The sequence below is a fragment of the Stegostoma tigrinum genome, chromosome 1 (genome assembly GCF_030684315.1).
Source record: "Stegostoma tigrinum isolate sSteTig4 chromosome 1, sSteTig4.hap1, whole genome shotgun sequence".
Lineage (NCBI taxonomy): Eukaryota > Metazoa > Chordata > Chondrichthyes > Orectolobiformes > Stegostomatidae > Stegostoma > Stegostoma tigrinum.
The window spans coordinates 21,803,847-21,875,935 of NC_081354.1; positions in this window are offsets into that span (position 1 = coordinate 21,803,847).

Consider the following 72,089-nt stretch of genomic DNA (forward strand, 5'->3'; position numbering starts at 1 on the left):
AAAATAACAGCACAATTTTTTTAAAATTCATATAGTTATCAGAAGCTTAAGCTACAGCCCTCACTAATGATATGAAAGTAGAACATTGGCAGATAGGTGACACAAATTCGGCAGTGTTTTTTTTCAAGCATCACCTCATGAATGGCTTGGATTTGACAGTGGTATGGTGAAATATCCAGGGGATCACAACATGATATAGTTTGGTTTCCAAAAGAATGAAGACAAGAGATGAACCTAATTATTGAGAAGCTAACTATTAAAGTGAAGATTGAACAAAGACACAGCAAAACACACAGAGCTTAAACACTCGGAAACGTGCAGCATAGGGAAGAGGATTCAGCCGACAATCTGCAGTAAAATATTGACTCGGCTGGGCTTTTGGACAGAGGTGCTGAGCTTCATGGAGGGGTGAGTTGAGGCAGCAAAGATGGTTTTCAAGAGCATGCAATGGGCTAGAATTGTATGTACTCCAATGATGGACTTCCATGTGATGAAGTCCAACCCTCCCTCTGCACTCCTGCCTACCTTGAACCAGTCACAATTGAATGAGGGATGAGTGAAACCTAGGGTTCCCACCCCATTTTATTTAATTATTGGAAACAGAAAGAACTCCTCCAACACTGTCTTTTATTTGTGCCAGGCCGGAGGCATTTGGGGAAGTGGGGAAGGCTGGCAGTTCGCCCTGCTCACACTTTGGCTCGGAAGAGGGGTCAATCTCTATCAATCTCCCCATTTCCACATTGGTGCCCGCTACAAGCTGCACCTTGCCTCCACCCTGATATCTTCCCAAACACATCTGTATCTCACTGTCGGTAACCTCCACCACCTCCCCCAGTTCTGAGATCACTTCTGCTACTCTTACATGATCTTGGAGGCTGGGTTTGAGAATCTAGGGACCATTTGTAATCCTGGTATTGGCCACTGCTGCCGCTGGTACTGCTGGGACTGCAGAGCTGCTGGCCATTCAAATTGACTGGTAGCTTACTGAGGCAGAACATTGGATAAAGTAGTGAGCAGAAATTCTGTCTCCAGCCAATTATCATTCCTTGAAGCATTAAATAGTTCTCAGACTAATGTGAGTGCAGATGTTATGCTGTGGAGCTGGAGGTGCACAGCAGGCCAGGCAGAATTCAGAGGAGCAGGAAAGTTTCATATCATCACCCTTCTTCAGAATTCCTCTGATGCTGCCCAGCCTGCCATGTTCCTCCAGCTCCACACTGTGTTATTGCAGACTCCAGCATCGGCAGTTCTTACTGTCTCTGAGTGAGTGCAGATGTTTCCCTTTCAAAACTTTAAGCAGTCAGAAGAGGAACTCCATTACCTGTAAAATCCTACCCATGCCATCTCTTTCCCAATTAACAACTGGAGCCATGAATATGTAACTTGGAAAAACTTAGAATATGAAGTTAAATAAAGTTCAAATTTCAATAAATGATTTGTCATAAATATTTCAACAGCAGGGTGGCAAGAGGAAGAGGACAGACATTATGTGAGAGTTTTTGTATCGCTAGAAAGAGCCCTTGTCTTTGTGTTTCAATGGTTCTACCATTCAAAAGAAAATTGTCTTCTGATTAGCCACAAGATCAAGCTAAGAGTCAACTGAATCACTGTATTCTATTATTTCTCCTTTGTATGTAATTGCGCAAATCAGCCTTAATATTAATTCCTGGTCCAGCAGTGAGGAACTCTATTGTGGTTCAATTTGATTTGAACTGATTGCTAGGGAGCCTAGAGATAGAGTTAGACCTTGAAAATCTCTTGCGCGAGGAAATTGTAACAAGCAGATTACAATCATGCAGCTCCTTGAAGTCGTCTTGGCTGTGATAGAAATTTACTCTGATCGAGTGCAACATGCTGAATTCAGGACACAAAGAAAATCTGTCTTTAGGGCCATGCTAGTATCTCTGAATAACAAATAAAAACAGCAGGTCCAGCTAAACTACTTGAAACAAAACAATGTCAGTTCCAATTTACATCTATTTTTTCAATATTCAGTAAATATATTTTCAAATGGCAAATATATGCACATGTAATGCATTTTCATATGACAACTCTTATTAGGAACATTTTATTGAACATTGTCCCTCACAAAGCAATTGTAGATCAACCATAACTATCACAATTTTTCCATTTCTTTCATCTTGGCTGCAAATTTGGAGCATTGTATATTTATTTCTTGGATGTAACTGAGTCATAACACCCACACCTAACAAGTACAGGGTGATTTAAAATTTAAGCACAACTGCAGATGAATACACACATGTGGTACTGAGGGAATGTTATATTGTCAAAGATGTCTCCTTCCAGGTGAATTGCTCATGCAGAATCTCTTCTGAAGGAAGAGATTCTATTGACTGATTTCAAAGAATTGCGAGGATGTTTTTGGCCATATTTATGCCTCAACATCAGTGAATAGATTGTCCAATCATTATCATGTGGGAATTTCAGATCACAGTACTGGATGTCCTACTGCCCATGATGAATGTTTCCACCACATTCCTCTTAAAATGCAGCAAGTTATAGAACTGACTTGGTATAGTATGATGGAGGAAAACTACACCCTCAATTTTAAGAAGTCTCTTGTAGTTAACAAGATATTCTCGACTATATATTCATAACTTGTTACAAGCCACACAGATTAGATAAACACTGCTACAGGCTTTGAGGAGGACCAGATGTTAGGTATTATTCCTTTGTGATTCTAAACCGTTATGCTCATAGTCTACATGACACAGTCACTGTGGGTGTTGCTTATGGCACTGTTCAGAATTATCCCCTTGCAAACCCATATGTGACAAACACAGTGTTGAAAATGACATATTTTGTTAAAGTTTCCCTTCTTTCACTCATCAGGACACTTTGCATGAAATGCCAATGTAAAGGGAAAGAATATTTTATATAGGCCTGAAATGAGTGTGTGAGATTGATGCAAAAATAAGATGCATCAAAGCTATTCTGAGAGATAATTATTTCCCTGATCAGATTATTTCTCACTGTATATTGCACAAACTCTGAACAATCTTGAAATCATGACTGTTGGAATTGAAACATGTCCAGCCTACAAAAGATTATCCTCGAATGGTAAGAAACCTCAAAAAAGTGTGCAAGAGGAGAAACCAATGAGTTCACTCTGCTTTAGTGCAATAATAATGCAATCTATGTTCACTACCAACAGGATCCTGCTTTCAAGCCAAGAGGACATTCTGCCTGTAACAAAAATAAGTAAATATGTGTACGATATGCATTTCAGTGCTGATATGATGCTGGTCATACATGCCAAAGTTTGGCAAATATTATCAAACAACATGATTTTTTTGGCTGTTCACAATGTGTGAATTACTTACCAGATTTAACCAACATGTGCTTGACAAATTCAAAATTATGTTTGACATTGTGTTTGATTCTACAAATGAATATAATTTGCTAAATAATGCAGAGTGCATTAAGAATTGTACTGACCATTAATTTGGGCTCACAATGTTACATGCTTGAAGCTGCGAAAATTAATACACAGGGCTCAGGTCTTTGCAGATGGAAAGAGCCTGTATACACACTGCATCTATTTCAATTAACAAACTAAATGACAGTTATTCTTTCGTTCACTCATCAGGCTAATACTTTTGCAAAATAGAGTCAACCTGCTTGGTTTAACTTAACCAAAGTCACTTAACTGCCAATCATTTTTTTTGGGTGTTTTCTCCAGGGTAATCAATCAGAAGCCTCTTGCTGACTAATCAACATTGCCTATGCATATAGTATGAAACTGTTGTTCACTTTTACATTGATAGTCTTGTAAATTGTTCTGATGACTACAAGATTAAAAAGCTTTGACAAAATGTGTCTTTTTTCAGCCATACTTAAGTTCTGTACTATCAAGCATCTAATTACAGAATTGTCTGCAGCAGGTTGTTGCGATCAAATTGGTTTTCAACATAAGTTAACGACAATCTTTTGGAGATGTCAAGTATGTTGTGAAAGGGGACACATAGCTAAAAATCCTTTCTTTCCATCTTAGCGATAGTTTACTCAAATCTGTTACTTCCTTGCTTTGTCTTTTCTTAAAATTTCCAGAAAGCCATTTCCCCAGTCAAAATATAATTGATGATCTTATCCAATATTCATTTTAATCCCCCCCCCCCCCCCCCCCGCCACCCCGAGGGTCCTTTTGTAAAGAGCATTGATTCACAGTGTTACAAAAGTTTTGGACGAATGATGTAGGTGAAATGCAAATTAGAAAAATTCATGCAGTAAGTTGCTGTTATGGATGAGGCCAGACCCCCTCCCCAAAACAGAGTAAGAACATAGACAAGGCTCCAACTTTTTTATTTATTTAAATGCAAGTGTAAGGTACTATGTTCCGGATATGGTTCAATTGATCCACCACTAGGTTTTAATCAAAACACAATTTATTCTGACAACACAATGCAAAAAAAGGAATTAGAACATAGAACTTAGAACATAGAACAATACAGCGCAGAACAGACCCTTCGGCCCTCGATGTTGCGCCAACCTGTGAACTAATCTAAGCCCCTCCCCCTACACTATCCCATCATTATCCATATGCTTATCCAAGGACTGTTTAAATGCCCCTAATGTGGCTGAGTTAACTACATTGGCAGGCAGGGCATTCCACATCCTTACCACTCTCTGAGTAAAGAACCTGCCTCTGACATCTGTCTTAAATCTATCACCCCTCAATTTATAGCTATGCCCCTTGTACAAACTGAAGTCATCATCCTTGGAAAATTGGAATATGTTAACTATTGGAATATTTAACGAGATAATGTATTATTTACCCATTAGTCATCAACTCTTCCACAATAGGCAGTATTGTTTGGCAAAATATGCAATTCAGCACAACAGTTCTGGTTCTCTTGCGTTGTCTCTCTCCAGCCCAGAAGAAAGAAACTGTCTACCCCTTTTGATTTTTTAAAAGGTAGCCTCACTTTTTAAGACTTCACTCTAGCAGCCTAGAACTCAAGTGTTTAAGCTCAGCAGCCAGCAGAAATCTTCAACTGACTGAAAGCCAAAGCAAAAACCTTCCTGGCTCCTTGTGAGTCCTGGACCTGCCCACTCATGATTCTTTGTCTCATTTTTAAAATAAACAGCTAACGATAACTCCAAGCTGTTTACCAACTGCCTGTCTGAAGGAGACATTCCAGTGCCATGTGATAACCCACTGTACAAGAGAAACAACACAGAACACACCTCTATTAAAGGTACTGTAGTGTCACAATGAAAATATTTGGAACTTGCTGCATTTGAGGACAATGGAAGCAGAGGTAAGCAATGATTTCAAATGGGAACTGTTTGGAATCGGAAACGAAATTAGCATGCAAGATTATAGGGATAAAGGTGGGATGGAACTGACTGGATTGTTCAATGGTGAGCAGGCACAGACCTATTGAACCAAAATGGCCTACTGGGATCAAAATGACTCTCCATTAGCTACATTTTCACCTTGTTTTCTTGCCACATTGGACGTAAACAAACAGGGACAAGATTTATACAATTAATGGTCGGGCCTTTAATAGTGTTGTAGAACAGAGGGACCCAGGAGTTCAGTACATTATTTTTTGAAGTTTGCTTCACATAAAGACAGGGTGGTTAAAAAGGATTTTCGCATGCTTGCTTTTATTGCTCAGTCCTTTGAGTATAGGAGTTGGAAAGTCATTTTGAGGTTGTGTAGGACGTTGATGGGGACTTTTCTGGAGTATTGTGTCTAGTCCTGGTAACCCTGTTATGGAAAGGATATTATTAGGCAAAAAAGGGTTCAGAAGAGATTGACGAGGATGTTGCCGAGTATGGAAGGTTTGCATTATAAAGAAAGGCTGGATAGGCTGGATCATATCTTACTGGAATGTAGGACTTCGAGAGGTAACTTTATAAAGATTTATAAAATCATGAGGGGTATAAATAGGGTTGATGGCAGGTGTCTTTTTCCCTAAGGTGGAGGATTTCAAGACTAGGGGGCATATTTTTAAGGTGAGCGGAGATATTTAAAAAAAGACATGGGGGCATTTTTTTTTACATGGAGTGTGGAATAAACTTCCTGAGGAAGTGTTGGATGTGGGCACAGTTACAATGTTTAAAAGTCACTTAGATGAGTACATGTATAGGAAAGTTTTAGACGGATTTGGATCAGAAACAGGCAGGTAGGATTCATTTAGTTTGGGATTATGTTCAGCATGGACTGGTTGGACTGAAGTGTCTGTTTCTATGCTGTGTGACTCTATGAATCATGATAAGGAACACAGGCTCTTGACAGTTTTAAAGTTTTAAGAAACATTCCAGCCTCTTTGACCACACATGCTGAGGATATTATTTAAGATCTGTCCTCAGCTAGTGTAGTATAGGTCTAATCCCATTTTGGATGTAACAGAAAAGGATAATTCTGTTCATTCAGGAACTCACATTTAATTTTCAATCCTTCAGTTTTTGTGCCACAAAACTGCAAAATAGAATCATATCCTTTGCAACCATGTTTCCATTTTGTTTTCAATATTTTGTGGTACTCTCTGTGGCCTTCCCACATTCAGCCATTACTACTTCAGACTGCAATGCACTTTTGAAATTCGATCTCTGTTCTTAGAAAGTGTTTGATATGTACTCTATTGTTCTTTTGTTTTGATTGGATAATTTTTTGAATGATTTAAAAGATTGCAATCCAAAACTTGGAAATTAGCTATTTATATTTGCTTCTTTCTTATTTTCCTGAAAAAACACAATTCTGAAGTCTCCAGACTGAATCAGTTATGTGTTTATGAGGATTGGACCAATAGATCAATATTCATTGAAAAAATGTTTATATTAACAGAAAAAAGCAAAGAAAATGGAATAGTGCTTTATCCTGTGAATTAATGCTATAGTAAAATTAAGCCTTAAATAAAACTTTGATCATTTGCATGCTCACAGTGTGTATTGCAAGTGCCAACGTAATCAGCTCCTGTTTCAAGCAATTTTTTTTAAACTACCCAATCACTTCTAATTCAGAAAAGTGTGGGACTTACAAGCCTGGAATTTATTGTGCGAATGGACAATCAACAGGGAACGTGAAAATGCTGAAGAAACACATAGAGACTGGAACGTGTCCTTCAACACAGATACTACATAAAATGTTCTTAGTTAGAGTGAGGCAAATCTTAATGGTATGAGGCAGGACCTTGCAAGAGTTGTTTAGCGTAGAACGTTTGCAGTTAAAGCGATGACTGGCAAGTGAGACTTTTTTAAAGTTTCGGTAAAGAGGCATTATGCTCCTGTTAAAATGAAGCGTGAGTCTGGTAAGAGTAGATAACAATTAATGAATAAATAAGGAATCATATATTAGGTATAAACAATTGGGATCAAGTGTATTCCTTGAAGAGTATGGAGGGGCATTCTTAAGAGGCAAATCAGGAGGATAAAAACAGATATGAGATAGCCTTGGCAGATAATCCAAAGAGATTCTACAAATACATTAATAGCAACTGGTGAGACAATAGGTCCCCATAAAGATCAATGAGGTTGTCTGTGTGTGGAACCACAGGAGATGGGAGAGATACTAAATGAATAATTCAGATCAGTTTTTGCTGTGGAGAAAGAAATGGAGGCTAGGGAACTCAGGAAAATAAATGTTTATGTCATAAAAACAGTCCATATTGCAGAAGAAGTGCTAAAAGTCTTAAAAAACAAAGGTGGATAAATCTCCAGGACTTCATTAAGTGCTTCGCAGGATGTTGTGGGATGTTAGGGAAGAAATTGTGGGCCCCTCCCAGAGATATTTATATTATTTACCATCATGGGTGAGGTTCCGGAGGACTGGAGGGTGGCTAATATTGTGCCTTTATTTAAGAAAGACCGTAAAAAGAAGCCTGGGAATTGTAGACAGGTGAGTCTGACATCAGTGGTGGGTAAGTGTTGGAGGGGATTCTGAGAAGATAGAATTTACGTCCATTGATAAGTACAGATTACCATCATATCCACATTCAGATGTTTGATTTTGAAACATGCAGATGGGATGCTAGTATCAAAGACTAAATTTAACAGTCACAGTGAAGCCCATTACTAGAATTATTGAGTATGTGTCAGACATTTTGTCCGTTTGTTGTGGGGTGAATCAGTCCCACTTAAACTCCACCCAAGCCTGGAGTGCTGCAAATCTTTTGTAGATATATTATTTCTCTCTGGCCTCCCTATCCCTTTGTTTTGCTGAGCATGATAACGATAGTTCATTTTATACCCAACTTTATTTCAGATCCATTTCCTATGAAAGCGCTGATATTAACTTCCTGTCCTTTTTCTGTCCCATGTCCTTCATGATTTGACAATGTTTTGAACACTGTCTCAGTGATGTTATTAAAATTTGACAGGTTGCATGTAACCACTGAACTATTATTCCTGCCCTTTTCCCTTGATCTATTTTTTTTTCATGTGCACATTTAACATTTTCACATTTGTAGGGAGTGAAGAGGCAGTTGGTCACTGCTCCTGAGCCATGTAATCCTCAACTTCCTCAACAACAATATGAACAATTTTGTTAAGCAATCAGCAGGAGACTTGATCAGGGAGCTGAGGAAATTGAACTTAATATCACATTTTACCACTGCTCAGGAAAAAAACATCATATTCTTCACAATAAAAGCGTAAGCCGTTATGTTCTGTGGCAAGAATAGAAGCAACTGGACTCTAGATCTGACAATGATGCTGAAGGAGGTTGATGCTCTTTACTTTCCAATCCCTTGCTTCACTTTCTGAAATGTTCATTCTCACACATTAAATCAGGATTAATTTGCTAGATTATTCCACTTGATCAAACAGGCATATGTTCAGGCTCTCTTGGCTTTTGGGAGTAATTTCAATCAGTCCCCCTCAAAAACTTTCCTGACGAAAAATTAAAATGTTAACAATCTTAAATTTGATCCCAAATTGCCTGGAACATGTTGACTTCTGGTTCTAACAGAGACAGGATGAGGAACAAGTGAGCAATCACCTGTCAGGAGGTGGGGGTCAGTCTGTGAAGCCTCTTAAAGGCTACATGCATTCATTATTGTGTTTCCTTTCTTTTTTGAACACAAATGAACCATTGAATTTAATGGAGATTGTAAACTCCATTGTGGGCTCATTAAACAAGAAGATTAAGTCATGTGCAATCTTAGAGAGTTCTTGATTACAAGTAATGATTACAAGCTTGGGAGGGAGGCATGGTGGCTCAGTGATTAGCACTGCTCCTCACAGTGCTAGGGGTCTGGGTTCAATTCCCCCTCAGGTGACTGTCTGTGGGGAGTTCTCTGTGCATCTGCATGGGTTTCCTCTGGGTGCTTTGGTTTCCTTCTACGGTCTAAAAATGTGCAGGTGTGGGTTGGCAGTGCTAAATTACCCTGTAGTGTTCACATAAATGTTTGGGGAATGGGTCAGGGTGGAATGCTCGAAGGTCAAGTGTGGTCTTGTTGGGCCAAAGGGCCTATTTCCACATTGTAGGGATTCCATGGAAGTAATACACAGATAACCATACACTGCAAGCCATCCATCATTTGGTCAGTTGTCATTTTTTTCTTACTTAATGCCATACATAGATCATAGCCACTCCTACTTAAAAGTATATGACAACTTACATCTTAATAAGTTACTGGTTAAGATATACTTAACTATTTTACAAATTAACAAGTTTTCCATGTTAAACATTCTGTTTGTCTTTTGAACTTGTGCGTCCAAATTTTATCATTCTCATCATCTAAATGCAATGACTTCTGACTTAAACACTATGGAATCAGTTTACTTGAAAATTTCAGGTTTCTTTAATAATTCAGACTTAAATTTCCTGGGATGATAATTACATAGGCAACTTCTTTCTAGCTTCTACCTGGCAGGCTACACATTGCAATTGGCGGGGATAGTAGGGATCTGTCTCCCACTGTAACTCTCTCATAATTTCTTTGGCCTTTCTGAAGAAGGGTCTAGGCCCAAAACGTCAGCCTTCCTGCTCCTCGGATGCTGCTTGGCCTGCTATGTTCATCCAGCTCTACACCGTGTTATCTCACATTACAGTTGGCCATGTGAAGTCAGCCTGGCTCCTGGAACACAAGCATATCTAGCTCTTTTCCCTCAAAATAAAATTAAATATACTAAGAGTGAAAATACACATACAATAGAGTAGTTTTAAAATTACAAAAAAAATGAACATATAAGAGTTAAGTGTCTCAGAAACTGGAATACATGTAGATGGTTTGGCATTCATTATAGATTGTAGCATGGTATAACTTTGTGAGGATATGTACTTCATACATAGGCGCTGCTGACTTGTACTTTTACTGGGATCTTGCATGTTGTTAATGTGTTGATTGTTGTCCTAATGGACTTCAATATCTTCATTATCCAAACATATATTTGTGTGTGTTTTGTACATAATTGAAGTTCGGTACAATTCCCTGAGCTGGATTCTGATTCTTCTCAATGTTGTTCCATTTGATGTTGCAACTCCATAGGATCAATGTTTATTGCACACTTTGAATACCACTGTGAATAACCACGTTCCCTGTGTAGGAAGTATGATTCTGACTTTTTTTTGCAGATTTGGTATTTCCACACTTGTGGGTTACTACATTTTCACTCTCCCTTATTTTTTGAGAGGTTTCTCCTATATCTCTGAGCAATTGGACAGTTGACAGCTTGACACTGTTATCCTAAATTGCTCTCCAAACATGCTCTGCTAGAGACAGTAAATTTGTGTCCTGAGGCGTAGCCATTTTGGTGCCAGGTATGGAGCAGACATTAAAGTCATATCCCTCAGAAATAGCAAGAACTGCCGATGCTGGCGTCAGCGGTAACACAGTGTGGAGTTGGAGGAACACAGCAGGCCAGGCAGCATCAGAGGAGTAGGAAAGTTGATGTTTCTGAAGAAGGGCCCCAGCCGAAAACATCAACTTTCCTGCTCCTCCGGTGCTACCTGGCCTCCTCTGTTCCTCGAACTCCACACTGTGTTATCAAAGTCATATCCCTGTTACTTTATGTGAAGTCATTATTGTCTAGCTGGTGCACTTGACAGCAGTAAATCATTCCCAATTGTAATCAATTCCCACAATAAACTGTTTTCTGAACAGATGCGAAGGATATGATTTGATCCCAAATACTAGAGAAAGATTTCCATGCTGTGTTTTGAAATAATTAAATTGCATTGCAATAGATGTTTGTATTCAAATGCAAAATTGCTTGATGCACACTCTTAATCCTCTCCGAGATGCATCAGCTTCCAGAATTGTCTTCTTCCATACAGTTGTAGTACGGCAGAACTTTAATTTCTGCTTGCTCAAATGAATAGGACATTTAGAGAAGGTCTGCCAGCTATACATATAGGATATATTTACTTAACAGCTCTCTTAATGATGATACTTTGTCGGTTATGTGTAGCATCAATGAGCAATAGATTTAAAAATTCGGGATATCACTTCACATCTTATTTTTCTTGGAGAGTAGATTGGTGTCTTACATTTTCAAATAGAGCTAAAAAAAAACTTGTTCCAACCTATATTATTATGGTACTTCTTATTTCTGAGGACAAGTCTTTCACAATGAGCTGATGCCATTAGTTAGTGTGGCTTTCAGTCATGTTATTCTTTAGTTTTATCCATCACAGCAATAACGTGAGCAATGCATACACGTACAGAATACATATGCTGGATAACATCTTGACTGATAGCTCAAACAAAAGGTAGTCTCTGGAAGTAGCATCTTCCAATTGGTGCCCTAAGTGTGGTGATTGCTTGAGATTAATTTGCTAAGTGAGATACTTAATAATAATGTTTGCTATCCAGCTTGGAGAAGAATTTGGGTCTCAATTCCTCTTTATTTGGAATTTTGCATTGTCAACTTTTTGGAGAATGATGTAGTCATCTGGGTCAAAATAGAATAATTGTGATGTTTTTCTCCAGTCTATGCATAATAGATCTACACAGCAGGCCGAGAGGAGCAGGAAAGCTTGACACTTTGGGTTGGGACCCTTCTTCGGAAGATGCTGCTTGGCCCGCTGTGTTCCTCGAGCTTCACACCATGTTATCTCAGATTCTCCAGCATCGGCAGTTCCTACTGTCTCTGCATAATAGGTCTATATGTCTGTGTGCTGATTTATGATACAGATAAATACCATAATGTTCCATTTCATCGAACTCACTGTTAACTTTCTCTTTATGAGAGCTGAACCTTCCGGGAGAGTCAATTGATAGAATATAATCCGTAGAGTAGAATCAAAGAATCCCTACAGTGCAGAAACAGGCCATGACCCATCAATTCCACACTGACCCTCCAAAGATCATCCCATGAATAATCAATCCACTGCACTACTCTCTATGAATAGTATTGCATTTTCCCTGAGATGCAATACGGCATTGGTTTTGAGGTGTCCAGGCATCAAATCTGCCTAGATACAATTTTTGCAAGTTCTGGATTGATTCAGTGTGGATATTCTTGCTCCATTAAACAGTAATAAATATCTTGGTGACTTCATGTATAATCTTGTGATCCATGCACATTGGCAATGGTGTTACTAGTAAGCCATCTGTGCCTAAGATATAGAACACTTGTGGCTTCCATGTAGAATTGCCATTGATAATTGCACCTCATCATCAAGGTATCAACACAGATTTTGGGTGTGCTATTGTATGCAGTGAATTTTACTGTTGTAACTTGTATCATTGACATCCCCTGATCCAGGTACATCCTGATTCAGGATTCTGCCTCGCAGAATGCTTGCACCTGCATTGGCTTTGGACTTAAGCGTGTGTTGTAAATTTTCTTTGTGCATATGATGCAATTAGTGTGAAAAGGTTCCACATGTTTGACTATCTCGACACAATGAGGAAAATCTGTTCTCCTTCTTCCAACTGAAACTTCTCCCATGCTATTAACCTCACGTAAATCCTTGTACATATGCAGTTCTTTGGCACAATCCCTGTTGTTGCATCTAGTAAATTGTATGTACTATTTGTCTGGTTGTGTCCTATTTTAGCCTTTGGTTGTATCATCAAAGCTAGATTTCCTGTACAGGCAAAGCCAGTGCCGTTTTGCATGACTTGTAAAGATATTGAGAAACAAGATAACTTAGTAGTGGGTGTAACGGACCTCACTTCCCGCACAGCTTCCTCACTTTCTGCGTAATGGTTACTGTGTCAATACTGGTAGTAATACCTAATTCATGCAGATGTCAATGTCTGAATATAATGTCTACAAATATTCTGCCTCTTTAAGCAGTGTGATCACCATTTTTTTACGTCAAGACGTCTTTTTGTAAAGTTTCCACGAATGTTGAAGTTAAAACCAGCTCCATTATCTGCTCAGACAGCTCAATCTCTGATAAACTGGAGTGATTATTCTAGCAAAGACACCTACTGCCAAATTGATCAATTGTTTAGTCATTTGTTAGTATAGAATTTGAGTATTGTTTTAAAAAATGAAACATTTTATTGAAGCCATCCATATTCATTCATCAAGGCAATATGTAAGAATTATTGATAGAAAGGTAGAAACAACATTTATATTGTGAGAAGGTGCTAACTTGTTAGCAAGTGAAATCTAATTGATATTGACATTGCTGTGGAGAATTTACCTCTTAGATGATAATTAAACTTTAACTGCCAAACTTGGATTAAATTTTAAATCAGGCAGACAGACACTGATCAAAGTATTATCCTGAGATGTGAACCAGAATACAACTGTTCCCTCTTTTGTTGAGTTGAAACAGGTGTACTCAGAGCTCATGAGGCAAACATGCAGTTTTCTCTTCTCATAGAGTACAAATATTGGTTTCCCTTTATGTTAGTAACTCTTATGAACAGACCTCATGAATCAAGACAAAAAGTTTTGACAAGATGTGTATCTGTTCAACAATGTTCAAAATCAATGGAATCTTCCGACTAATGCCTATAAGACATTAGATCTAGCTAGTAGATTCTGAAGTTTACTTTTACACAAACTTTTCCAGTATTTTCCATAGTTTTGTGTGGCCTCACTGCTCCTCTCGAGACAGGATTAAAGTGCTGACTCTGCGTAATGGCTATGTTTATTTCATTGCTTTCTTATCTATCAATGCCACTGGTAAACCAAGAGAAAAAAACTTGCTTTGTTTAAAGGCCCTAAAATTAGATAGGATGGCTTTCCAATTCATGCTCAGAGATTAGGTAATTATCTTTCTGATATTCCCTGTTGATTTGTAAGGGTGTTCTAATAGGCAAATCTTACTGCTATAAAATTATTCTGCACGAAGGTTCAGTCATGCAGTAATTTTTTTTAGCTTCTTAAAATTTTGTCCTGTGCTATTTTCAGCTTTGGCTCAAGCTTTTCTTTTTAACCTCCCATGTTTTTGACACAGGGTTCACACCTTATGTTGTCTCAACGATCCTACAGTTTTCACAGTCCATTTTGGGGCTAGATTATTGCCTGAATACGTTCACAAGTCAAGTGCTTACTTTTTCTGGAGTGTGTTTCTTTTCTGGGATCCGACTGTAAACTAGTTCAACACCGCTTCTGTGGTTGTTGAGCTAACGGCACTGATATCGTTTCTCAAGAAAAGCATGTCAAATTTTGTATGTTGTTAGTAAACAACACACATTAATGGCAGATTTCCTGAACAAACTACAAATTGCAGCCAAAGTTAAGTATGTATGCCCCTCCTTTCTAGCATATTTCTACAGCACTTCCCATGGCAGTTGGCTTTGTGGTTTTATCCTTATCAATGACTGATTAGCAAATCCAGCTTACAAAGGAGAATAACTCTTAAAGCAATAAAGTAGAACTTTCTTCATTTCAATTGTTCTGTTGAACACTTCATGGTGTCCAATGACAAATATCATTATTTTCATTCCTGCTTTCACTGAACATTTACACATTTCTTTCTAGTGCACAGATATCTCGGATTCTCCAGCATCTGCAGTTCCCATTATCTCTCACAGCCAGCATCTTGATAATGATGAGATAATTTTTTCAATGGTGTTAGTTAAGGGATACATATTGGTATAACTGCAGGGATAAATACCTTGATAATGAAATGTGAGGCTGGATGAACACAGCAGGCCCAGCCGCATCTCAGGAGCACAAAAGCTGACGTCAGCTTTTGTGCTCCTGAGATGCTGCTGGGCCTGCTGTGTTGATCCAGCCTCACATTTCATTATCTTGGATTCTCCAGCATCTGCAGTTCCCATTATCAGGGACAAATACCCAGTCTTTTTGCAAAACACTGATGTAGGATCTTGTACATCCACCCAATCAGGCAAATGGACATCTGTTTAAATTGCTAATCTAAATGAAAACACCTTCATTGTAATCTCCCGTTACTGCACTGAAATGTTAGCATCAACATTTTCATTTAAACCATGGAATGGGACTTGAATCCAGAACAATCTAATTCAGAGGACAGTGTATTACCAAATAAGGTACAGTGAACACTGATTTATTTCTTGCTCACTGTACTTCCCCACTGCATCCTGAGAAACATTTTAGAATCTGCTTCCTTCTATTTGTCATTGCATTTTCAAGAATCAACAAGTATTTCCTGTATCTCCAACTTCCTCGGATCAGGGACTCTGAATGAATTGGAATGAGTTCAAAGATTGATCAAAGGTGAGAGTGGGTGAGTTCTCCTGTCACTCTAGCACATTCCTCCATCTTTTAACAATAATATGGAATTCCTAATTTGTTCAGGTCATGCTTGGAAATTCCATAGGTGAACCATTGTGGGTAGTTCCTAAAATAATTTTCAAGTTGATCCTGGAGCGAGTGCTGCGCTTAAATGTTGTTCCATGTATTTGGATATATCTTTCTATTTTTATTTGAACCAACCTAATGCTTCAACAAAGTGAAATTATTAATCACACGTTTGAAATTAAGTACGCTCAAAGCATTTGAAATGCCTTCGCATACAAGACTATGGACCAAATTCTGGAAAATAGGATTAGCCATTAGTTAGAATCATTACAGTGTGGAATCAGGCCAGTCAGCCCATCTAGTCCCCACCACCCCTCTGAACAGTATCCCACCCTATCCCTGTAACCTGCATTCCCCATGGCTGATCCACCTAACCTACACATCTCTGGACACTATGGCATGGCCAACTGATCTAACCTGCACATCTTTGGAACATTGGAGGAAGCCCATACAGATACAGGGAGAATGTGAAAACTCCACATAGACCATCACCCAAGGCTGGAATTGAACTTGGATCCCTGGTGCTTTGAGGCATTAGTGCCAACCACTGAGCCACTGTGCTGCTCAAATGGCTACTTTCAAACAATCCAGACTCAACGGACTGAAGGGTCCTATTCTGTGCTATAAAAAACGCAATAATTCTATCATACAAATAAGGCCGAGTTATAGAGTTGGAAAATTTGAATTTTGTAACCTGACAGCTAGTTGTTGAGTACCACATGGCATAGGCATTATTGCACAAATACTGCTGCTAACCCATGTTGCTCTTGGGTCGTACTCAGCTGTAAGGTGTTCAACCAAATTCCTCATCCGGGGATCCCCACTCATTTCCAAATAAAAGAGCTTGCACATCTTGCAAGCATTCCCATCACTCGGATTTGCTTTTACTATGTGTAATATTGTGTTCATTTTGAAGTGTTCTCCTGTGCCTCTGAGTGTACTTTCTGTTTCTGTTTAATGATGATCTAAGTGCATGCAGGCAATATAGGAGGTTGTTTGGTTTGGGTATAGCTGCATTTTTGCATTGTCATATTAGTAATTTATTCTTTAAATGTATTATGCCATAAAGTGAAATTTGTAAATGCATTTATCAGTTATCTCCAATGGGTTTGAAACTAACGCTGTTGAATTTTAATACATGAACTGTGATCTATAATGTACCTTTGCAAATAATTGTTACATTAAAGAATCCAACAACAACACCCATTGTGATGCCTCCAGTGATTTAAGTGCCCAGCTGTTGGGCTAACTCAAATCCATAGTGAAAGTGATAAGCTGAGACGAAAGAGAAACCCAGAAAATTTGGATAAATGAAATTATGAGGTGGAAAAATGTTTATTGCAGGGAAGCATAGATGCAGTTTATTCTAGGTTGAATAATGATTCGTTATTGCAGAGGAGAAGTAACACTTTAGATTAGATTGAGGCAATATTAGTTGTATATTGGTGTGTGATTAAACATTGCTGTTAAAAAGGCAAATAAGGACATTTTTCTGTCTTTCACTGATTATATTAACACCTTGTTGAATTATAAGTCTACACATGCTAATTTCCTTTCAATACCTTATTTATGTATGCAATATGGGCTGAATTTTGCCAGAGAGCAACTAAATGTCAATTTTGGGGAGTTTCATGGAGGGTCGCTCTCATGAGCTCTCGCAATTTATTTCATGCAGTTGTCCATGTACCACGCCTTCAGGTCATTCAGCAATGGCCAAATGGTCACCAGTGCCAGAAATTGCCATAACCATCATGTGTAAACACCAGCTGAGCAATATGCCAAATGCTGCCAAACTGATCTGAGGTTAGCTACCCAGATCATCCATGCAATCAGATGGAGAGCTTACAGGAATGCCAAAAGAAGGTTAGTGACCTTCTGCACTCCTTAATAATAAGTGACAACAGCTTTTCTATCTACCACACAATGTAACTCTGCCATTGTATCCACCTCTCATTAAAGCTCATGGTCTACCACTCACAGTATTGTATGAAACATATTCCTATCTCATCAACTCAAACTACAAATCATTTCTTCCCTCTGAGTTTCTTACTCACTCACTAACTCAGGGCACCTCACCACATTTCCTGATTGATGAAGAATTAGCTCGCTCGCTGATTGATCATAATCCCTCTTAACAATTCACTGCTGTCAAACGTGACAAGCTGCCTGGCTTGCCAGGCAAGGAAAGGCAAAGACTAATGAAACAAAAACACTCAGCTGCTGGAATCCAAGGTAGACAAACAGGAGGCTGGAAGAACACAGTAAGCCAGGTGGCATCTGGAGGTAAGGGGAAGACAACATTTTGGGTGTGATCCTTCTACAGGACTGGAGACAGAGATGCTGACTAGGAATGAAGACAGCAAACAAACAGCCTGTTCTGATGCATGAGGTGAATGCTTGTCACTGTACACAAGGTGACTTGGTAACAGCATTGCAAGGTGAGGTGCTCTCAAATGTGCAGCTTTGTAACATTGGCTCCATTAGAAGTAAACCCTCAAAAGTGCCTTGGTAATGTGATAATGCTAGTGCTTTGCTAATGCCATCTCCTTTGGTGCAAGGTACAGGCAGTCACTGCTCAAGATGTGTGCCCTGGAGCGTCAGACAATGCTAGCCAAAATGGATACGTGGAGAATACACTACTGAATTGCAGCTGTCAGTTACTTATTCATTTCAGGAGTTGCCCCCTATTTCTTTCCTCTGCCTGGTAAAAGGAAAACTCCATAAAATTAGATTTGATTCAGTAAAATTGAGAATTTAATGCATGCAAATAGGCTTCTCACTGCTCACGAATATGATTCTCATCTCCCCCTTAACACTTTGAGTGGAAAATCAGACTTGTTTTTACTCAATTGTCGAAAATCTCATTTCGCACCATATTTTAGTAACTAGCTTGCCATAGTCCCTGTCATTCAGTTGCTGGGAAGATTCTTCTCCTATGCTGGCATCCAAAAGGCAAGTGTTGGCAGCAATTTTACCAAAAGAATGTCACAGTGGAAAGCAATCCTGCCCTTTCCCAGGATTCATGCATCAGCTTATCATTGAATCGTGAAGAGGGCAAAGGGATTTTTACAATCACTAGGAATAAGTACAATTCTAATGCCCTATCTGCTGCTTTCAATTAATATAAGCTATCTCAGCACAACCTAATGCTCCTGTTTGCTCCCACAGTCCAAAAATGTCCAAGTTTGATGAATTGGCCATGGAAAATTACCCATAGTGTTCAGGGATGTACAAGCTAGGTGCGTTAGTCATGGAAAATGCAGAGTTAGGCTTGGGAGGTGGGTCTGGATGGGATGTTCTTCAGAGAGCCGGTATGGACTCAATGGGCTGAATGAATTGACTCCACACCATAGAGATTTTATGATACCATTTCTCTGATTCGTTAAAACAAAAGTTAATGCACATTTGATGGCTCATGCTTGCTTCAGTTACTGTTGCATCTGCTTAACTGGCTCATAAAAACTGATAATATGGGTGACACATTTCTCAGCCTGAACAGTATTTTTGTGACATATTGCACAAAAATTGTATTTTTATAAATGTTACAAGACAAGATAAAAATGGATGTATCTATTGAAGCCCTTTTAAATTTGTTATTTTGATCAATCTGTCTTTATTTACAAAATGTCATGCAAATAATACACATCAGTTGTATGTCATATATTAAGGGATAGTCTTCACAAGATATTATGAGTTGGTTCTGATACCATATTGATAAATGATTCAACAGTCTAAAACAATAATCTACGAAGTGCACAAAGCTAATGGAATGAAAACCATTTTTAGTCAGAAATCCTCTCAGTGATCAGCTAGAAGCAACAAATGAAAAATGAACGAGACACTTACTTCCAAAAATGAAAAAAAAACTCAATTTGCTGAGTAGTTAGGAAAAAAATATCAGCAATTAGAAAACAGCAGAGGCCAGCTCCAAAGAAATGTCTCCAAAGATTTTTAGGCAGACTGGTGTGTGGCTTCACTCCACTTTGAATAATACTCAAATATTTCTTCGGGTAACTTTTGGTATTTTCTGGATTGAGAAATTTTCTCTCAGCCTATGACTGACAAAATTATGTCTCCAGTAGATTTCTTCAAAATTTCTTTACTTACCTAGAAATCTAAAATGTAATGTAGTGTAAATAATCTCTCTCTAGCAGTTTATTGCATGTCTCTTCTCAGACTCAAGCCTATGAATGCTGATGCCACTATTGTACTACTTGACAGCTCCCCAACTATAATCTCAACCATTTTAATCACATGCTTAAACTAATTTCTTAAGCTATTTCATTAAACCATTTACAGTCGCACCAGCATCCCCAAAGTCTGAATTTCACAACTTAAACCTTTTGCATTCACTTAACATCTCTTGTTGAACCTTATACTTTTCATGTTAATTGAGGGTGAAAGCTTTCAATTCATGCATTGACTTGATCACTATTCTGCGAGATGACTGATGTTGTTTTCCTGTAAATTTTAACAGCTTTCATAACTTTCTGGATCTTTTCATTGGCTAATGGTGAAGAGACTAGACATTGAAGTATATATTTTGTACTAATCAGAATTAAGATGCAAGAAACAGACTTGAACTAAAGGAGATAATTTTATACAACATGAGAAAGGGGTCTTGATTGGTTAGGCCATCATTGGCATCAAGATGTAGCAATTTTTGTTCTCAGACTAGGCAGATAGATTCTGATTACTCAGGAAATTGCCATGGAGGGGTAGGCGAGGGGAAATATGCAGCAGCAATTAGTTCCATGATCGCTCTTTTTACGAAGATACAATGAATGTACGAGGACCTTTTGCCTAAATAAGACAAAAGCCATAGATAAATATATATGTAGGTTCTAGCACACACAATGGTATCACACTGGTAGCCCAGCAGATGAGCTGAAATTGGTTTCTGCACAGTTTGGTATTTAATTACTGATTTGCAATAGCTGATACACTCCAAATGGTGGATATAACATTTTTGAGGCTCACACGCACAGGTTGAATTGTAGTTGTCTTTCTCTCAGATGGGGGATTTCAAGACTAAACAGCACATTTTTAAGGTGCGGAATGAAACGTAAAACAAAATTCGGGACAACTTTTTTTACACAAAGGGTGGTTTGTGCGTGGTGTGAAGTTTAGACTGAAGGGTCTGCATCCATGTTGTATGACTCTATCACTCAAAGAGCATACTGCTCAATGCGAATGGTCAATGGGTTGTGAAGTTTGATACAATCTGTCAGTTGTTAGTATGTAATGTCTACATACTTGATATCACACTGGTGCTGAAACTCAGATATCACATCACTAGTGTGATGGGCAAAACATCTTCTCGGCTTGACAGCAGGATGCCTTTAATGAAGAAAACCATTTGTGGTATTAGGCACTCATTTTTTTGCAGAGTGTCACCTATAGGCACAACAGTCAATTTTAAGACTTAGCGTTGCCACTTCTTCATATGATCATTAAATAGTTTGATAAAATTTGAGAATCCATTTACAATGTGTCATTATTTTCACCATGGCATTTTCTAATTTGTAAAGCAAGATAACATATTAACCTTATTGATTCAAATGCAAAATGGTAAATCTACAAAGTATGTTCTGATCTTGCCACTCCAGCACATTTAGGCCATCATTTAAAAAGGGACCGATAAACTTCTCTATTGCTATAGTATTAGTTTGCTTTAAAAATGTACACCTCTTTTAATGAAATATCACTACTTATATTTTCAAAAGTGAAATTTCTAAATGAAAAATGCCAATATAGCTCCAATGGTTGTTATTTGATTATATAAAAAAATGTTGTAGAAGGCTTTTATTAGAAATTTAGTTTCCTCAGTCCTTGAAGACAGTTATATTGCAAAATAAGATATATTTAAAACATTATGCCAGATCAAATTAATTGTGCAATTAGCTTATAATTAGCCAGCAATTTTTCTTGCATTCTTTCTCAAAGTATTTTAGTACTTCCTGAAAGCAGATGAGCCTACACTCTGTACGGCTCCGTGAATATAAATTTTCTTGTATTATGTCCTGTGAATTTCTTGATTATAAGTCTGAAAACAAATTACTAGTCTCAATATTCAACTGACATCCTCATGTGTTGTTTCCAGCAATGGTTCCTGCTTGGCCTTAAATCACAATGTTGGGGGAATGGTGGTCAAGCCCCACTTTGGACACTCAAGCGCAAAGGCTCAGTCAATTATTCATTGTAATACATTGGAGTGATGCATTGTGAAGGACATAATCTTTTCAATGAGGCAATACATCAAGGTCCTGTTTATCATTTCAGGTGGATGTGAAATAGCTAAAGGCACTATTTTGGAATGAATAAGAAAGTCCTTTGCTGTGCCCATGCTGATATGCATCCTTCAAACAAGGCTTCAGAAATACAACTTGTCTTATTGTTATAACATTGGTGACTTTGGGAACTTATTGTGCGCAAATTGCCTGCTGTCCTTCCTACAGCATAGCAGTAACTACATTTCAAACATATTTAATTGGCCATAATGTGCTGTGGGATGACTTGAGGTTGTGAAAAATGTTTCATAAAAGTGAGTTTGTTTTCTTTTCTTTACATATTAATGCAGTAATTTTGGCAAAACCTTCAAAATATTTGAAGACTTGCACTGCTGTTAATATCTTTCTTGCTCAATAGCTCACTCACTGCTGACATTATTCCATACAAAATAAGTTACAAAGTAGGGAAACATTATTCAATTCATTCTTACATCATGGAAAATGCGCATTATTACCAACAGTTAGAGTGATACAACTATATTGATTCCAGATGATAGCATCTGGCGTACCAGTAAAGTCAATTGCTTGTAACTTAAGATAATGTTGAGTAAAAGTTACTGAGCATAAAAGCAACTTTGAATGTATGTCGAGCCAATAATTGAACATCTTGTTCAAACAAAATGATTTAGAAAGCAATGTTTTTCTCTCCTGGGCCACTTTCCAGAAAATAGAAAATTAAAAGAACATTATCTCAATTACAAATTACATTTCTCTAATTTATTTTGCATTTCAAAGTTCTTTCAATTTTACTTGTGCAATCTAATCTAACCGAAGACAAGGCTACACACACACACATTTAAATCTGTTAAACAAAACCTTTCCAAAAAGGAAACTAATATCTACTCACTTCCCATATTTAAGTAATATTCTGGATGGCAATCTTGTCAACGAGAATCACTAATGACTGAAAATTGGATTGTACTCATTGGACTGAGTTGTTGGATATTTTGCACATCAACATACTGAGCATAAAATTCTGATCTTCAAATTTATTGAATTTGCAGCTGCATTATGGGCATCCTATAGACCAAGGAGGTAAAAAAAAAATCCATTCATTATGGGTTTGTAAGGGATTGATGCTATTCACAAACACAGGTGCATGTTTAGTGAGTATAGTCTTGCAATCCATCTGCAGTCTCTTATGCAGCAAGAGCTTCTTTTTCAACTTATCTAGACACTAAAGTGTGATTGTTAGAGCAGAGTGATAATTGGAGAACATCATATATCTTTATAAGTGGCAATTAAATAGAATTAACAGATAACCATCTGAACATTCTTAAATATTGCCAGGTGGAAAATTACTTCTCCTCCCAAGGAACTATCTATTTGAAAATAAAAATTCAAAATCAGGCAGATTTTTTTTACATCAATCTGTTCATATGTGGATTAAAATTTTTCAATCATGGGTCAGACTTGAACCCAAAACTTCTGGCTCAAAATTAGGTTAGCACCACTGTGCCCCAAGATTGCTCATTTGTTAGCTCAGTTGGCTGGATGGCTGGTCTGTGATGCAGCATGACGCTAATAGTGCAGGTTCAATTTCTACAAGGGCTGATGTCACTGTGATGATTCCACCTTCGCAACCTTGTCCCTTTGCTGAGAAATGGTGACTCATCAGTTGAAGTTATCACCAGTCACTTTTAATGAGAGCACAGCCCTCTGGGACTTTGGAAACTTTACCTTATCGCAGGGTCCCTATTTATTTTTCCATAACCTGTTCCAAGATGTTACATCACACCTCCGAGACAGGTTGGACATGAACTTGTGATCTTCTGGCCTAGAGGTGGTGCAGTACGATTGCATCGCAAGATGCCCTATCAAGACAAGGTCACATTGCTTAAAAGTGGGAAGAAGGAATTTCTCATGCTTATGGGCTGATCATACTCTGTAGTGACTAAAATAGAGACCATGTGGGATTAACGATGCTATTGTTTTGTGCTTATCTAGTTTGTCAGAATGCTTTTGTTCTGTTAGCAAATTCCAGATTATTTGAAATCTACAATAGCCAATCGATTACCACATTGTTGAGGTTGGTTGGCTCACCGAGCTGGTTTGTTGTTCACAGATGTTTCATTATCATGCTTGGTAACATCCTCAGTGCAGCCTCTGATGAAGCGTCAGTATATTTTCCCACCTGGTTTTTAAACTCTGGGGTCCTTTGAGATGGATTGCCTCACTTCCGAGTTTCCTCTGTAGTGGAATGTATATGGGGTCGAGTTCAATGTGTTTATTAATAGCATACTTTGTGGAGTCCCATGCTTCCAGAAATTCCCGTGCTTGTCTCTGCTTAGCCTGCCCCAGGTTCTTGGTTCTGTCCCAGCTGAAGTCATGGTTCTCCTTGTCCATGTGGATTGAGATGAGTGATATTGGTCATGTCTTTTTGTAGCCAATTGGTGTTCATGTACACTTGTTGTTAGTTTCCTTCCTGTCTGTCTGATGTAGAGTTTCTCTCAGTCTCTGCAGGGGATCTTGTAGATGACATTGATCCTGTCCATGGCGGTGAGTGGATGTTTAGTTCGGGTGAGCACTTGTTGTAGGGTTGATGTGGGTTTATATGCCACTCTGACGCCCAGCGGTCATTGGAGTCTTGTAGTGAGTTCTGACGTGTTTCTGATGCAGGGTAGTGTGATGTGTGCGTCATTCTACATGCCCCGACACACAATTTAATATCTAAAACTCTATCGATCTTTGTCTGAAACTTTTTCATTGACTGAGTCTCCCACAGCTTTCCTGGATGGAGAATATGAATGACTTACCTCCTTCTGAATGAATAAATTCCTCTTTGCCTACCTATTATATGTTAATTATGGTAATGGTAACTGGCAGTCGGACAAAATGTATCAGAGAAATTGCATTTCTTGTGATTCTCAGAATTAACTAGTTTGTCATTTAAATAAATTCTCATTTCAGAAGAGAAGGTTAATCAAACTAAAGAGAGAATGCAGTAATAGGCAAACTACTGTCACAACAATACAATTTCAAAGAGAAATCTGTAATAATTTTAACGTGGTCAACCAGGTAGACTTCATAGAATGTGTTCCCTGATTTGGGCTTATATCTGGTTCAATCAAGGAGTCCTGGCTGACAGATATAAGCAGGAGTGTCAGGGGATCTCCATATTCAGAGAGCTGGCTCTGAGGAAACTGGACCAATATCAAGTACTAAGCATGTCGACATAAAGGGTGACTTGGAGACTGGATACTGGCCTCTGTGAGTTGTTTCATAATCTTTTATTATGAAGTAATTATGAGAAAATTAAGTTTAAAATAGTAGAACTATCGTTTGACATGAAGTTCAAATTATTTAAGAAATTTAAATGGTTTGTAGAAATATTACAATAGTTGGACAAAGTTCTCTTAATTGCTTTCTAATTTCCTCCAATTAGGTGAGTTAATGTAAAAAAACTTAAACATTTTGCATCTGGGCTTGGAAAGGGTTATGAATCTATCTGGTATATTAATTCATTTTCATTAGCATCACGCCAATATTGTACTAGAAATTACATTCCTTTATTCCAAGGCTATCAATTTATTATGGTCCTTTTCAAAGGATTGAGTCTTGGCTCAGTGATAATATTCTTAGTCTGAGGCCCTGATTACAGTAAAAGTGATTTGACCAAGCAGTGGGAAAGAGTTTTGGTTGAAAATATATTGTGAATTTCCTCACGTACTGCAAAGTTTACATTGTTTCTTTTAAAATAAACAGCTTTCTTATCTGGAAGACGGTCAGTTTGACTAGCTTCTTAGGGGTAAATTTGCCCCAATTATTACAGTTTCTTTGTAGCCTCATTCCAGTTTTATTGAGTCTATAGTATTTTAACTGGGTACTGGCCAATCTGTCTGTGAATTCTGCCTTTACAAAGCTTGTCTTGCAATCTGAATCTATTTTGACTTGCATTATTTTAAGATCCAGCTGAAGCACAAATATAAGCAGAACCCAGAATGTTGATTTCAATGTGTTTGCAGAATTATCCACAATATAATCTCAGGTTGATATAAGAATGATACCATTGTTGCAAGAGGCCAATTATGAGGATATTAAATTTAAAAGTGTGGGAATAATAAGACAGGAAGGCAATAGGGGGACAAATATTTAGAAAGTTTCAGTACAGCCCATGGTCTATATGGGCTTCAGCAGACACTCAACAAGCTTCCATATAGTAGAGTGATAAGCATGATTGGATCACATGGATTATGGTGGAGTCTTCTAGCCAATTGGGTACAAAATTGGCTTGAAGACGGAAAACAAATAGTGACACTAATGGGTTACTTTTTGTACTGGAGGCCTGTGATCAACTGTGTTCTGCAAGGACTGGTGCTGGGTCCGCTGGTCTTCGTGATTTCTACAAATAATTTGGATGTGAATATAGGAACAAGGAATGATACAGTGCAGGAATTGGTGCTTTGGCCCTCCAAGCTTGCATTAGCACATTTCGTCCTTCCGTACTAAAGCTGCCTTCACTAACAGGATCTGTATCGCTCTATTCCTTTACTATTCATGTATTTGTCCACGTTCTTATATTGAATGCTCTTGTTGTGCCTCCTTCCACTATCTCCTTTAGCAGCATGTTCCAGGCACTCACCACCCTTTGTGTGAAAGACTTTTCACTGCCAAAGTTGGTGATTCAGTGGACAGTGAAGAAGGTTATCTCTGAGTGCAAACCGACCTTGATCAAATGAGCAGATGGGTCAAGGAATGACAGATATTAATTTAGATAAATGTGAGCTGTTACATTTTGGTAAGGGAAACTAGAGCAAAACCTGTTCAGTTAATGGAGGGGCCTTGGGTGCGGGTAGTGGTGGAGAGGATTTAGGGTGTTGCCAAACAAAGAGAAACAGGGGTTCAGGTGCAGGGTTCCTTGAAAGTTGAGTTGTAGGTAGTCAGGGTGGTGAAGAATTTATCTAGCACACTTCCCTCTATTGCTCAGTGCACTGACTATAGGAGTTGGGACATCCTGTTGCATATGTACGGTACATTGGTGAAGCTACATATGCATTCAATTCTGGTCTCCCTGCATATTGCAACTATGTTAAACTTGAAAGGGTTCAGAAAAAATTTACAAGGATGTTGCTGGGATTGGAGGGTTTGAAATTTAGGGAGAAGCTGAATTGGCAGGGTTTTTTTCCTCTTGAACATTGAAGGCTGAGGGGTGACATATAGATGTTTATAAAATCATGAGGGACATTGATATGGTGAATAGCCAAGGTCTTGTTCCCAGGCTAGGTGAGTCCAAAATTGGAGGGCATCAGTTTAAGGTGTAAGGGAAAAGATTTAAAAGGGACCTGAGGGGCAACTTTTTCACAGAGTGTGGTGCGCATATTGAATGAGCTGCCAGAGGAGGTGGTAGAGGCAAATATAATTACATTTAAAAGGAATCTGCAAAGGCACCAGAGTAGGAAGGATTTAGAGGGACAGGGGCCAAAGGACGGCAAACGGGATTAGGTCAGTTTAAGAATCCTGCTTGGCGTGGACAAGTTGGACGGAAGGTCCGTTTCCATGCTGCATGACTCTATGACATAGTAAATGATCTCCAACCTTTGCCAAGATTAAAAGACATTAAGATGTAGCAGGCCAATATGAATGCCAAAATTGTCAAGGTACAGGCATTGTCTTGTAGTCAAACAGTGAAACAGTTCAATATCCAACCTCTTCTTTTATGCTGATGATGTTAACTTAAGGATATGTGAAGTGCAATTGCTTAACACCTTGATGTAAGCACTTGCTTTGTTGCTGGAGCAACAAAGTTTCAGGCCAAACAAAATTGTTAGTGAGTGTAAGATAACAGGATGTAGAGCTGGATCAACACAGCAGGCCAAGCAGCATCAGAGGAGCAGGAAGGCTGATGATTCTGAAGAAGGGTCTAGGCCCGAAACATCAGCCTTCCTTCTCCTCTGATGCTGTTTGGCCTGCTGTGTTCATCCAGCTCTACACCTTGTTATCTCAGATTCTCCAGCATCTGCAGTTCCTACTATCTCTGTTAGTGAGTGTACATGTGTATAAGATCATGCCTCCATGATAGCTGCTCCTCTTTTGAATTAGATCACATTTTTTTTTATCATTTACATTTGCTAAAGCCTACAAAAGTAATTTGCGTACTCTTAACGGGCATTGCTAAGTGGTCAACATTGGTTCCTGGTCATGCTGGCATGCTGACTTTTATGTAGTACTATGCAGTGCATGACATATTGTGGTTTGGATACTTTTGAAGAGGTATTCAGGCATGGTGAGCCAAACATCCAAACGTCTGTTGTTACAGCTGTCACGATGACAAATCAGAACCCTAAGCACTTACATAATAAGATAATAAACTGTGAGGCTGGATGAACACAGCAGGCCCAGCAGCATCTCCGGAGCATAAAAGCTGATGTTTCGGGCCTAGGCCCTTCATCAGAGAGGGGGTTGGGGTGAGAGTTCTGGAATAAATAGGGAGAGAGGGGGAGGTGGACCGAAGATGGAGAGAAAAGAAGATAGGTGGAGTGGAGAGTATAGGTGGGGAGGTAGGGAGGGGATAGGTCAGTCCAGGGAAGATGGACAGGTAAAGGAGGTGGGATGAGGTTAGTAGGTAGGAGATGGAGGTGCGGCTTGGGGTGGGAGGAAGGGATGGGTGAGAGGAAGAACAGGTTAGGGAGGCAGAGGCAGGTTGGACTGGGTTTGTGTTATTACTTCTTCTGGTATTTAGTAACTAATAAATTCACTCTTTTGTAACTCGAAAGTCTGGTAAAATGGCTTTCTTTTAAAAGAGATTAGTTGGTGTAATCACTACAAGACACATATTCGCCTTCCCATACTTGTCAGCCATCTGTAAGGATTGTTCTCTCTGGGACACACTCCTTCACTCCCAACACCTCCCCACAACCCTACGACACTTTCTGAGAAAGGGTCACCACACTCAAAATGTTAACTCTTGTTTTTTTGTCCTTTACAGATGCTGCCAGACCTGCTGAGCTTTTCCAGTAACTTTGTTTTCGTTGCGCATGACACTTTGCTGTTCAACCACTGATGGTTTAAAACCTGTCTGTTTACTTGTTCCATTGTCAGTATCCAAGGGCTCAAACATAGTTCCAGGTGAAGTAGTACTTTGCCAACACTTCACTCAATCTAGTCGACTGCATTCACTACTCACAATGTGGTCTCCTCTAAGTTGGGGACATGACACGTAGACTGGACAACTTCACTGTTTCCATCAGTTTGGAGGGTCCTTGTTTTTTGAAAAACCTGACAGCATCAGTGAAAACAGCTCAGGACTATAAAACAAAGAAATAATGACAATTGCTAAAAGAGTCACAAAAGACATTTGAAGATCAGCAACACTTGATGTTGAAATGTTTGGACTTGCCTTTTACACTCCTCTTTTCTGCAGCTCTGCAAGAAGCCTCCATCTTGATTGGTTTCCATGGGAACTCAGTTGTCAGCTGTGTGGACCCTGAGGAAAAATCTGACAAATTGTGTTTTCCCATTACCGTAGGGTAAGCTGCCATTTGTTTTAGTGAGAAAGCTGTTGTTTACGAATGGCCAGCAGGAAAGGAAGAAGGTAATGTGCGGGTAAAGGTGAAGGAGGAGAATTTTGCAAATCCTGAGCTTTTCACCAGATTTATTTGTCTTTCATCTTCTCAGTTAAAGGGTAAGGCCCTCTGTCATCCATTGCTTTAACTTGTGCCTGAGTTCTAGATTCACTTAGTGGACTCTAATTGATTGCTTTGCGCTACACCTCTGACCTTTGCAATGAAAGGTACAGCATTTGGGTAATAGATTTGATGTCTAAATAAAGGAAGGGTGGTATAGTTAATGTGATCCTATAAAGCATTAAGCAGGTCTGTCAAGTACAAGGCTGCAATAAAAAAAATCTAAACCAGGGCCAATATGACTTCAGTGGAGTCTGATCGAATTTAAAATGCAAGCACGCTGATGGATTTATTTGCACTAAGTGAGTACATTGGAAAGTGGATTCAATCACCCAGTGAAAAGTAGCTAATCTTTCTGCTCAATTGAGATCAGTTCATGGGTGCATGTAAGGTCAGACAAAATTTTCAAAATATTATTAGGCAGCAATCTTTTACATTTCATTTGAAATAGTTCATCACTTCAGCCTTCTATTAGGAAATACTGTAAAACAGTAGATTTACCACAATGTGTTAATTTGGAGCCAAATTTAAATGTGATTTGACATCTAAGTCTACTTCTGCACATGTCTCATAAAATTATATTCTCTTATCTTTGACAGTTAAATTCAAGCTTTGTTTTCTTTTATTCAAGAGAGCAGCTGCCTGCTAAAACATACATTTTTTTTGTCTGTTTCTGGCACTTGTGTTATCCTTTTTAAATGGCTAACTGGAGTCATCAAGCCAATAGCACAGTGCTGTATGTAAGGACAGGTATAATACATGAAGGAGAAGGTCAAAAGAGGATAAGGGAGCAAGATACACAGACGGATAATTAGAGTGGAAGGAGGCTTGTGTGGTGTATAAACTTCAGTATGAACCATTTGAGCAGAATGACCTGCTTCCGTGCTTCAGAGTCCATGTAATTCTATGTAATTATTTGTTACATTTATGGTTGGCTAGCGTTGGTAAAATGATCAGAATGCTTTTAACCACTTCAGATTAGAAGTATGTTTCACACTCCTCCTACCAGGAAAAAAAAGAGGGATGAATACTGGTGTTTTATCTGATGCTGATATGTCATGTAAACCGCTTACAGTTTGGACGTTATTCTTCCTACTTCCAAAATGCAGCAACATTTCCTAAACTCAGTATCCTTTTGAGACCTTTTTTTATGTCCTTTGTTGCTGGTGAAGCAGCTGATGGATCAATCTTAGTGCTGCTAGTGCAAACTACAAACGAATATCAGAAGGTCTCTATGAAGCCTTCAGTAAAAAATTCCGGGCCTTAAAAATGTAGGAAAGTACAGGAGTTGAATAAAAACATTTCATAATTATCTAAAATTGAAAAAAAAATGTGCTAGAGAAACTCAACAGATATTGCAACATCCAGAGAGAGAGAAACAGAGTTAATATTTCAATTCTATTAGAATTCTTCTTTGGAACTCTATCTATGAATTATTTGATTTGTAATAATCTTTTAGGGCCCTTCCTTAATTTGAAACTAAGTCCCCTATCAGTCTTAAAGCCAGCCCACTCCATATATTTGTTTAGATTTAGTAGACTCAAATTTTACTTTACCTCTCTGGACTTATATCAACAGCCTTTGTTTTATACAGCAATTAGTACCAAAACTGTAAACAAACTTCATGAGCTAAGCTTTTAAAAATGGATAAAAGATTGTCCTTGGGAGGGATTGACCAGTTGTTCTTGTCTGTGTGCTTGAGCACCACAGCCTGGTGCTAAACCTGTCTAGGTACCAGAAATGTGTACTTACTTTGAAGTAAAAATTAAGGTCTTACAGAATGCTCACACAAAACTGTGATGTAATGTAATAAGCTATTAAGCATCATCAGACAGCTATTCTGCTCACCTAGTTTGAACCTTATTTCTGCCAAAAATTTTGGAGTGTTTATCCTTCCCCGTTTAGAAAAAGTAGCTTGGACTGATATTAATGAGAAGGATTGGTGGTAATTAGTCTCCCCAAGGCATCTCAGGTACTTCTAATGCACAGGACCACAACAGATACCACCTCAGAAGAGCTGGTAACAAACATTTTGTAAAATCATGCAGGGAAAATCCCTGCTGTTATTAGACTTCTAAGCGCACCTCTAAAATTTAAAATTTGAATATTGATTTTGTTCCTTGTGCACCTTGTCTACTGTTGTAACATTGTATCCTTCGGTCTATTAGCCGAATACATTTTGTCTGGTATGATCTGCCTGTTCTTTTTGCAAAATGGAAGTTTTCACTGTACCTAGGTGCATGTGGCAATAATAAATCAAATCAAATAAAAGAAAAGATTAAGTCTGATACCAGGAACAGGGATCAGAATGACCCTGCTGTTACAGTCTCAGTAAGACTTTGATGGATAGAAAAGGTCTGGCAATGGAACAGCAGAACCAAGAGATGGAGAGCTCTCAAGTACTTTGATGCTGTGTTCAAGGCAGCAGGAGCTGTAATAGAGGAGAAAGGTCATGTTTCTTCAAGCACCCAGAGGCCTTCACGGCAATCAGTAAGCAGAGCAATTACTTCTTGGATTCTCGCCTGAAGCACCTGGTTGCAGTTCCAGGAAAAAATTACTGATCTCACATATGTTGTCAAGTTCAGTGAATGCATCATCAAATTTCCTCACCCACAGTATAACCTGCCTCTTGTGCTGCTCAATCACACACCTAGAAACTATCAAATCCCATATCTAGTGTCCGGATGCTCAGTATGAACCCCGTAGACTTACAAGCACCTCTTGGATTCAATGTATTTCTACCTATTCAGCTAAGGCAGGTGTACCAAGTGAAAACACTTACCAACAATTTTCCCTCTCTCATCGCTAATAACTGCATACAGCAACAGAAATCTGCTGTAATTTAGGCATACCTGTAAATACAGACCCCTTGAAGGAGATAACGTTCCATCTCAAGGTATAGGCTGTGCCTGAAGTCACTGTATTTAGCATCACTAATAACTGGTTGTCTACTCAGTCTCATCTGCTTCTCAAAACCAACTTGGCCTGTTACCTTGCATGAAATACTGTCTGAAAATACTGGACACATGGATCACTGACAATCTGCTCCACCTCCTAACTACTGTGCAAAGTCTCACCTTCAGATGCCCACAATTCATCACCTGACCTACTAATCTACACCTAACCTCTTTAGGTGGGCAACACCAGGCCCCTGATAAAGAAGCACTGGCACCAGATCTTGCATCCACCAATAGGGATGCTGAAACTTTAGATCCTGTAGATATAGTTTTGGGGGATTCACTAGTGGTGTGCCATCTGTCAGTCAGCTGTAACCAGGCCTGAGAGAAGTTATGGTACGTGGGCCAGCTCATAAGATGTGAATGTTGAAGACAATTTCTGCTACAGAGAACTGAGATGAGTACATTGCTGGAGTGGCTTATAGGAGAACACTGACGGACATGTATATCGAAATGCTTGGTACATTGATAACCTGTCGCTGAAACTCTTATCACATAAAGGGACACGAGGTATTCTGACTTCTACTTAGGACAGGGTTTCATGCAGAGTTAGGAGCCCATACCAGCCATCATGCAAGGGTTGGTCGAATCCAAGTCAGTACTTGCGGATCTGGCCATGAAGTCCGTGGTTGGTGTCTGAGTTTCCATTGCAGCAAAAGACAGAAGCCAATCAAAGTCCCAGTGCTGCAAACAAAGATGACCCTGAGCTCGTGTGTCCTAAATGCATTGCCAGTCAAGTTCAGCATGATGCAATGTGGTCTCAGATATGCTGCTATCATGATTGTCACGACAATGCCGAAAGAGCCACGCAGAGTCTGTGTTTTGTGGCCACCGAACTACTGATGTCTCTGGATGATGACAATCACGCTCCCGCACTGTTGTTACATTGATGACTGCTGGCCCAGAAAGCTGGAACGTGTGCTGAGAGACGCAGTCTGAAGCTGAACCGTTAAGGCACAGATGTACTTTGGACATTAGTAGTTTCCTTGAAACCGTTGAGATCAACAGTCTTGCTGCAGCCATCTGGTGGACTGTGATGTAGTCCTAGTCAATAGTGTTGTCAGGGTGAACCAAGAAACAGTCGTTTACCTATTTTGTTCAGTGGAAATATGCAGATGATATGTTCATTCTGTCTGCAAAGAATGGGGCCCTGTGAATTAACATAAGTAGCCTCCAGTACATGCAAGTGTACCTCAGTGCAAGCTTGATTGACAATTCCAAATTGCTCATTAATACATGGGGCCCTTTAATGATATTGCAATCCTCCTCCATCTCCCTCTTCCCACAACTACTACTCTCTGTGCTCCACCAGCATGTGGAGCACACTGCCTTCAGAATTCATCTAACCTGCAAATACTAAGTGATTCCAAGCATGTCTGCTAACCCGAAATGAAATTCGATGCATGCTATACAAAATAAAGTACCTCCCTTCAACCTGCAGAAAGAAACAAAAGCTTGTCACTTAGACGTTAAATAGAATGTCCTTTAAAGAGTTAGTAAGGGGTCATGCGGCTGTTTGGTGGGTAAAAATTAAGGGACAGCAATAATAGGATTTGCATAGTTCAAGATAGCATTTTGCGTGCCAATTGGATGATGCTTAATAACCTGCCCGAGCCATATACTTGCTATGCACACATTACGCCCATATAGTCAGAACTCATGTTCAGTCCACAGCAGAAATGATCATAAACATCTGGCATACATTTCATGAGATTGCAATAAACAGGCTCCAGAAGTGAATTTTGCAACAAATAGAAGCATACATCTCAGAAGGAGGCCATTCAGCTCATCATGTGCAAATCAGGTCTTTGCGAATGCTGTCTAATTTATTCAACTCCGATTTTTCTTCCCCATATCGACAGTAAATGTTTATCCTTTTTCAAAGTTCCTATTGAATTTACACTCACCGGCCAATTGTTTTGCCGATGTTACCAAAGTGATTACTGAGATTAATGGGTGCAAAATAAAAGTTTTCCAACAGGCCAAAAAGAGGAAGGGGCCACATATTTTAACTTTATTTCCCCCACACACCCTGCTTACTCAATTTATAAATTTCAATGGAAACGCAGATCAGGCAAATTTAAGGTTGTTGCGCTGTAATTGCTACTATTACATGATTGTCTTACATTCATTTCATCTCTAATTTATCAATTACCTCTGCAGTGAGTGTCCCTCTTTTGGAACAATCCAAGCTTCAGTTGCTCAAGTGCTCAAACCAGTCTATGAAGTTAATTCTGGCTCAACATAACTCCACTAATAACTGTATGTTCCACTTCAACACAATTTGCAGAATTATCTGAAATTCCCCACTACTTGGAAGGAAATTGATATTTGGGTACAAAAGCAGAAATTTCTGGAAAAGCACAGCAGGTCCATCAGCATCTGTGTTGAGAAATCAGAATTAATGTTTCGGGTCCAGTAACAGGTCCCTGGAACGGAAATATTCATTCCCATTTCTCTCTGCAGATGCTCCGACCTGCTGAGGCTTTCTAGCAATTTCTGTTTTTTTGTTTCTGATGCACAGCAAGTGCTCCTGAGATGCTGCTTGGCCTGCTGTGTTTTTCCAGCTTCACATTTTGTTATCTTGAATTGCCCATCATCTGCAGTTCCCATTATTTCTGATACAGCATTCACTGATGTTGTTTCAGTTTTTACTTAGATATTTGGCTACTGTCACTATTCTTAACTATAAATATCAGGTCGAGCAAGATATTTATGTTAAGTTGGCTGATCTCACCTCAGACTGTAGGAGTGCCATAAAATACCTCTGTGATTTGTATATAAAAATAAATTGGATAACTGTCCTACGTGTCATCATTATCATTGAATCCTGTTGGTAATATGGATATTAGCATTTCATAGGATACAGCTTAACTCTGACGTATGAAAGATAAAATATTTTAGTGACATCAGTTGTTTTACTTGCTGTGAAAAATATGTCTATGAAGACGTACCCAAAGTCTAATTTTCAACAGGAAGATCAGCCTGTTTAGAAGAGGAAGTTGAATGTTGGGAATAGAAAGAGACAAAAGCCAAAGTATGACCTAGAGTAGTTTAGAATGATCTTTATAATGTAAGATGATCTTCCAGCTGTACAAGACGTTGGGTCAAGCAACTTTTGAATGTTGCATTCATCGCTGATATTGTAGCTATAAGAAAGATGTTCTTAAGCACGAAAACATTCAGAAAAGATTTACAAGGATGTTACCAGGGTTGGAGGCTTTAAAATTCAGAGAGACTGAATAGGCTCGGGCTACTTTCCCTGGAGTGTTGAAGGCTGAGAGGTGACCTTACAGTGGTTTATTAAAAAAACATGAGGGGCATTGATGAGGTAAATAGACAAGGTTTTATTCCCCAGAGTAGGGGAGTCCAAAACCAGAGGACATAGGTTTAAGTTGAGAGGGAAAAGATTAAAAAAGGACCTAAGGGGCAACTTTTTCACACAGAGGGTGGTGCATGCACGGAATGAGCTGCCAGAGGAAGTGGTGGAGGCTGGTACAATTATAATATTTAAAAGACATCTGAATTGGTGTATGAATAGAAAGGATTTAGAGGAATATGGGCCAAATGTAGCCAATTGAGATGGATAAATTTAAGGTATCTGGTCGGCATGGGCTAGTCAGACTCATCTGTTTTTTTGTACTCTATGATTCTGACTACCTCCATCATGTAATATTGCTTCAGTAATGCCATGAAATATCTAGCATGTAGAATGATCTCTACATTGAGATATAAACTGTATACTTTAGTATGGTCCTTTTATTGCATCAGTAAGAGGATAAAGTTTTAATCAATTTTTTAAAAGTGCTTTCTAATTCAAATAACATGTAAAATTAGCTGATCAAAGCAGCCAAACAAGTATGGCTTTTTTTTTCAATGGCAGTTGGGGGCATGCTTTGAAACTTACTGTCCTAGTTTTGGGAGCTTAGTACTTCTGGGACAGCTTTGAAATCCCAAAGGGAAAATGAGTGGGAAGGCGTGGTAAGTATGTCCATCATCAAATAATGGAGGCTCAAACTCATTACTAGGCTTGTTAAGCAGCTGTACAGCGTGGAATGGATTTTCAAAAGTTTTCCAGGCAAGCATTATGCTCATCCATATGCAGCTGTCAGGTTTGCTGCAGCTAAGATCCAAATAGCTTTTAATTGCAATGATCTTTTAAACAATCCCAAAAAACCCACCAGTGCCAGCATGAATTCTCATCCAACCATATCATACCAGGCCACAGTTTGCCTTCTTTTATTTCTCAGGAACTGTCTGTTCAACTTGACAAAGCAATGGCAGCCCCAAACATATGGCTATTTGCCTTTCCTGTTGTCAGGCAAATAACTACCAGCTCCTGGTGGGGCTCAGCACCTGGCCAATGGACTATTTACATTTAAACATGCATTGTCATAGTGGTACAGCTCCAGTGCAAGGTTGGGACTCAAAATCCATTTACTGTCAATGCATTGAGAATCTGAGTTGTACTTCCCCACAAAATATCTGCTGAAATGTTAACCCACGGAACAATACCTGTAAAAATAATTGAACCAGTCGTCCTTGGGATGCATAATATTCATGCAGAGTTCAAACAGGCATTTCTGTTAATCAATTCTTATATGTTTCCATGGAAGTTTGGCAGAAGATTGTACTGGTACAAGAGATGGTGTGGCTCAGTGGTTAGTACTGCTGCCTCTTGGTGCCAGGGACCCAGGTTCAATTCCAGCCTCGGGCAACTGCCTGTGCGGAGGTTTTGCATTCTCCCTGCCCCTGCATGGGGTTCCTCTGGGTGATCCAGTTTCCTCCAACGACATGCAGGTTAGGTGGATTGGCCATGCTAAATTGCTTGTAGTATCTAGGGATTTGCAGCCTAGATGGATTAGCAGCAGAAAATGCAAGGTTACGGGGAGAGAGTGGGGCATAGCGGGTCTGGATGGAATGCTCTTCAGCGGGTCAGTATTGACACCATGGGATGAATGGCCTTTTCTCACACTGTAAGAGTTCTATGATGATCAAATAGTTGGCTTATAGACCAAATAATTTATTAGAGCCAAGAGGTTATGAGAAACTGGTCTGTATGCACAGGGTAGAAAGACAGCTTTTTCTGTAATGGTGACACGTGTAACATTTACCACATATTTTGCTATCCAAAATCCCAGCCTTGCTGTTGATAACTCCATACCTCCCTGCATTTCTAATTAGAATGTGCTATCGCAAGCAAAGTGATGAATCAGGAGCAACTCAGCCACTGACTATTGTACTTTCCGTCAACCCATCATTACCGCCTGGCAGGCACACAAAAACCGTTCATACAAAAGTTTTATGCTTAACTCTCCTGCAAACACCATTAGTCCAATTTCATGTATTTTTGGCAGGGAGCATACGTGGGCAAAAAGCCCACTGGTTTATGCAGCAAAAAGCCATCTGTCAGAATAATATGAGAAAACATCATCCAAATCTAAAACAAAACCCACAACTAAAATTTTGATTTAGGTAAATTACATCCTGTACCTTCAAGGAAAATCAGTGTTCATCTCATCGTACGCACTAGGTAGACAAAATAAAAGTCTTAACAGACCAAGGCTTGCCTATTAACAAATCTTATATTTTGTTTCATTTTGAACAATTTGTGCAGCAAACTAATAATGGTCAGCTTCAGCCTCACTCAATTCCGTGCTGTGTGTAATTATCAAACAGACAGATTATTTTCACTGGCATTATCACTCAACTGTTAATCTAGAGACCCAGGTAATATTCTAGAGAATATGTTCCACCATGGCAGATGGTGGAATTTGAACTCAATAACAAAGAAAAATGGTGTTAAGAATCCAATGATGACATTGAAATTGTTGTCGCAGGTCAGGGAAAGCCCATCTAGTTAAGTCATGTCCTTCTGGGAAAGAAACTGGTGTCCTAACTTGGCCTCACCTACATGTGACTCCAGAATCACAGCAATATGGCAGACTCTTAACTGCCATCTAGGCAATGAATGCCAGCCTAGGTAGCTAAAAGTTGCATACCCCACTCATGAATGAATAAAAGCAATTAGCAATCTCAAATAATTTGACCAGACTTTTCAATCCTCAAAGCTATTTTTCCAGTCTGATCCTTATCCTTTAAGAGACAACAAGGTGTAGAGCTGGACGAAGACAGCAAGCCAAGCAGCATTAGAGGAGCAGAAAAGCTGACGTTTCAGGTTGAGACTCTTCTTCTTAAATCAGACCCGAAACATCAGCTTCCCTCCTCCTCTGATGCTGCTAGGCCTGCTGTGTTCATCCAGCTCTACACCTTGTTGTCTCAGATTCTCCAGCATTGGGCAGTTCCTACTATCTTTGTAACAACCTTATCCTTTCAGACCAGGTTATACAGAAAACCCAGCTCCACATACTGGAGGAAGGTTATTAAATGAACAAAAATATTTTGATGATTTTTCTTAAACCAATAATCTACCATGTTTCACTCTATTTTAGTGGACTCAGAGCACATTATTCAAACATGAGATTACAAGAGTTCTACAAACGGTCCCCTGTGAAGTATGTTTTGTAGGAATTTGCAAGGCGCAAGTGAAAACTAATGCATCTTTCAAACTTGCAATGTCATTGATTTACTGCAGTGCCTGTGGAGCTAAATATACATCATAAATCCCTGCAACACTTACCTTATTTTAATCATCTGTCTCCCTTCTACTCAACCACACTGGATTTTTTTCAGTACAGCTTTTCCCAAATTGAAAAGTAAAATAATCTGAAGCAGTTTGAAATATTTACATTTTACATTATTTTTACCATTTACAAGCACATTGTTGAAGTTTAGTTTGCATTTTTTACACTTACAAGCACATTGTTGAACTTCAAAAAAATGCTTTGATCATCACTTGGAGAAGCTGTTGAATATCAATGCTTATTACTGAATTAATCACACCAAAGTATGCTGAATAATCACCAAGCTAATCAATTGCTCAATTTTTGTACTATCCAGAGTGAAGGATTTTCACCGAGTGAAAGATTCTTTAATAAAATCAATGTAATATGTAATTATTGTAATGAGAGCAGCCAGGTGGACCTCATAGAATATGAGTTCCCTGATCGGGGCTGTTAACCAAAGTGTTAAAAGGGAGTCCTGGCCGACATATTTAAATAGAGCGTTAGACATCTGTTCACTCTGAGAGCTGGCTCTGAAGAAGGCAGGCCAGTGTTATGTACTATGCATGTGTAGATAAAGGGTGACTTGATTATCGGGATAACAGCTTCTGTGAAGTTGTTTCATAATCCACAAAGTAGGATATAAATATTATTATTAAAACCAGTCGCAAAAACCGGTTATCATCTAAACTATAATCCTGAATTAAAATTATATCTCTTTAATCCCAAACACAGATATCCTCACACAACACAGAATACAACAAGCTCCACAGAAATAATGTCTTTTTTAAAAGAAAGTAATAAAATTAGCACTGTAAGTCAAGGGTCTGAAAAGAAAGGATAAACTTAAAGGCTTCTCACGGGCCATCAGGTTTACTGCCAATAAAATTACTGGCAGATGGAGAATGATAGCATTACCTCAGTTCTGATGGCTATCAACCTAGTTCTGAATCCTTGGAAAATGCCCTCAGTCCACTTTTTCATGTTTTAGATTGTAGTCAGAAATACTGGCACTTGAAAACTTTATTAGGCTCTCAAACTTTGACAGGAGGAAGTATTTCAGGTGAGACCTTCTGGGATGCTTTCCTGACTGCTTAGGTCTGTTGAACCGAAAAATAAATCCAGAATGGGTTGCTAGGCAATTATTCCCATAAAGTTGTTTTAGAGCAAGACTTTTCAGTAATATAGAACTGTAAACCCCATCCTTTATCTTCATGAATGACTAAATTGCCCTTTTCCTAAAGTCATTTCATTTCTCTGTAAATATCAAATCACCGTCAACACACTTTAAGTTGTTAACTTCACTTCTCGACATAACTAAATGGTAAAGCATTTTAAATCCATAAAATCTCCAAAACATTTTATATCTTCCAAGTCCGGAAGTATAAATGTGTATTCCCAGCAACATTGTAGTCAGGACAAATCCAGCCCAGCCAAAGACCACAGCATCAGTCTACTTTCAACTATTAGTAAAGTGATAGAAGGTGTTATCCATAGTGCTATCAAGCTTGGGCTCTATCAAGAGTACACAGTTCCTGATCTCATTACAGCCTTCATTCAAACATGGACAAAAGAGTTGAATTCCAGAGGTGAGTTGAGAGTGACAGCCCTTGACATCAAGGCCACATTTGACTGAGTGTGGCAGCTAGGAGCCCAATCAAAACTGAAATCGATGGGTATCAGGGGGTAATCTCTCTGCTGGTTGTTTTCATACCTGGTACAGAAGAAGATGGTTGTGGTTGTTGGAGGTCGGTCATCTCAGCTCCATGATATCTTGGTAGGAGTGCCTTAGGGTATTGCCCTAGGCTCAACTATTTTCAGCTGCTTCATTAATGATTTTCCCTTCTTCATCAGTACTGAAGGGGGGATGTTTGCTGTTGATTGCGCAATGTTCAGCACCATTTGTGCTTCCTCAGATACTGAAGCAGTACATGTTCAAATGCAATAAGATCTTGACAATATTCAGGCTTAGGCTGTCAAGTAGCTTGTAGCATTCATGCCACACAAATGTCGGGCAATGACAATTTCCAACAAGACTCAATCTATTCACCACCTTCGACATTCAATAGCACTATCATCACTCAAATCCCCCATTATCAACATCTTTAGGATTACTATTGACCAAAAACTCAATTAGGCTCACAAACGAAACAGAGTGATGACAAGAACAGGTCAGAGGCTAGGATTACTGCAATGAGTCACTCACCTCCCGACTCAGTCTGTGTGATAGAATGCACTTCACTTGCCTGGATGAGTGCAGCTCCAACAACACTCAAGAAGCTTGACACCATCTTTATAACATAGCAGCTGCTTGTTTGATGGACCATGTCCACAAATATTCACTTCCTCTACCACTGATGTCCAGTAGCAGTAGTAAGTAATATCAATAAGATACCCTGCAGAAATTCCTTAGATAGCTCTTTCCAAACCCATAACAACTATTATCTGAAAGGGCAAGGGCAGCAGATACATGGTGCACTAACATTTGCAAGTTACCCTCCAAGCCACTCATGATCCTGACTTGGAAACATATCCTTGTTCCTTCTCTATTGCTTGGTCAAAATCCTGAAATTTTCTCACGAAGGGCTTTGTGGGTCAACCTGTAGCACATAGGCTACAATGGCAGCTCACCACTACCTTCTCAGGGGCAACTAATGTTGGGCAATAAATACTGGCCAGCCAGTGATGCACATACCCCACAACTAATTTAAAAAAGCCTTTCAAACTTCATCCCTTACTACCCCAGATACTCCTTGCACTCCATCTATGCTACTTCATGCGCACCATCCATTCCATGTGATCGCTCACATACACACACCATGATAACATATGTCCTCCACCAAAACCGCATCTACCTTCTTCCCTCCATTACCTCCATCTGAACTACTCCATGCCATTTCACAATGATAATCTATGCATCTTCACTTATATCCTCTGTCCCTCATGCACTCCAGCCTAACCTCTGACCTTCCACTCACCTATTGTGACCCATCCCAACTATCATGTCAATTCTTCCACTCAAATGACCCCTCATAGCATTCAAACTGACATTTACTGATCCACTCATCCATGGCCCCCTCATACCATCCATGACATATATGACTCTCAGTCTACTCCTCTGAACATTATACCCCTATGTCATCCTACAAAATCTATTCATCCAATGGCTCTTTCTCGATTCTATATCAGTCTGGCTCCAACTCATGCTAACCTATGTCCTCCATTCTCCACACTTTACCATTTCACATAAGGGTGTTTTTGTATCTCCCTGTATAAAAACGTACCTCGTGCAGCAAGCGGCCCTCTTGTTTTCAGCGGTGGGCGTGTGGAGGGAACACGAGCCAGGAAGAAACAGATAAATTTGGGCATTGGCTAAACCCAAAACACTGCACTTGTGTGTCTCCCACCCGCCCTCCTTCTCGAACCATAAAAGACTATACGGAGGTTCGGTAAGGCAAGGCTTTTCTTTAATTCTTCTTCTGACAATCTAGAGTAGAGGGAACGGAAGTGAGGGCAGTTGCATGCTCCTCTTGCAGGATGTGGGAGGTAAGGGTCACTGCTGGTGTCCCCTCTGATTTCACCTGCGAGAAGTGCACCCAACTCCAGCTCCTCAAAAAACGTGTTAGGGAACTGCAGCTGGAGCTGGATGAACTCCAGATCATTCGGGAGGCTGAGGGGGTGACCGAGAGGAATTACAGGGAGGTGGTCACATCCAAGATACAGGGAAAAGGTAGCTGGGTGACTGTCAGGAGGGGGAACAGGAATAGGCAGAGAGTGCAGGGCTCCCCTGTGGCCGTTCCCCTCCATAATAAGTATAGTGTTTTGGATACTGTTGGGTGGGGGAACCTACCAGGGGAAGGCCATAGCGGACACGCCTCTGGCACTGAGCCTCGCCCTGTAGCACAGAAGGGAAAGGGGGAGAATAGGAGAGCAATTGGAGTGGGGGATTCAATAGTAAGATGCACAGATAGGTGGTTCTGCAGACCCGAAAGAGATGAAAGGATGGTATGTTGCTTCCTGGGTGCCGGGGTCCGTGATGTGTCTTCAAGATTCGTATGGGGGAGGGTGAGCAACCATGGCAATTGTACACATCGTTACCAATGGTATAAGCAGAAAAACAACAGAGAATGTGAATAATGAGTACTGGAGTTACGGTGGAAGCTGAAGTCCAGGGCAAACAGGTTAGTTATCTCTGGGTTATTACTAGTGTCATGTGATAACAAGGTAAGAAATATGGAGACAGTGCAGCTAAACAAGTGGCTACAGGGCTGGCATAGGAGGGAAGGCTTTCATTATGTGGAAAATTGGAGCACATTCCGGGGAAGGTGGGACCTGTACAGTAAGGACTGGTTACACCTGAGCTGGAAGGACACAAATATTATGGGAGGGAGGTTTTCTAGAGCTGTACAGGATGGTTTAAAATTGTTTGGCAGCAGATGGAGAACTGGGTTTATAATTCAAAGGATGAGGTATTCAGCCTTCCGACAGAAACAACAGGGAGTGAGGTGGTTTATAAAGAAATGCGGTTGATGGAGCATAATTGCGGACACTGAGATAGTTTGAGGTCTGTATACTTCAATGCAAAAAGTATCAGAAATAACACGGATGAACTTAAAGCATGGGTCAGTACTTGGAACTACAGTGTTGTGGCCATTACAGAAACTTGAGTAACTCAGGGAGAGGAATGGATGTTGGAACTTCCAGGATTTAGATGCTTTAAAACAAACAGGGAGGGTGGTAAAAGAGGTGGGGGAGTGACATTGCTCGGCAGGGCGAGTACAGCAGCTACTGAAAGGCAGTTCAAGGATGACCTGTCTACAGAGTCAGTTTGGGTTGAGGTCAGGAACAAGGAAGGAGCAGTCACTTTGATGGAGTTTTTTTTTACAGGCCCCCTATTAGTTGCAGAGAAGTAGAGGAGCAGATTGGGAGGCAGATACTGGAAAGCTGCAGATGTCACAGGGTTGTAGTCATGGGTGACTTCAACTTTCCAAATATTGATTGGAAACATTTTTGTTGCAATAGCTTAGACAGAGCAGATTTTGTCCAGTGCATTCAGGAAGGATTCGTGACACAGTATGTAGATAGGCCAACATAAGGAAGACCACTTTTGATCTGGTGCTTGGCAATGAATCGGGCCAAGTGTTAGACCTGTTGGTAGGAGAGCATTTTGGCAGTAGCAATCATAACTCTGTTTCTTTCATGATAGTCATGGATAAGGATAGGTACATACAGCAGGGTAAGGTTTATAATGGACGGAAGGGTAATTACAATTCAGTTAGTCAAGAACTGGGTGACATAAATTGGGAACAGATGCTGTCAAAGATGAGCACCACAGAAATGTGGAGATTATTTAAGGAATACAAACTGTGTGTGCTTGATATGTTTGTCCCTAGCAGACAGAGAAGATGCGGTCGACTGAGGGAGCCATGGTTCTTGAGAGAGGTCAAATGACTGGTTAAGAGGAAGAAGGAGGTTTATGTAAGGTTTAGGAAAAGAGGAACAGAAAATGCTCTAGAGGAATACAGGTTATCCAGGAAGGAGCTGAAGAAAGGGCTTAGGAGACCTATAACGGGACATGAGAAAACCTTGGCGGATAAGATCAAGGATAACTCCAAGACTTTTTACACGTATGTGAGGAACAAGAGAATGACCAGAGAAAGGGTAGGGACGATCAAGGATTGTAAAGGGAGTTTGTGCACAGAGCTGAAAGTGATAGAAGAGGTCCTTAATGAATACTTTTCTTCAGTATTCACAACTGAGAGGGACCTAGTTGTAGAGAAGGACATTATGAAAAAGACAAGTAGGCAAGAGGAGGTTGATGTTAAAAAAGAAGATGTGCTACAAATTCTGAGGAAGTTAAAGACAGACAAGTCCTTCGGGTTTGATGGGATTTATCCAGGATTCTATGGGAAGCAAGGGAGAAGCTCACAGGGCCTTTGGCGATGATCTTTTCGTCCTCTCTGTCCATGGGTATAGTGCTGGAAGATTGGAAAGGGGAAAACGTCATTCCCTTGTTCAAGAAAGGGAACAGGGATAACCCCAGAAATTACAGACCAGTTAGTCTTATATCAGTCGCGTGCAAATTATTAGGAAGGGCTCTGAGAGATAGGATTTCTGATCACTAGGAAAGGCTCAATTTGATTTGTGACATTCAGCACGGATTTCTGAGGGGTAGATCATGCCTCATAAACCTTATTGAATTCTTTGAAGAGGTGACCAAACACGTGGATGAAGGTGGAGCAGTGGATGTGGTTTACACAGATTTAAGTAATGCATTTGATAAGGTTCCCCATGGTTGGCTCATGCAGAAAGTAAGGAGGCATGGGGTGGGGGAAATGTGGCAGATTGGATTCAGAATTGGCTGACACATAGAAGGCAAAAGGTGGTAGTGGACGGAAAATATTCAACATGGTGCTCAGTTACGAGTGGTGTACCATAAGGATTTGTTCTGGGTCCTCTTCTATTTGTGATTTTTGTAAATGATTTGGATGAAGGAGTGGAAGGGTGGATTAAAAAGTTTGCAGATGAAACGAAGATAATTCATGCTGTGGAAAATGCGGAGGGCTGTTCTACTTTACAAAGGGGAATTGGTAGGATGCGATGCTGGGCTGTGAAGTGGCAGATGGAGTTTAACCCTGATAAGTGTGAGGTGATTCATTTTGGAAGGAAAAACTTGAAAGCAGAATACAGGGTGAACGGAAAGATTCTTGGCAGTGTGGAGGAGCAGAGGGATCTTGGGGTTCATGTTGACAGTTCCCTGAAAGCTGCCACCCGGGTGGCACCCAGGCGTATGGTGTGTTAGCTTCCATTAATAGAGGGATTGAGTTCAAGAGCCATAAAGTTATGCTCTACCTTTACAAAAGCCTGGTTTGGCCACATCTGGAGTATTGTGTCCAGTTCTGGTCAACTCATTACAGGAAAGATGTGGAAGTGTTGGAAAAGGTGCAGAGGAGATTTACCAGGATGTTGCCCGGAATGGAGGGAAGGTCTTACGAGGAAAGTTGAGAGAACTAGGGCTTTTCTCTTTAGAATGATGAAGGATGCGAGGTGGCTTGATAGAGGTGTACAAAATGATCAGAGGTATAGATAGAGTAGACAACTAGGGACTTTTTCCTTGGGTGGAGGTAACTTTTACAAGGGGACGTAGTTTTAAAGTGAAGGGAGGTCGATTTTGGGGAGACGTCAGAGGTAGGTTCTTTACTCAGAGAGTGGTAGGGGAGTGGAATGCATTGCTGGAGAGGGTAGTGGAGGCGGCTTCAATAGGGGCATTTAAGCGGCAGTTAGACAGGCATATGGATGATAGTATAAGGTCGTGACTGACCTTAGGTTTAGAGTAAAAGTTTGGCACAACATTGTGTTGTACTGTTCTATGTTCTATGTTCTATAACATGGCAACAAATCCAGTATCAACTGTGTAGATTCCTCAGTGTCCATACAAATACAAGATAATTAAATCAAATAAATAAAAGCGTTTGTTCCAAGAAAAAAAACATGATCTTGTTCTAGATTTCTTCATCTACATAATAATTAATGATGACAAACATTTCATTCTAATGTGTAATCCCTTATTGGAAGTATTTGAATTCATAGTTCCACATTTTGGTATTGATATTAAAGTGACCGCTTGTAGCAGTCAAGCAAACTATGAAACAGCAGACACTCTACTTGGAGAATAGAAATTTGTGACATCAATCAATCAGCATCAAACCAGTAATGACAAGCCTCAGGCATATGCTAATGGTTAGAATTAAACCGCAAGTTATTTTTAAAAGTAACACACCAGACTATTTTTTTGAAAAAGAATCGAAATTTCTTCAGCAGCTTACATAACATTTTTGATGGCTATTGCTGACATGTCCTTTACACATTTTTGATCGGGGTTTTTGACAGGGTCCTTTTGATAATTCTGTTGTCATTCCACTGAGATTGACATTCGCTGAATTTATATAGCTTCTAACACATTTGTGTCAAATTCTAATAATGACGAGGAGAATTTTACCTCTCTCAAATTGCACCTGACCTCTCACAAAGTACACTTCACATTTCGCAAAGGTATCCTGTAATCAAAACGCAAATCAGCGTCTCACATCCTTGCAAGAATACCCTAGCTATCCAAATCAATTCATTAAGTTCAGACCTACTCCTACCAGGTCTAATCCATACATGTAGTGTCACACAATTCTCAGGTGCTAAAATCAAGCATCACTGGAAGCAGCTGCTGCTTTATGTGAGAGGCTAAATGTGAGTGCATGGAATACAACATAACCGTGCCAAAATGGTAGGCACTGTGCTCAAGGATGGGACTTCTGATTTTCAGCTTCCTTTGTCATATTTGCAGTGAAGTAGGGTGGCGTGGTGGGAGGAACCATCATTATGATAATCCAGGCTATAGATTCCGCAGCTGGAGGAAAATTTTACTTCTCAATGCGTACCTTGTCTAATGCTTGCAGAATGTTGTATATTTCAAACAGATTACATTTCATTCTTCTAAACTAAGTTGTGAAGGAAAATTCGATAATGGTCGAAAGCTCTAGTATTTTGTTATACATGCAATGTGTTTTTATAATCTGGAATGCATTGCTGAAAGAATAGTAGAAGCAGATTCAAGAGACAGATAATATTAGAGTTATACTTAAAGGGGAAAAATTGTACTGGAATAGCACTAAATACGTATTTCTCTCCCAAAGGGCTGGCCAATTGACTGAATAGCCACCTATTGCTGGTACATGAATGTATGAACTGAAACTAACTAGAAAATGGAGATAGCAAATTTTGCATTTACTTTTTGCACAGATTCATATACAGTTGCACATTTGCAGTCTGCTGGTAATTAATAATTTTTTTTTCTTTTGTCAATCTTTTTCGTGACTCATTTCTATTAAAAGTTTCATTGGATTAAATGCACTGAGATTAATTTTCTGCCTTTGACCAGTCTTTCTTTCTCAAAATTGATCCAAATGTGAAGAAACTGTTTCAGAGGCAGACTTTGACATGATCCGTTATATGCAGAACATAACATGACAGCAGCAAATTTGGGACAAGGAAAAGGTGCTGGTAATGAGGAAATAAAAGGCCTATGTTTAGTTTCACCACAGAGTGTTGTTGCTTGCCTCCTCTCTCGCACAAAATAAAAGAAGGTTGCAGCATAATCTTGTTTTACAAAATGAGGACAAAATTTGTTGAAATACACAGCAGACCAATTGTAAGCTGAAAGAAGAAAAAAAACATATTTATACTTTATTTCTGAATCTGCATCAAAAGTGTAAAAAATAGTTTTTTTACTTGTTCATGTAAAATCAAAAGAAAAAGAAAATACACAACCAGGACAATTATCATATATGAAAATGACAGTTTGTACTTTCCTTCTGTGCTCACTGATAAAACAAACACAATGCTTTCAGAGTCTGAAATTTGGTTAAGGAAGAATAATTGAGTAAAAAACATTCATGATTAGAAATGTAAGTACTCTTAGACATATTCTCCCTGTGGACTGTTTTAGATGGTGCTTGACTAGGATAGGGTTCATTGGACTAAAAGAAAAACATAATTTTCAATGCACTGCAGATAGGTTGAGAGAAAATATAAAATATGTATGCACACCAAGAATGTACTAATTGATTGATTACTGGAATGACGTAGCAGAGTACCTGAGTTAATTTAATACCATTAATTGTTGATTACACAACCTCAAAGAAACGATAGAAGCAATTAGTTAAAGGCAGTGGCCAGCCAAAGGAAAAGGTACAGGAATGAGGCAGGGAGAAAGTGTGAAAAACCTGGAGATCACATTTCAAATTACATGTGGATTAACGTGTAAACAAAGGATAGCAACAATGATGTGACTCATTAAGCCTAAATCTTGAAACAACAGATCAAGATGCAAAGTGTAATCAATTCCTTATCATCCAAAATGCCATTCTCAACCCGAAACTCTTCATAACTGACAGACCAACATTGCACTCAATTTCTTTTGTAAAGAAAATATATAATATGACTAAAGTCTGCAGTTACTGAACTAAGTGTTCAAGGAAGACAGTTGCAAGAAGATATTAAGAAGAAAGATAGAGGTCTTTCTTGTAAATCTTGTCGGAAACATACATAGAAGCCCTACAGTGTAGACAGAGACAATTTGGCTCATTAAGTCTTCAATGATTCTATGAAGAGCATCCCACCCTATCCCTATAATACCACATTTGCCATAGTTAATCCAATCCAATTAACATAAACAACTTTGGACTGTGGGAGGAAACCAGAGCACCCTGAGGAAACCTGAGCAGATACGTGGAGAACGTGCAAGCACCACACAGAACTCGGCATGTGGTAGGCCTTGGAGGACTGTGATGAACTGAATTGCTGTTGTAAGGCAATAACATTTACCACTGTGTCACCATGCCACCTATAGAATCCAAGGTCAGAGAGATCAAAGTGGGAGCAGAAGGCAGCATTTACCACAGATAGCTTGAGCCACAGCTAATGACAGAATGGAATTGTTTGGCAAATCAGTTTTTTTTAAATTTGAGGAGGAAAGCATTTAAACAGCAATGAAAACAGTGAAAAAAAAACTATACACAGAGTTTGCTGTCACATTTAGTAGGCATTTTTAGGATCTGGGGGAAGCCCTTGAAAGAAACCGAGAAAACAAGACTCGGAGTAAGTCTACTTAAGTTTGGTATGCTTTCCCTTATATGTCAGTGCATTGACTACAGGAGTTGGGATGTCATGTTACAGCAAAACAGGGCATTGGTGAGGCCACGTTTGGAATACTGCATGCAATTCTGGTCTTCCTGCTGTAGGAAGGATGTTGTGAAACTCAAAAGGGTTCAGGAAAACTTTGCAAGGATGTTGCCAGGATTGGAGGGTTTGAGTTACAGGGAGAGGCTGAATAGGCTGGGGCTATTTTCCCTGGAGCATCAAAGGCTGAGGGGCATGGCTACAGTAAGTAGATAAGGTCTTTTCCCTGAGGTGGGGGAGTCCAAAATTAAGGGCATAGGTTTAAGTTGAGAGAGGAAAGATTTAAAAGGGACCTAAAGGGATTCTTTTTTCCCACGTAAGTATGGAATGAACTGCCAGAGGAAATCGTACAGGTTGGTAAAATTATATCATTTTAAAGCCAAGATAACAAAGTGTAGAGCTGAATGAACACAGCAGGCCAAGCAGCATCAGAGAAGCAGGAAAGCTGAAGTTTCAGGTCGAGACAGAAGGGTCATGTCAAGTTATCTCAGATTTTCCAGCATTGGCAGTTTCTACTACCTCTGTCAACATTTTAAAGTCATCTGATTGGGTATATTAATAGGAATGGTTTAGAAGGATATGGGTCAAACGTTGGCAAATGAGACTAGATTTATTTAGGGTACCTGATCGACATGGATGAGTTGGATCTGCACATCTCTAGTACTTTATGACTCTAAGTTATAAGGCGTTTTATGCCTACTCAACCATTCACCAGGATCATGAATCAATGACATACCTCTGCTTTCTCTCCATGCCCTTTTATATTTTCTGTCTCCAGAAATCTATCTATTTCTCTATTAAATATATTCAGGTTTTTTTTTATTCATTAGTGGGATGAGGACGTCATTTATAGCCCATCCCTAATTTCCCAGAGGGCAGTTATGAGTCAACCACACTGCTGTAAGTCTGGAGTCACGTGTAGGCCAGGCCAGGTAAGGATGGCAGTTTCCTTCCCTAAAGGATATTAGTGAATCAGATGGGTTTTTCTGAGAATCGACAATGAATTCATGGTCATCATTAGACTCTTAATTCCACATTTTTTTAAATTGAATTCAAATTCCACCATCTGCCATGGCGGGATTTGAAGCCACGTCCACAAAATGCTATCTGGGTCTCTGGGTTCACAATCTGGCGATAATACTACTGGGCCATCACCTCCCCAGATATTTTCAGCAACTTGACCATTACATCCATCTATGGTAGAGAATTCATCATGTTCACAACTCTCTGAGTGAAGAAAGTCTCCTTATCACAGTGAGCAATGGCCTACCACATGCCGAGTGGCATTGACCCCTTGTTCTCGTGAGCTCCAGCCAGAGGAATAATAATCCCTGCATCCAAGATAACAAAATGTGAGGCTGGATGAACACAGCAGGCCAAGCAGCATCTCAGGAGCACAATCCCTGCATCCAGTTTGTTTAGTCCTGTCAGGATTGCATATGTTTCAGTGAGATCTTCTCTCATTCTTTTAAACTCCGGTGAGTACAAGCCTAATCAGCTAAATCACTGTTCAGAGAACAGGCTTGCCATTCAGGACTCAGTCCGGTAAAAGTTAGCTGCAATCCTGCTATGGAAAGTATACATTTCCTTTGGGAAGGAAACCAAAACTGCACACAATACTACAGGTATGATCTCACTAAGGCTCTACACAGCTGCAATAAAACATCCTTGCTTCTGTAATCAAACTCTTTTGAAATTAAGATCAACCATTCTAATGGCTTTCTGCACCTGTATGCTTGCTTTCAGCAACTAATTTACAAGGATACTTGAGTCTTTTGTATAATAACATTTCCTAATCTATCACCATTTAAATAAAACTGCAATCCTGTTCTTCCTGCTGAAGTGGATAACTTTGTACTAATAGAGCATCTGCCATGCATTTGCCTGTTCACTCAAAATAACCTTGAAGTCTCTTTACTTCTTCCTCACCACTTATCATTCAATGTAGTTTTGTGTTGACAGCAAACTTGGAAACATCAAACTTGATTCCCACTTCCCATCTCCTGTAATGTTCCAATGGTCAACCTCTTTCACTCAAAAATAAATATATTTGTACTCTCCATTTCCTCTCTGCTAACCTTCTGCCAGTTCATGGTCATTTATTGCACCTGAACTCAAATGCTTTGATTTTGCACAATAATATCTTATATGGGACTTCATTGAAATCTTTTATCAAATTAAAACTCAATATATCCACTGGTCATCCCATAGCTATTCCAATTGTTATGTACTCAAAAAAGGTCGGGAAGTTTGCAAAGCATGATTTCTTTACATAAATCTGTCTTGATTTTCCTTAATCCCGTAAGTATTTTCTTTGTCCTGTTATGACATCCTACATCGAATAGTCAGACATTTTAGCTCCTGAGGTTGCACAAGGAAGTGCCAGGTAAAAAGCCGTTGGGCCAACTGAAGAGAATCAGATTGTGATGGAAGAAAGGGGAGGAGGGTAAGAGAATGATATGTTTGCGATGGGATCACCTTGTAGGTCGCAGAAACAGCCTGGGTGGTGGTCCATGGAGGAAAAGTTGACCACGAGGAGAATTCTAGCCACAGTGTCAGAGAAAAGGGAAAGGAGTTACAGCAGGAAGATGCAAAATACAATAAATCCGCTCAAGTGACTATTGTGGAGGACAATCTTCAGCTGGGTAGACAGGAAACATTTTTCAGAAGTTCCAGTATATAGCCTGATGCCATCAAAATAGATTCATTAAAAAGGGAAAGAAAGGATGGAAACTTTAAATGAAGTGATTTGGGAAGATGCAACTCAAGGTAGTCATGGCCATTAGTAAACTTAGAATATGTATCAGTTCAAAGTTGCTTACTAAAGATAGAGAGAAAAGTCTCTGGAAAGGGAACAGAACAGCCAGAATGAATCATGTGAAGGTAAGTCCTGGAATATATGAGTCCTGGAAGCATAGTTAATGAAATTTTCAATACCAAAGTAAGGGCAAGAAACAACACCAGCATAATTGTTATTATTTCTGTGGAAATTCCTTGTGGGGCCCCCAATGGGTAAAGGTGAACAAACTGAATTCCCCAGTGAATATACCCACTTCAAATTCTCGCTGCTGTCTGTCAGGCATTTCAAAACCAAAATAATAAAATACATTTTCCACAATTGCTCAAACAATGGAACACGTGCAGAAAACATTCAATGGAAGGACACAGAATTGACCATTTTACTGAAAATCTCAATGCAGAAAATATTCCAGGCAGGATATTCGAAATGATAAAGAGAAAAATAAGATAACTGCTAATGCAGCCCACACAAGGTCAACTTAGAGACAAGTGTTGAACAGTTCAATAAAATATCCATTTCTCCCTCAACCATTATTTCTAACAGAAACAGCCTTGATGTGGTGGGATGTTTGAGGGAAAGGAAATGTTATCATGCTTTATATTTATGGAAAAGTTTTAGAACATTAAATTGATCTGTAGCAAATGTCAGATTGGGCAGCATATCTGATGTTAATGTAATTCTTTCATCCTGTAAGAGATATGTTTCCATATTAAATAATTCTAAGTGCCATTTTCAATGGGGATATCTAACTAAAGCTTTTGTGCAAACCAAATCAATTGCATGTAACTAAAGTGATACAGATAGGGAAAATAAAGCTGTCTAAGTGGAAGCATTGAGCAACTCAGCAGTTTGCAGAGGAATAGCACTGTACTGAGATCTTGAGGTAAATAAAAGCACTGAACATAGAACATAGAACATTACAGCACAGTACAGGCCCTTCGGCCCTCGATGTTGTGCCGACCTGTCATACCGATCTCAAGCCCATTTAACCTACACTATTCCATGTACGTCCATATGCTTGTCCAATGACGACTTAAATGTACCTAAAGTTGGCGAATCTACTACCGTTACAGGCAAAGCGTTCCATCCCCTTACTACTCTCTGAGTAAAGAACCTACCTCTGACATCTGGCCTATATCTTTCACCCCTTAATTTAAAGCTATGCCCCCTTGTGCTCGCTGTCACCACCCTAGGAAAAAGGCTCTCCCTATCCACCCTATCTAACCCCCTGATTATTTTATATGTTTCAATTAAGTCACCTCTCAACCTACTTGTCTCTAATGTTACAACAGCGAAACACATTCAGACTGGAGCAAGATGAGGTCAGACAAGAATGCTAAGGAACTGATGTATAATGTGATTCTTGAACATTCCTTTCCATATCCTATCTTCAGTTATTTTTAAATTGATTCTTTTTCATAATGCTCTAAATACACTAAGAAATGTTAAGTACGGTTTATTTCAACACACTCAAATGTCATGTATAAATTATTAAATTATATGTGGTTAGATATGTGAAAGACATAATATCACAAGCTTAAAAACACTTGGTAAATCCCATTGTCATTGCCTTAAGATTGCATGCTCAGAATACAGTTTTTCTTTCAAAACGAATGGGGCATCTTTCTCTGTTACTAATGTCCCATTGGTCAGTAATGTGCTTGATTTAAAAACATCATTTTTTGATATTTTTTCAATTAATTGTATTTATCTCTGCAACAGAAATCTGTCATTTATTAATTATGATGTTCTTAAAAAAAAGGCCTGTGAACAGCGCACAGTTATTAGCAGCTGAAACAGAAAACATTGTGAAGAAGATACACTATGAATTGTTAGCTGTGGCAAGTGCTGGTCAATTTACGTTGCTTCACTTTTAGTTTGCAAAAGTGCAATCTCATTTCTAATCTCTCAGTGAACCACTCAAAGTCTTTCGTTTATTCATTCACGGGAAGTGAGCATCACTGACTAGGTCAGCATTTATTGTTCACCTGTAATGACTCAGAGAGCAGTTAAGAGACAACCACATTGCTGTGGGTCTAGAGTCACATGTAGGGCAGACCAGGTACCTTCCCTCGAAAGCACTAGTGAACCAAATGGGTTTTTACCTCGACAATTATTAGTGGCTTCATCATCATTATTACACTCTTACTTTCAGACTTATATCAAATTCAAATTCCAACATCTGCCATGGCTGAATCCACACCCAGGTCCCCAGAATATTGCCCAGGTCTCTGGTTTAATAGTCTAGTGATTATATCACTAGGCTATCACCTCCTTATCAGTTTTCTGCATTTATACATTGTTTGAGCATCAAACATACCATCGAACTTTATATTGAGTAATAAATGGTGTCACTATCTTATCTATAAATAAGTATAGTCCCTCCATTCCAGAAAGTGAACATTTATAGTATGAATTTTTATTTCTGAACATAATGTTGCATCCGATATGTTCATGAACGTACAAAGGTGATAGATATATTTCTAAAAAGTAATATGAATATCGTCAATGTACCCTGAACCAATCTTGAACAATGAGGGCCAGATGGCATTTTGTGGCTTGCACAAATAAAAACTAGTTCATGTCTCTGGAGTATCATTGAAATGTGAGACAATTTGTGCAAATAATAGCTCCTGTAATGCACTTAAACACAAGCCTAACAAGGACAGAAGTGAAGACACCAGGCTATGACAAGCAGATTTAAATGGCAAATTACATCTTGATTTTTTTTTATTGGCTTCTAACATCATTACGTCTGCATGGATGAAAGAAGCATTAACATGTGGCCACATCTTAAGTCAGGTGATGAGTCAAGGGATGTTTTGGAATCCAACAAGGACACAAAAGATGATCCTCAAGCTGAAGAAAGCTATCCAGTCAAGTGCAAGTAATCATTCCACGCAGAGAATGAAGGGCAATTCTGTTATTCTGATCTCTTATTTCCCTATTAATTCCTATTTTATTTCTGGGCATTTTATTCCTTTATTTTCCTCACTTTTTTTCCTTACACATTTATGCTATAATCTGTACCTAGGTACCTTGGTACCTAAGATGGCTTTGTAAGAGGCAACTTGTAAACTTTTCAGCATACCCATTTGAGGATATGTGACAATAAAGCTAATTCATTTCAATTCAATTGGCGTTTACCTACAGCATTGATTTCTAAAGACATTTAGTTACAACTTTTTATAGAAACTCAACGTTTCAACAATCATTTATCTTTAGAGAATTTAGAGAAGGAAGTCATCAGACCTGCAATGCTTCGTATCATAAAGAACTAATTTCAAACATGTGATTTTCTTGTCTTTCATCATCTCATGGATGAACCTAAGTGTATGCTTTTGTCTCTAGAACTCATCTTTTCCTGTTTGTATGTCTGTGTGTTTGAGGGTGTTTTGTCTCTGCTGTGTTTCCATTTTTGATGATGTTTGAAGAAGCATGTCTCTTACCATTTTATTGACATTTCCCAGTAAGTCATGACTATTACACAAAAGGTTTAAAATGCTCCTCTAAGAAAACATATTTATTTGTGATAACAAGATGTAGAGCTGGATAACACAGCAGGCCAAGCAGCATTAGAGGAGCAGCAAGGCTGATGTTTCGGGCTTAGACCCTTCTCTGAAGAATATTTCTCTGAAGAAGAGTCTAGGCCCAAAACTTCAGCCTTCCTGCTCCTTTGATGCTGCTTGGCCTGCAGTGCTCATCCAGCTCTACACCTTGTTATCTCAGATTCTCCAGCATCTGCAGTTCCTATTATCTCTGAAACATATTTATCTGTAGTCAGTCATGTGGGAAATGTATAAAGGGGAAGAATGATCCAACTGTCTCTTCCATCGCTCACAACAATTAACAACGTTGTTTGAGATTTGTAAAGTATTTTGTTTTAAATTATTTCCCTTGTTTTGTTTTTGTCATGTTTTCTCTTAATCTGATCTTTCTTAGTTCATCTTTATTTATCTTCTTAACAGCTTAATAGTACTATGTACAAATAACTTAATACATAAATTGAGAATTAACCATTGTTTACACATACTGGCTAGCTCTCAAAACTGTTTGGCAATTAACAGTGATTGATAGAGTAAAATACATATCGCACAACGATTTACATCATCCTTTCAAGACACAATATGGGTTCACTCATTTCTTGGCTCCTGTTTCAGAAGCATATAGCCAGTAGTTAGTTTCTGGATGAATTTCTTCTTCAATTGGAAGATTTTAATCATGACGGTGATGAGGTAGCTCAAAGTAAGCAGAATGAACAGCACAGCCAGGTGTGATGGGAGACATACTGATGGGTGTATCTGCACATTTGAGGCTCAATTCCAGAAGTCATTCCACCAGTTAATCACTTTGACTTCCATGATACTCATTTGAATTTACTCTGTTAAATAACAGTAGCAAAACCTTTATGTGAGTTTGCCAATTGTGTTCAGACCTGTTAGAAGCTTCTGGTGGATGTTCAATGCCAGTGGTGTATTCTCCCAGCAGTCCCCCAAAGTTTGTCTGAGTTTGTCACTCATATTGACAAAGACCTCATTCATCCTGTGGATGTCTGTGAACTTAATTAGTCCTACCCTAGCTGGGACTTGTGGCCTAATACAAAGGTGGTGCTTAGGATGTTACATCAGAAGGCCCCATGCTGACAGTGTTCTAGGGCAGTTGTGATGTAGTATTCTCCCCCTCCCCATATGTTACTTTCATGATTTCTGTGTTCAGTCTCTGGATCTCCAGAGTACATTTTGAAATGGTGTTTGTCCAAAAACTGCAGAAGACATGTTCATTTCAACATACAATTTAGGGGTATGCAATTACTTTTGTCTGTTGACATACATCCACAGTGATATCTCTGAGACGTCCCTCTTTCCCAACAGTACACAGAAGGCGCTGTTGTATTCCAGCCATACTTCCTCTGAGATAATGCTGATATTTTCCAAGTGTGAAGACTTGGCTTTATGAATGGGTTCACCAGTATCACCCCCACGGCCTTTCCTGGAGCTCCCTTACAATGGCCATTGAACCACACCTTGGTCAGTTGCCATATTTGACAACTTTAAATATCGGGGTGTCCTTTCCCTCAAACAAGTGCAGTATCTGCTTGTCACTGATCCAAGATGGGACTTATACTTGCTTAGCTTACTCGAGGTTCTCTCTCGACTGTTCAATAATTCACTGGCCACGGATGCTACACAGGGTCTTATCCTGATCCACCGTCATCACCGACTTTCCCCAAATGATTTGGTTTATAGTGCTGGGGTGCTCTTTAGCACAATTACCAGCTGCTGATCTGCTGGACTTTCTTTTATTCTCCCCTCAGAATCTTGCTGACTGTCCAAATCAATTTTATCCATTTTTTTTTAACTTGCTGGGTTAAAAATCTGAGCTTATTATCTAAATTAGCCAAATCAAGAGTATTGACTGTATAAATTCTGTAAACCTTTGCCAAATCATTCAGCCTATTTTTTTACTACACTCTGCTGTCCTTGGTCTGGCCTACTCTGTGTCAATCCCTGTTTTCATTCCGGATAGCCAATAGGTCAAATACAAGTATAATTTTTGAAGTCAGGAAGGGCTTGGCACCATCTGATGTCTGGCTGATTGAAAATTAGATAATGAGATAAAAAGTGGCAAAAGACAAAATGGCTTTTGATTTCAATGAGACAAAGTTGACAGTATGAGAAATAGCCAAAGGATAAAGAAAACCCAAAAGACAAAAATGATGATGAGGGCAATCTATCATCATGTAAGATGCTGTGGTCCTGTATGATCCTGGGGTGGCTAATGTTGTTCCATTTTTAAGAAAGGTAGCAAAAGACTAGCCAGGGAACTATAGGCCAGTCAGCCTGACATCAAGAGGTCGGCAAGTTATTGGAGGTGAACCTGAGGAACAGGATCAATCAACATTTGGATAGCTAATGTCTGATTAGAGTTAGCCAGCATGGATTTGTGTATGTGGGAGGTCATGTCTGAAAAATCCTTTAGAGTTTTTTGAAGAGGTAACCAAACTGATGGGGGAGGGTAGGGCAGTAGATGCTGTCTATATAGGCTTTAACAAGGTCCAGCACGGCAGGTTAGATTCGAAAGTTAGGTTACATGGGATCCAGGGAGAGTTAGCTAATTGGAATAAAAATTGGCTGGAAAGTAGGAAGCAGAGAGCAATGATTGAATATTGTTTCTCAAACTGGAGGCCCATGGCTAATGGTGTGCTACAGGGGTCGATGCTGGGACCTTTGGGTATGAATGTACAAGGCATCATTATTAAGTTTGCGGATGATACAAAATTAGAAGGTATCATCAATAGCGAAGAAATTTATGAAAAATTACAGAGGGGATCTTGATCAGATGGGGACGCAGGCTGATGATTGCCAAATGCAATTCAATACAGATAAATATGAGGTGTTGCACTTTGGAAAGACAAACCAAGGTAGGACTTATTCAGTAAATGCTAAAGTCGAGAGGAGTGTTGTAGAACAGAGGGATCTATGAGTACAAGTACATAGTTCATTGAATGTGGCATCACAGGTAGACAGGGGGTGAAGAAGACATTTAGCATGCTGGCCTTCATTGGTTGAGGCGCTGAGTATAGGAGTTGGGATGGTATGTTACAGTTGTATGAGTCGCTGGTGAGGCCAGACTTGGAGTACTGTGTACAGTTTTGGTCACCCGGTTATGGGAAAGACATAGTGAAACTGGAAAGCGCACAACGAAAATTTACATGGTTGTTGACAGGACTAGTACAGTTAGAGGGAGAGGTTGGCTAGGATATGACTTTATTCCTTGGAACTTAGAAGAATGAGGAGGAACCTTATTGAGGTGTATAAAATCATCAGGGGCATAGATAGAATGAATGCATATATCCTTTCTTTTCCCACCCCCCCACCCCCCCCCCCCCCACCCACCCTCTGGATGGGGGATTGAAAACTAGACAGCATAGGTTGAACGCAAGAGAAGAAATATTTAATAAGGACCTGAGGGTGACTTCTTCACACAGACAGTGGTATACATATGCAATGGGCTGCCAGAGAATGAAATTCAAACTGGTACAATAGCAATATTTAAAAATTGGATAGGTATCATTGATGGGAAAGGCTTAGAGGGATATGGACCAAATGTGGGCAATTGGATCTTGCTGAATGGGCACCACGGTCAGCATGAACCAGCTTGGGCTGCAGGGCCGGTTTCTATACTGTATTTATCTGTGACTCTATGGCTCTATGGTCAGGATGGACTGGCAGATTCAGGCTGCAGTGGGAACAGAGGTTTCTGATAATGTTCTTCTATAACCAGGATGGATTAGAGAAGCACAAGGGTTGGAGTGTTATGGAGGGTGTACATACGTTTGCACTTGTTTTTGTGCTTTTGCGTATTTATGTTAATCAGGACCCTTGCCCAAAGGGGAGGGCTCTGACTTCCAGGGACTTGTTCGTCTAACATTTCATATTAGGAGCATTGGAATTATGATCTACATAAAGGGGTTGTGGCTGACTCTGGGCAAAAGCGCCGCATGGAAGGCTTTCTGCTCTGTTGAGTCCAGCTCTATTAAGAGTCCAATATCTCTCAAGGGGCGTCAGATCATTAGAACGAAGGAAGGTGAATCCAGTTGAACTGGATGTTGAGATCCTTATGAGCATGAGGGCAAATGGCAAAACTACATTCTCGGTGGAGTCGTTTAGCTGGATGACCTTTCACAACATCCCTTTGAGGGTGGGCTTCATCCTCTCTACAATCCCACTGCACTGAGGTTGGTATATGATGTGAAACCTTAGAGAATGCCAAATATATTCATCACTGGCTGCATTATCTGAACCATCAAATGGTCTGAATCTATATTGTGGAAAAGGCTTTATTGAATGGAAATGTGCTGAATTGAAATGTCTGCTGCAATTTTAATGGTGTTCATTCAAGTGGGGAGCACCCCTACCCATTTTCTAAGAATGCCCAGGATAACCAGGATATTGTTACACCCCCCCTTTATAGGGTGGTAGGGGGCTGATATAGTCTGTTTGAAGGTCAGACCACTGTCCTGCTTCTGGTCTTCAACGCCTTAATTCTCCTTCATTATCTTACATGTCCGGATTATTCTGAGCACAGACACGGGATTCTCCTCTGTAGCTTAAATTGTCAGCAGGGAAGGTGGGGCTTTGGTGCATTTGACTGAAATGTCACATCCTGGTAACATTTAAGGTCCACTGCATTCTGTGGGTTTACATTCACTGTAAAATCTTTAATTCTACCATCCAGCAAAAGTTGAATGGGGGGTGATCCCTGGCAGAATAGTTCGGGAGTTCAAGCTGATAATCCACACAAAATGTTGTACTGCCTAGGACACAGCTAGAAAGTGCTTCTTACATGTATAGAATCCCTGCTTTAATGGTGAAAGTGTCCAGCAGGCACAGGCTACCAGCCTGAGTGTGTTGTGCCATTCTTGGAGAAGCATGACTGCCAGTGTAGCAATTTGTGGCTGCAATGTCCAAGGCAAAGAAGGAAGTTCTGGGTCACATACTTGCAGTGTGGGAGTCTGAACTGGGGCCTATTTTAATTCAACAACAGCACCTGTGCACTGTTCATCCCATTCCTTTCAAGGAGGTCAGAGAGTGATTTTAGTGGTGAAACCAACAATGTGGTTCCGACAGTATTCCACGAACCCGAGAATGGAATACAGGGAGCCTCCATGTGTAAGGAAGGGATAACATGATGAGGCTGGATGTGCCTCCCTTCCATTCTGTGTTTTCCCTGAGCTCTCACAGTTTCCACATGTGAGACCTAGGACCTCATGACCTGTGATAACAAAGTGTGGAGCTGGATGAACACAGCAGGCCAAGCAGCATCTGCAGTTCCCATTATCTCTGATACAATTTTAACCTCATGACCTGTGCTTTCTTGGGGTTAACTTTTGCACTAACGTGGTGAGGAGGTTTAACAGTTCCTATAAACAGTTTTAAATGATCAGTCCCAGTCTCTGTCTACAAGAGGAGATCGTCCACACACTGTACCAAGTAGACTGTTTAAGAAAGTTTCTCTAACCATCTAGCCAGTCTGTGAGATGTTGACTGAGAATTGTGGAAACCCTGGGGCAAACCAGCCCTTGTATTACTGGTCCTGAAATGTGAAGGTCCAGTATATTGACTGTGCCAATGGAGAGATATGAGCCAAAATCCATCAAGAATATCCACTTCACTGAAATATTTTGCCCATGATCACTGCTATTGGTGCTGTGATTAGGATGGTTTTATTTAGTTCCCTGTAATTGATTGTGAGCCACCAAGAGCTGTTCAGTATCTGAACCAACCATATTGGTGAGGTATTGGCAGATGCTGTAGGGCAGAGGACTCTTTGATTTAAAAAAAAAACTGTTAATGACTTTGGCAAACTCTTCTCTGCCTGCTTGGTGAAACTGTCTTGTTCTGGATGTGAGTTTGCTCGCTGAGCTAGAAGGCTAGTTTTCAGACGTTTCGTCATCATTGATTTGGAGCCAGTCTACCATCCCCTGAGAAAAAGAACAGGAAATGACATCAATGCAGGAAATGACAACACCAACCCAAGGAACCCTAACCAGATAAATAGAAAGTGGGACATAACACCAGCGCTTCGTCGGAGGCTCACTGATGATGTTACCTAGAATGGTGACGAAACGTCTGAAAACTAACCTTCCAGCTCAGTAAGCAAACTCACATCCAGAACCTCAACCTGAGCTACAAATCTTCTCAAAACTCGCAAACTGTCTTGTCTTTGTGGCTTTGGGTCTGGTCCAATTATTGCCTCACCCTCCAGATGACTGGAGACATACTCGTGACTGGCAAACCCACTCTGATCCACAAATCCTGTACGGTAAACATTTTCGGTGTGCATGTCTCTGTCACAACCTCCGCAGGGGCCTCATCGAGCTCGGCCATTCACCAAATACAACAGCTGGATGGATCAAAAAATAACTTAATGCCTGAGTCTAAAGCAGCAGTACGGAAATTAAACAAAAATGCTGGGTGATGGTAGAATATGTCTCCCAGTTTAAGTTCTATAAATGCTATCTCTGCCCCTCCTAGGTGTCGAGTGAAAACGTACCCTTACGGGTGCGCTCTGGATATCCCTTGTGTCGCATGAAAACTCAGCCTTCCACCTTGCTGTCTACCAGGGACCGTCCCACACTGTCCCAACTGGTGCTGCACACTCACTAAGCTAAGGTACGGCTCCATTATCCTTTGGGGAGTGTGTCGAAATTGGAGGGGCACAAGGATTGATATGATAGGATTTCCTTCACCAAATTGTGGCTGTGTGATCTCCCGCATCAAATTCACGCCGCTTGTCACTCCAGCCCTCCCAACAGCATGGACCAGGGTCTTGACCCTGACTCCTGTGGCAGTGCTAACTGCCTGAGTATCCTGCAGTTCCTTGTGAAGTGGCCTGTGCTCCCACAATTGTAGCATGTCCCTTGCAGCAGTGCCTCAGACCTGCATGCTGCTGATCCCTACGTCTTGCTGCAGGATGGGTACATGGAGGTCGATAACTCTGATAATAACTCACCTTGTTTCAGTCAGCCCTCCTTTCCTACACATGGATGTGAGGTTTGAGACAGTGCCTGGGCACATTTTTCCCTTGCCTGATTTGGGATGTTCTGATTTATGAATATCTTCCTCCCAAGCCCAGGCCACTCTTCTTATTACTCATTGTTTTCTGTGGGTGCTGCCTGTGGGATCAAAATTTTCACAGTCTCTCCTTGCCGACTCAGTGCATGTATGATGAGTGTTCGGGTCAAACTTTACCTTGCTTTGAGATGTCACTACAGTCCTCCTCTAGGTAACCTGTGAACTGTGTTAATAGGTGCCCGGCAAATGCAGTTGGATGCTTTTCCTTTCACTGCATATATTTACCTAATCCTTCCATGTGCTCTCCCCATTGTTTCCTACAGTGAACAGATTTGATTTTTTATGGCTAATTGTGTCACTTAAACGGGTTTGTATAAATAATTGGGTTATTGCTCTGGCTATCCTCATGGTTTGTGGTCAATGGGTTCATCAAGTCATGGTAAAGTCCTGGGATTCCCTGGACAAATACTGTTCTGAGACAAAAAAATAATCCAGGGCTGCATTCAAAGTGAATTGGAAGCTCTCAAAGAGAAAACAAAATCTCTAAATACTAAGAAGACGTAAATCACTGAAAATATCTTGAGGAACAAGATCAGCTAAAGTCTAATCTGGAATAAAACTTGATCATTATACGTCAGGATAAACAAAATTTTGGAACAGCAAATTTCTATGAAAGAACAACTTGACAAGAAAAAGCAGAACAAAAAAAATGTAAAGTTTCCAAATTTTGTTTACTCTGTTCAAAGTATGCAATTTAACAAGTGAATTACTGACAGGGTGCTACATTACTGCATATAGTTGGTGTTACCCCATCTGTCTGTTGCCTTTGCTCAAATAATTTTTGATAAAATTTCTTCAGTTACTTTGTTCTCTTCATAGTTTTATTTTTGACCAAAGCAAGATTTTCTGTGTACAATTCGGGATTATCTTTCAGGTATATTCAGTGTATGAGTATTGATAAACTTACACAGAGGAAGAACACTTCTGAAAAATGACTTCTTATTTTCCATGCATAATTAGAGAAAGCGCAGAAAAAATTGACCAGGATGTTGCCGGGACTGGAGGGCTTAAGTTATAAGGAGAGGCTTGGTAGTCTGGAGCCTTTTCCACTGGAGTGGAGGAGGTTGAAGTGTGACCTTATATAAGTTTATAAAATCATGAGGGGCATTGATAAGGTGAGTAGCAAAGGTCTTTTCCCCAGGGTAGGGGAGTTCAAAACTAGAAAGTACAATTTTAACATGACAGGAGAAAGATTAAAAAGGAACCTGAGGGGAAACAATTTTACACATTGAGCTGTTCGTAGATGGAATGAGCTACTAGAGGAAGTGGGAGATGCAGGTACAGTTAGAACATTTAAAAGCCGTTTGGACAGGTACATGAATAGGAAAGATTTAGGTAGATATTAGCAAAATGCAGGCAAATGGAACTAGTTAAGTTTGGGAAACCTGGTCAGCATGGATGAGTTGACCGAAAGGTCTGTTTCCATGCTGTTTTACTGTACAGCTCTATGATTATATAACAGATAATATCATGATTGTTAAATCAATGGTACCTCCATATAAAGTCACCATCATTAATTCTCTGTCCCTGTATTATTACCAATTATTGGTAATTGATTACCTGTACATTATCAAGACTCAGAGATAGACTTCTTATTGTAAATAGCTCAACCTTCTTTTGGGGATAAGTGGAATTTTGATTTTGCTGCTTGCCTTTAAGAAAGCCACCTTGAAAGCCACCTTCATAACTTAGAATTTGCTCTTCAAAATAAGATAATCAATGGAGTTAATGATTCCTGGATGATTGATCAATTATTAGATCACCATTACTAATATGGTTAAAATGATCACTTGGCATTTTCATCACCAAACTGAGACTTGTTAAAGAACACAGTTCTGAGGAAGGGTCACCGAACCCAAATCGCTAACTCTGATTTTGTTCTTCACAGATGCTGCCAGACCTGCTGAGCTTTTCCAGCAACTTCTGTTTTTCTTCCTGATTTACAGCATCTGCAGTTATTTCAGTTTTGACTTGTTAAAACCGCGTTGATAAGTTCTAAAGACTACGAACAAAAGCAATATCAACTTTTGTAACGCCGGATGGATTGTATCAATGCAACGTCATACATTTGGAATGTAAAATCTACCAGCAACCAATGATAAGCAAGTGAAATCATCAAAGGATTTGGAGCTGAATGAATCCTATTTCTGGATAAGTCTGAGTTCTATCAGGTTTTTTGGAGGGTTTCTTACCATGAGACCCAGTAAATTCTATCATTATATCTCACCAAACTCACCTGTCATGCTCCTAAAGCATCTCTCACAATCAGTTTCCACCAAATCTTACTATGCATTGTTCCTGAAACAGTTTGTATTCACACTTTGTTTACAAGCTTATCGTGAGCCCAGACAAGCATTATCGGTCTGGCACTAACCCTATGCAGTTGCTGATGTTTGCCCCAAACATAGCAGACAGGAGGGAAAATTGGTGCTCTCTTTTGTGAATATTATTGTGTAGGTTCTCCTGGATAGTTTGGGATTTCATCCTCCCTAGGACCATAGAGGGCACTATGAGATCAGACTATGCCGGCCTGTTCATACCAGGCTTAAAGCACTGTCAGCCATCTGAATGCATGCTTAGCGCTTTTGGGAGACGGTCAATGTCCTACTCCACTATGCCAGGGTATGCTTCTCCGTTTTCCCTCCGATATTTCACACTCAGTATACTCTGCCTCTGTACCCATCTCTCACCATAATTCTCTACCTCTCTCACTATTGCCTACTACATCATTGCCACTTGGGCTTACTCCTCCCAACCCCAACATCACTTGCCCATATATGCTCTCTCCATTGCCTAATCACTCAGAACACTGTTCACACCAATAACTGTGCCACCAACTTCATCACAAGCAATGCCACTCCTTCTTTGATTCCATGAGGAAAACAGTTTGCAATATAGCTGAAAGAGTCAGAGCAGTGGGGTGTTTCTCCCCATTTGGCTCTTCACACCTGAGGAGGAGAAGACCCTGAGTCTGATCACCCTGAAAGAACTGGATTGGTATCAGAGAGCCATTATCTTGCTGTTCTAAGGACTTATGTGCAAAGGTTCTCACCCTTGACTGGACCATGTCTGGCTAATAGCTATAGCAGTCCTCCTGGTTTTGTGTCTGTGCTAAATGGCACAGCAAAGCAGCAATATTATAAGTGATAATGGAAACTACAGATGCTGGAGAATCCAAGATAACAAAGTGTGAAGTTGGATGAACACAGCAGGCCAAGCAGCATCTCAGGAGCACAAAAGCTGACGTTTCGGGCCTAGACCCTTCATGGAGAGCTCTCTGATGAAGGGTCTAGGCCCGAAACGTCAGCTTTTGTGCTCCTGAGATGCTGCTTGGCCTGCTGTGTTCATCCAGCTTCACACTTTGTTATCAGCAATATTATAAGCCTGGTATTTCCGACAGGGGGCTATATACTCAAAAGCAAGTCAAGGGAGGGATGCAGAAAGCACCATTGTATGGTCAGAATGAGCGAGCACTATAAGAGCAAACAAAGAGGCCCAGAGATGCCGCCTTATCCAGATTTTGACCTGTGGGCATGAATCTGAGGACACAGTGCCCTGATTGCAATAATACAATGATAGCTGCCATTGTAGCCTGAGGTACAGCACTGAAGTGCAGAGGAGTCTGTAACTGGAGTAGATTTGTGCCTTGAGAGTTCATAGAAGCTGCTGTATGTTGGATGCCAATGTCTGTGGACATGGAGTACTTGTGGCTGGTGCCCACAAAATGTGAAATACAATTGCCATTAAACTCATTGTCAGTTCCATGTTTATATAGCACCACCATTAATTTTGCAGACAAATAGTGTTAAAAAGAACTTTTAGTTGATTAATGAAAATACCTTTAATTTGGGGGAAGTATATTGAAAGATATTGTGAGATATATTAATTCATTTTTAATTTCAAGTTCATAACATGGGGTCTTGGTCCTTTGTTTTGTACAGAGATTTAATAATTAACTAGGTTATTCTTTTGCTAATCTTGATTTTAAACCTCAACATGCCAGACACCAGATGACTGGAGGCCTCCTCAAGGGTTAATTAAAGTTGGCTTCATTTGTGAGATTTTTACAGCAAAAGAAAACTTCAATCCTTCATCTCAGCAGAAGGTTCTTCCAGAAAACAAAACGTGTTTGTTCAGAGCTGTTAAGGGAATAAGTGATCTCAGTGTAAATACTTCCAAACCAGGAATGTTTGGTTCAAAACCTGTGTTGGTTATTCTAAGCTCAGAAAGTCTCAGATATCCATTCTATGAGGATCCAAGGAAAAAGGTACTACTCAGGAGAGATATATATATACTGTTAAATTAAACCTACAGAGTGAGCAGCAAAATAGAATTAACTGATTTTTTTTGAGTAACTATGAAGTGATGGTAATGGAAGTGAAAATGGATACAGTTTTGCCATGTGTTTTAAAGAAATTTAACTTTTTTTCAGATAGATTGGACTATTTTAAATGTTTCTCTTGTGGAATAAACTTCTGCCAAAACCAAATATGAAGAATTGTGTTGTGAAGAAGGGTCACTGGACCTGAAACGTTTCTCTCCACAGTTGCTGCCAAACCTACTGAGATTTTCCAGCAATTTCTGTATTTTTTGTGATAGTAAATTGTGTGTTTAGTTACTGGTGAAAAGGCAATCATATCAAATTTACAAAAAGAAAACTATAAAGCCAAATCTCATTCTGCAATCTCACTTCTTCAATGATATCATCAGCTGGGATCATTACAGTGGCCAAAAGGTGGATTTGCAGCATTGTGTAGAGATGCTGGGAGATAATTTCCTGAACTTCTTCGCTCACAGGCACTCTGTTCAAGGAATTACCAGAGCTAAAGGGATCTCCTGGTCTAGCTTTGAACATTGAAGGAAATTAGAGAAGACTGACCCAATTTTCATCACCCCATTCAGCAATATTTAATTAAAGTTCATTTCCTTTCTTTCCTATGGTCTTTCCCCATAAGCCTCTGAGATTTTTACATACCACTAATTTGTTTTTTTTATTATGCATTCCCAATTGAATCTCTTTATCATTATTGACACTGTATTCAGTTGCTTATATCTTAATTTCTGGAATGCTTCCTCTGTGCCTCTCCATCTTTCTCACGCTTCTCTGTTAGGATACTTCTTAAAACCCTTTGGCCAACGTTTTGTTCATCCAACCTGCTGTTTCCTATGTGGGTCAGGGTAATACTTTGTTTTGTAACCTTCCAGTGAATTAGGATGTTCCATTCTGTTTTAAAATTTCTATGTAAATATAAAGCGTTGTTGATATTTTTACCCCTAGTTGGTTTTACTTTTGCCATTGAATTTTCACCTCTCTTAGAAGGTCACATAGTTTTCACTTGGGTTGAAAGTGTATATAATGTGTCACAGGAAGGACCAGAGGGGTTTTCTTGCATAGCATTACTTGCATTTTCATATAAACTTACTTTTTATCAACATAGCTATGGCTGCAGGGACCACTGTAACATCCTGAGTGGGTAAAACCTGATGTTCGTCCTGTTTATTGTGAACTAGTTGTCAAAATTAGTCTTTTATGCAGGTAATAAGTCTTCAAATATTCAATAGCTTTTGCGCATGATGTACGTGTCCATTTTTCTGATAAGAAGAAGTAAGATGACTGTCATTTTAATTGTTGACTGCTAACTTCAGAGCTATCCTGTCATAGCTGAAGCCCTACAAACTAGAAGCCATTTCACAGCAAGGTATAATTATAAGCTTAATGAAATGGAAGATTAAATGTGTGAGTCTACTACTGGGGGGAGCTCAACTTTTGACACTTCCTTTCATTTGCCTATTGTGATGGATATGTTCCCAGGTAATTATGTAACAAGATAACTTATGTCATAATGGGAATCTGAAACTTGGATATAGGCACAAGATGGCTTCTCGGTGCTGTTTAGCACAATTAAACGGCTTCTAGCCTGGGAACTGTAAATTCTGCTAGAGCTGCTCTTCTAGCCTGGGAACTGTAAATTCTGCTAGAGCTGCATAAATAATGCAGTAATGATAAGATAATGCAGTACTAACCGTTTTAACTGACTTTCGGTTGCAAATGTTGTGGCGCTGTCTGGCGAGATATAAAGTAACCTATGTGCTATGACATAAGTTGTTTACCAGTTAATATTATTGGATTAAGTAACTGTCAATGACCCAATATCATGTATTGATTGGTAATTGTTTGAATACACTATGTGATCATGCCATGTACACTGCTTTAAGGAAAGTATAAAAATATCTTTGTATTAAGTAGTGTGTGCAGCTCCTCTAAGGAAAATGGAAGTGCTCAACTTCTGTGTTTCTGGATGATCAGTACCCGGCTGTATGAAGAAATAAAGAGTAAAGTCTTAAACAGCCAGACTGATTGTGAGTGCTCATTGACCGATCGTGGAATCAAGTGACCCCGCTGGGGGTTGAGATTTTCAATAATGATGGCCATAATTCTTATATGACTTCAGATGAGACAAAAGTTGCATCTCAAAGAAAGTTCCTGCACTTCTGTAACACACCAGAAACATCTTGAAGTCCTTCACAGCCAATGAAGTTGGGATGACATGGTAACACTGTAAACAACTTGAATATCGCAAAATCCCAAGCAACAAACAAAATAAATGAACTGATAATCTGTCTTTATGAAGTTGGCTTTGGGATGAATATTGGCTATCATATTTGCAGACCTCCCTTGCTTTTCTTTAAACAGTGCAGCAGAATGTGTTGTGTAGATCTAAGACATTGAAACAGACCTCGGTTTAACATCTCATCTGAAAGTACAACGCTGCTTCCACTGAACACCAAAGCTCTAGGGACTGATGTGCACTCCCTATGTAGCTCCTGAAGGAACAGAGAACATTTGTTTCCACAAAATGCTTTGAAGCGAATGCAGAAATATTCAAGTGATCAAAAAACTCTTGCCTGTCAAGTACTTCAACAAAAGAAAATCTCCCACCATCAGCCACCATTCAAACACACAAGTGATGTGGTGACATGCATATAAATCATTCAAACATTGGTGTGCTCTGATTGGACTCAGTTTTTAAAGCTGGTAGATCAGTATTAATGGATTAGCACTCACTATTGGGTGGTATACAAAATGTGTGCTGCTGCTTACACTATAAAGATGTGTTCTTGACATCTTGATTCTATGCTGGATAAATTGCAGCTAAGGAATTGAGAGTTTTCTTTTGAAAATACTTTTCAAAATGTGATTTTGTAATCTAGCAAACTTTTCATTGCAAATGTGAACATTTGGAGGCCAAATGAGATGGGGAAACAATTCTCAATATTTGTTTCGTTTCTTCGTTACTTGGCATTACCTCCCAAGCAGTTTCCAAACATAGGTCAAAGTACATTTGCTCCATCTGCTGTATGCATTACCTTACATTTAAGCATCATGTGCTGTGTGTAGGAAAAGTTGTGACTCTGCCTGGCAATGGGTCTGCAATCTGCACACAGACATTTAGAAGTCAGTTCATTTGCTGTTAGTGAAAGCAAAAACAAGACAACTGTGGATGCTGAAAAGCTGAAATAAATAGAGCAGAAGTGTTCAAAAGAGCAGTCATACTTGATTTGAAATATTAACTGTGCTTTGGGGCGGCACGGTGGCTCAGTGGTTAGCACTGCAGCCTCACAGCACCAGGGACCTGGGTTCAATTCCAGCCTCGGGCATCTGTCTGTGTGGAGTTTGCATGTTCTCCATGTGTCTGCATGGGTTTCCTCTGGGTGCTCCGGTTTCCTCCCACAGTCCAAAGATGTGCAGACTAGGTGGATCAGCTGTGCTAAGTTGCCCATAGTATTCAGGGGTGTGTGGGTTATAGAGGATGGGTCTGGGTGGGATGCTTCAAGGGACAGCATGGACTTGTTGGGCCAAAGGGCCTGTTTCCACACTGTAGTTAATCTGATCTTCTCACTATGGGGGTTCATTTTGCCTAAGTCTTAGATTTGTGTGAAATGATTTTATTAAAAAATGAAATTATTCAAAAAATTAAAAGCATGTTTTTACCTTCAAAGGCTATAAGGGACAACACAGTGAAAATGGTTACAGTTATAAGCAATCTTGAGACTGAGGAAAGAGCATCCTGGAGAACAACAGTAGGCTTGGCAGCATCTGCTGAGAGAAAAGCAGAGTTAACATTTTGCGTCCAGTAACCCTTTTTCAAAAGTGGATGAAGGGTCACTAAACTCCATGTTAACTGTTTTTCTCCCAACAGATGAAACCAAATTAGTTGGGTTTCTTCAGCAGTCTGTTTTAGTTTCTGATTTCCAGCATCCACAGTTCTTTCTCCTTACTTCATTTAAGACGGAGGATGTCAATTCACTCTATCTTGAGCTTGTGTTCTCGAGTATGAATTTTATAAATAGCAAGATGAGCAGCCAATTGAATAATCGGGAGTTTAATAAATTAAAGCAAAATACTGCAGATGCTGAAGATCTGGAATAAAAACAGAAATTGCTGGAGAAACTTCTTCTTTGATGAAGAGTCATCTCTTATTTTACTTTTCACAGAAGCTGCCAGATCAGTTGGGTTTCTCCATCACTTTCTACCTTTTTGATTAATAGAAGTCTACTTGAAAAAAAAACCACATACTGTCTAGTCATTAAACAACCCTCCAAAGAAATCCAACAGCAACGAAGTATTAATGTCAAAGATTGTTCTTATTTAAGGAAGGACTTTATATTAACTAACTGCATTGTTTAATTGTGTAAAACATTCTATTTATCAGAAAGCTTCATTAAATTGGCAAATTCAATTCCAAATGATTCTGGTAAAAA